The sequence below is a fragment of the Lontra canadensis genome, unplaced genomic scaffold (assembly GCF_010015895.1).
Source record: "Lontra canadensis isolate GAN:19392208 unplaced genomic scaffold, GSC_riverotter_1.0 scaffold31, whole genome shotgun sequence".
Classification (NCBI taxonomy): domain Eukaryota; kingdom Metazoa; phylum Chordata; class Mammalia; order Carnivora; family Mustelidae; genus Lontra; species Lontra canadensis.
Genome location: NW_022631025.1, coordinates 885,930 through 957,788, shown reverse-complemented (window position 1 = coordinate 957,788; position 71,859 = coordinate 885,930). Strand labels below are relative to the sequence as shown.

The 71,859-nt window shown below is 48.6% G+C and overlaps 1 protein-coding gene across 4 annotated transcripts; it reads right to left on the bottom strand.

The window, feature by feature from the left end:
• Nucleotides 1-21,600: 21,600 nt before the first annotated feature.
• On the bottom strand, nucleotides 21,601-45,797 carry DIRAS2 (DIRAS family GTPase 2). 4 transcript variants are annotated; one of them, XM_032866414.1, is made up of 2 exons: nucleotides 45,510-45,797; nucleotides 21,601-22,624 (listed from the first exon to the last, which is right to left on the bottom strand). In XM_032866414.1, the coding sequence occupies exon 2, from the start codon at nucleotides 22,587-22,589 to the stop codon at nucleotides 21,990-21,992; it is 600 nt and encodes a 199-aa protein (XP_032722305.1). In that variant the 5' UTR covers nucleotides 22,590-22,624; nucleotides 45,510-45,797; the 3' UTR covers nucleotides 21,601-21,989. The 4 variants fall into 4 exon arrangements, with proteins under 4 accessions (XP_032722305.1, XP_032722303.1, XP_032722304.1 ...); XM_032866412.1 differs by lacking the exon at nucleotides 45,510-45,797 and adding an exon at nucleotides 45,114-45,251 and having other exon boundaries at nucleotides 21,601-22,656; XM_032866413.1 differs by lacking the exon at nucleotides 45,510-45,797 and adding an exon at nucleotides 45,114-45,251.
• Nucleotides 45,798-71,859: the final 26,062 nt, after the last annotated feature.

Genomic DNA, 71,859 nt, shown 5'->3' with positions numbered 1-71,859 from the left:
AGGTAAATGCTATGAACATTTCTCTCACATAATTACAAACTCCAGATAAATATAGCATTAAGGCGAAATCTGTATGAAGCTTTTTTCATTTTCTTTAAGAGTTTTTAATGACCGTACTATAGAAAAGACCTAGCATGTGAAATATAACAGCCTCTTTTCCCAGAGACAACATTGCGTGTTTTCCATTTTTTGTATTTCTATAAAATAATGTAAATTAATATTTCCATTGTTTTCATCAGGGATGACCTAAAATAAAATGCACACATTCCATTACTTCTTGATTAAGCCACTTTAGAAAGTACCTAAAAACTCTTCCTTATGAAGGATAAGACATTAGGCATAGAGAGAGAACACGTCATTATTCTGAAAACTCCGGAGAGGGTTCGCAATACAAAAACCAGGGCTCCTTGGAGACATGGCTGATGATAGGGCTGGGACAGGATGTATGTATAAGATGAACTTGGGGCATCTTGTCGAGCTGAACAGTGACGTGCTCCAAAACAAATCAAAATGATGGGAATGTGTCAGAGAGTTGCCAGAGTCAATGGAAAGAGCTCCCAACAGCCAAAGTTGGAACAAAGGGAGCAAAAATAAATTGAGTGATGTTGGATTATATCCCAAAGAATAAAATAAACACCCCCAAGTCTATCCTAATATACACCAAAGGTGCGATGAGGAATAAATGCAGGAGAGCAGACCTATCTCCCCATGTGAAAGCGTTCCAGTTTGTATGGTGACATCCCTCCAAAGAGGACAGCATGGGAAGTGGGGGAAGAGAAGCTTCATGTAGGAACCTCACAAACATGATCTCAGCTGGTGGGAGGGTTGGGGGAGTCAAGGTTAATGACATCAGTAGTGATAGGTCACGGGAGTACCGTACACCCTTGGAAAATGATGCTTGACCTCTGCGGTCTTCCTTCTCAAAACTCATGAGGAAGATGCCAGATTAATCACAGTAGAAGGACATTTTACAAAATGCTTAACCACGGCTGTTCAACACTGTCGTGGAGGAAAGTCTGAGAAACTGTCACAGCCAAGAGGACCCTCAGCAGACATGACTTTAGTTAACAGCACTGTATCCACACTGGTCAACTCATTGTAGTAATTGTGCCGTTTTGATGTGTTTTGTCAACAAGCATGACTGGGTGTGGGGTGTACGGAACTCCCTGAGCTGTCCTTGTAAATTTTCCGTAGATTTAACATTGTTCTAAAATACAAATTTCACTTATACTCTTTATTTTAAAAATTGGATATATGGGGGCACCTGGTGGCGCAGTCAGTTAACCACCCACCTCTTGATCTCAGCTCAGGTCTCGATCTCAGGGTTGTGAGTCCAAGCCCTGTGTTGAGCTGCATACTTGGCGTAGAGCCTACTTAAAAAAACTAAATGTATGCATATGCATGGTGTGTGTACCTATGTGTCAGTATAAGTATGATTTATTACCTTTGTAATGCATTGAAATCATTCCCTTCTAGTGCATTTTATTTTTTCTTTCTTCTCTTTCTTGCCATCCTAATTTCTGTTGGTTTTATTGTTTACTACGTTTTAAGGTTTATAACACATATATTCTACTTTCGAACTATGCTTGTCTCCTTAAAGACGTGTCTATAAACTGGCTGTAAGAAAGAAAAACAAAGACATAGCAATCACAATCTTATTATGGCGGAAATACTGATGGAGAGCTAAACCAACAATATCCATTGCCCAGCAAAGTGCTACCCAGACCACTCAGTGATACTGTTAATGGTCTTCATATAACTTAGGTGTCAACTTACACCCATTGTTTAAAAATCCTTTCTCTGTGTACTCTGTTGCAGTTTGTGGATATTGTACGTACACAGACTAAAAATCTAAACAAACCCGATTTTTGTTTTTCATAGAGAATTTTCTTCGTATTGATGTGTTTTTCTCCAGTCTTGAAATATATTCACCAGAAATTTTCTAAATGTTCAGTTATTTTTTTATTCACTTTACTGAGAATTTTTGCCTATAGTTAGAGGTACGATCTGGGCTTTTTCTTTAAATTAGGTCTATAACTCATGGTAATGTTCTTTTTTGCTACAAATCTTCGTTCTCTTTTTCTGAAAATCACGTAGCATCATAGATTGGAACCACTGGATATTCTGTTTCCTCTGCCCCTCCCCCTTCCCTACTAGGGGCGTGTGGTGGGAGACAGACGATGTTGGCTTCTCTCCTTGCACACACCTTACTTGATGGCTTGTTCTTTCTTTAGTTGTCATTAAAATCGTGCAAGGTTTATTTTCTATTATCCAGAAAGTTCCTCGTCACAAGGCTCACCTGCTTCCCATGATGTGGGCGGCCTCCTCCATGCCCTGCCCAGAGGAAGAGCTCGGAAACACCACGGAGGGAGAAGGGAAGGCCCCCCAATGGCATTGTTTCCTCGGGTTCTGGGGTTACCCTCCTCCTTCTTGTTAAGCCCATTGTTTACATTCTCACTGAGTCAGTCAACCTCAGACCAGCTGAGTCTGAGTCTCACTAACTTTTTTTTTTTAAATATGCAACCCTATATAGTTGTATTTATTTTCTTAATTTAAATTCAATTTAAACAACATAACATAGAGTGTATTATTGGTTTCTGGGGTAGAATTTAGGGACTCATCGGTTGCTTACAACACCCCATGCTCATTCCATCAACCCGGTACAGTTTTAAGTGGAATACATATGTTATTAACTTTAAAACATAGTAAACAATAAAACCAACAGAATTGAGGACTAATACTCTTCAACACAAAAGAAACAGAAATCAAAGAATTTGGGCTTAGAATCTGGCCACATAGATGTCCCTGGGCATGACGACTGAGGCGGGAAATGAGTCTGATACCAGACGTCAGGGTTCATTCTCCATTCTCACCGAGACACAGGAGGGCACGCGGCAGCAGCCATCTGTATGCTTCCTGAGGCAGACACAGGTCCGGTGGGAAACCTGTCCATTCTACAGGCATTTCTCTTTCACCTAAGTATTAAATAAGAATTCTAAAGTATAGATCCGGCACATAAACTAACCAGTGAAAATACAACAATGCCCAGAAGTTAGAGCTTCCTGGGGCACTGCCTGCTGACCGTGAGGACATCTCACCGCGTTCTTGACTCCAGACTTGCGCTGTGTGTAGACCGCGATCTACACGTCCACTAGGCACCAAACACCAGCTGAAAACAGAAGCACCAACAGGGGGTAAAGCAGAGACAGCGCTCCACAAGGTGAAAACACCAGAATAGAGCAGTGAGTATGAGGGCCAGTGAGCAGAGGGGAGGACGGAACAAAGCGCAGAGGATGCAGAAGTCCTGATGGGAGAGGCAAGGAGCCACGGATAGTCCCTCCAGAAGGGGACGAGTGGGCGGGAACAAAGCCGGTGTGTTTACGCTCTGTCGCTAATGACTGAATCACACTGAATGCATGATTGTTAACAATGAAACAAGACATGTTAAACCCGAAAAACATGCATTCCAGTGAAAAATGTCAGTGTTTTGAGGTCAACAAAAACCTCACCCAATTTCAATCACTCTGCATCTCCTGGGATTTTATTTTTTTTTAACTGGAAGGATGAGTGTCTGGCGAAAGCCTGTGTGTCAGTGGAAAACCACGCGTCCTGTGGGATTCCCCGGTGTGGGTGCTGTCAAGCGGAACCTCTCCGTGTCCGTTCAGACTCGAGAACGTTCAGAAATAAAGGACTCCTGCCCTTCTGTCCTGGATGTGTAATTATACTTCAATTAGAACAAATTTTTTTGTATTCCCTGAAGGAACACAAACTCTGTAGGAACCAAATTGAATGGTAAGTAATAAAGTTGTAATTAAATTGATAGTTGGTGTTTTCCTGCTGTGACCATTGGACACAATGCTTGGGTCTTTTTTACAATATTTGCTTTGGAGCCCTCAAGGGGACCAGAGGATAGTATGCGGTATACAAGGCAGTTATTACGAAGAGAAACTCACTTAAGCTTTTTAGAACATTCTCGAGTCATGCAGCCTTTTGTTTGTAATTGGATTTTTGCTGGAGGTAGGGACTGGATGCTTCCAAGGGAAAAACGGTCTTCATCTGGCCGTGGCTAACCTGATTGAAGAAGTCAGTGGTAGGTCCTTAAGGTCAAGACTCTGGCACAAAATGAAAAATCACCCCATTTTCTAAACCAGTGGGTAGAGGGCCTTTCTGGCCGGCCTCGTTAACACACACCATGCGGAGTCTAACCACATCAGTCCCGATGGGGCAAGTCAGACCGGAACTTCGCAGGGTGATAGAAGGAAGTCCCAGACGTGTCATTTCAAGGCTAATCATTCCACTCATCACAACTATGGTGGTGAGGCACAAAAAGATATTTTTGGAGTCATGCTATTTTCCACATATTAAATATATTAAATTATACCCAGATACATGATTTTCCTTTTAAGATAGGGAAAGAAAATATTTTCTTTGGAAGAAACACGCCGTAGATCTGTACGTCGTGAAGTGGGCTACCAATGAACAATTAACGAGTATCCGCTGACTCCTGCTGTGTAGCAACTCGCTCCAAAATTCAGTGGCTTGAAAGACGGCTTCTCATCTCCAGTTTCTGCAGGTCCAGGGCCCACCAAGGCCGGCTCTGGCTCAGGGTTCTGCCGTCAAGGTGTTGGGGAGGCTGCAGTCACCCAGCCACAGCAAAGCCCACCGGAGAAGTTCTGTTCCCAGACCCACCTGTGTGCTTGTGGGCAGGACTCACTCCTTGCAGGTTGTTGGCTGGAAGCACCTCCCAGCCCTTGCCATGTGGGGCTGCTTCAGGTCTGTCACTGTGTCTTTGTCAGTGAGAGGGAGTAAAAGGAGCCACCGAGGGCGTGAGCAAGGGAGGTAGGGTCTCCTGTGACCCACCCTCGGGAGCTGCATCCCATCGCATTTGCCACTTTCTGATGGTTAGAAGCAGGTCACAGGGTCCAGCTCCAGCTCAGGAAGGGGTTCCCCTGGGAGGCTGGTCATGGGGGCCACTCTAGCAGCCGCCAGCTCTAACCCAGCAAGCAGGAAGACAGGCACATAAAGAATAAACGGAATTCTCAGGCGGAGCAAACACTTCTTCATGGTCCCTTCCATTGATGCCCTCCTGCAGACCAACAGACTCCATCAAATACATCCCAATCCACTCTTCCTTTCTTCGGATTCCTAATTGGAGCGCCGTTTAAAAGGAGTTACCTGCTGACAAAGAACGATCATAAAGACGGACTGTCTTAATATTATGACACGAAAAATAAAACACTATTGATTCAAATAGTTAATGTTTCAGAAATACAGCTCTATCCTACAGTGAAATATACCAGTGACAGAAGATCTCTAGTCAATTAAAGAAAGACAAAATTAAGACACTAATGGACTACTGCTCTTTTCTCCCATCACACTGGGGGAAGAATTAAAGATTGAGACCATCTACATAGATTTTTTTTCTATGTAGATTTTTTAAGTTTAAAAGACTAGACTCCAAATTTAGGGGGTTCAAGAGCAGGGCCGGAGGAGATTGGCGGCGTGTTGTCCACACTGTCCTAATGTGTAATGGTGACCATGTGTTCCTTTTACAAACGTAACACAGTTTCTAACAAGCATGCAATCAGGAAGAAGGAACCCTGCATGTTCTTTATTCCCGTATCACAGTTGAGCTATGGGTTCAATGACCCCCATGGGGCACCCGTGGTGGGCCACGGCAATTGTCCAAAACCAGCTTACACACGCAACGCAGGTGTGCCTTCTGCCCCATGGGACGTCACACAGATCCTTCTGGCTAACATAACGGGTCCTGGTTTGGAATGGGTTATATTTCCAAAGATCGCACCTCGTGGGCACCGGTAAACCAGTAAAGCGATGACTTTGGGTGCTGGAAACCCAGTTCTAGAAGGCAGAAATCATTCATCCACAAGTCCTCATTTGTTGCCATGAACATCATTCCTCAGAAACGTGTCTGTCCCTTTCACTCCGCTGTCTTTCTGGTTGACAGATAGCGATGGCTGTGGGTTCTCTCTATCACCAAGATGCTGCCGCGTTTAACTAAAAATGGGTTTCTGCAGGATGGCAGTAAATAAGAATGTTTCCATCGTCAACTACCTACGAGTATTGGTGACTTACGTGGAATTCTCTAGGGCCTCTGCCAGCCGGGCACCGAGAAATGCCCAGAAGCTCTCCGGGAACACGTGCACCACATCTCCAGAACTCCGGTCAGCAGCTGTCCTCTCTTGCACAGACTTGATCTAGTGCCCCATGAAAACTGAAAATGGGACATAGAAATGTCACCACTCACCATGAGTTACATAAAAGCTTGTCTCGATTTATATTTTTCATAATCATGTTTCCTAGCCTAAGTCCCCACTGTGATGTGCAGCTCCCTTCAGGTTCCTGCAAAGGCATGGAGACAGCCAACAAAGCCAGAACACAGGTGAGATGGGGTAGAAGAAGTCAGGGGAATGGACGCCCTGCGCAGGATGGCAGAACCTCACTCCCAGGTCTTAGATGTCTGCAGATGCTCAGGACATCCCCACACTGACCCAGATCCAAGGACTTGCTTGCAAGGACTGAAACCAATAAGTTTCCTGTCCCTCTTTCAAAGATTTGTCAGATGGAGATCCCATTTCTGTGCTAAATAATACTGGGACTAGGGCTACTTGTTCCAGAAAATACTTGCTGGAGAGAGAACATCAAGCCAACTATTAAAGTAGCTTACTATCAAAACTGGCATCTCCTATCATCAGCATTTTCTGGTTGACCTTCCCACTCCATGCACACCAACCCAAGTCACACACTGTACCCTATCCCAACCAGATTTCCCTTTGAAAGTTTGCTTCAAATCACCCATCCACATCTCTAAAATCTTATGAACGTCTTCCCGCGATTCCCCCTCCGAGACACTGTGACTGTTCTTCCATACTGCCATAAAACCAGTAAAGTTAGTTTTGCTTGATCAATAGGACGTTGGGGAGAGAACTTTTTCTCAGGAATTGGTAGCCACCATTTCAGGACTGTCAACCTATAGGCAATCCCTGCCCTTCCCACGACATCACACATGTATGTGAGAACTCACCTTGATTTAATGGATTTACATATTAAAATGATCTAGAAATTGGCCATTAACATCACATTAGAGGGACCACGGGGTTTGCCCTAGGTTGTTCACGGCACTCCCAAGACATGGAGGTCTTCACCGAGCAAGATTTAGAAAAGTTGAGTCGATTTTATTGGGCTCTAGATGGATACAAAGACTAGCAACATGAGCCACTGCCCATCCCAGCCCCATCTGCCTGGTGCAAGCCATTTTACACTGTTTTCTTGTATCAGCTACCAGACGAGTGAGGATGGGCAGGAGACCCAGAAAACTCCACTCAGTTTTAGCAGATGCTTTCCTTAGTAGGAAGCTGAGGGAATTAGCTTTTGCAGCAAAATCAATAAGGGGGGGAAAGGTATTTCTAATAAACTCACTTAGGGTGTGAACGCTGGCTTATGTGTGAGGGTTTGTGTATCTATGACCCCTGGAATGGCACAGTAGTGGTGATTACAACAAGATAATGCCTTTCTTTGACCAGGATCTAATCTGTTTTACCGGAACTGTAGACCAGTGGCTCTTCCTCTAAGTCAACAGAAGGGTAGGCACTTTGCAAAACCTTCTAGCAATGGCAATTGGATTTAAGGTGTCCATGATTTAGGGATGGTCTGCTATGTGCTAAGAAATGTGTAAATATTGTTTTAAGTTCTCTAAACCAGTGCTTCTCAAATTGAATGTCCCCGAGGATCTTGTTAAGATGCAAATTCAGATTCAGTGGGACTGGGATGGAGTCCAGGAGTTTTTGTGGGGATAGAACTATTCTGTATCTTGCTTGTCATGGGGATTACATAAATCTATACATGTCTTCAGATTCATAGAACTGTGCAGTAAAAAATGACTTGTTTTTACTGTACAATACTTTAAAAAATAAGATTCAAAGTCACACACGCGAGAAAAAAAAAAGAAAAGAAAAAGATGTATCAAAGATGATGAGAAGCTCTGAAAAATTCACAGCATCACCATAAAATACTCCTTCCAAAATGTTTACCCTGAATCTGGCCATGAGGAAGAGATCCATTGTTCCAAACTGAGACAGTCTATAAAACAACTTGCCTAGGTTCTGCGAAATAATCAATATGATGAGAGGGAAAACAAAAAGGCTGTAAATTGCTCGGATTTAAGAGTATGAATACAGACAGGACAACTTGATGCAACATGGGACCCTTGACTGGGCCTTGAGTTAGGAGACACAGATCCCAGAAATAAGCGACATCATTGGGGATAATGAGGAAACTCACGCATCCACTCAATATTAGATAAAAGTACCACGTCAATGTTAATGCATCTGAATGTGACACTTTGGTTGGTTACAGAGGAGAATGTCCTCGTTTAGTTCATGCCAGAATACTCAGGGGACAACGGGACATGATGTCTACAACTCATTCTCCGATGGTTCGGCAAGACGCATGCAGGCGTCGTAGGGAATCAAATATGGCGGACGATAATGCAGGAGAAGGGCTCGTGGGTGGCCTCATGCGCTTCTTGCAACCAGTTGGAAGGTTTACCATTTTTTTCAAAATAAAAAGGCGGTGTACTAGTTTCCTACAACTGCCGTAAAGAACTACCACACTTAGCAGCTTGAAACAACACTCCTCAGAAGCGAGGCTGATAGCTGGTCAGATCTGGACAGCGTGACATGAATTCCTTCCCTGGCTGGATTTTCCTCCTGCGAGTGGCCTCAGGTAGATCCTGGCTCCAAGCACAGGACAATCTAGGCCTAATCACTCTTGGAAAATGAAAGAGAACCATCATTTGCTCCTACAAGAAAAAAAAAAAAAAAAAAAAGCTCAGGTGTTTCTGTCTTTTTAAGGTGGCTTCATCAGTGCCCTGTGTTTGCAGGTGCTGCTGTCCAGAACCTTCTTGGTATCCTCCGTCTTCCGTCTCTGGGTCTCTGGTTGTGCCTCAAGGTCAGAGTCCTGTCCCCAGCACCCATACCCTCTGCTGTCCTCTGGATCACAGAAGCCTGGATTCAGACCTCTTCCCTCTCCTTCGAACACTGACATCCTCTGCTCTAACCCTCAGGGTCCTCCACCCAAACCCAGTACAGACCAGGACAGAAGCCCCTGGCTTCCTGTTTCTTTGCTAGATCCACAGCATTTGGCGAAGATTCAAAGCTTACAAACAAACTTCTCCATTTTCTTGAGATTCCTGTTTTGCCTACATGTTGCTATTTTTTTTAAATTTATCACCAGCTTTTTGGAGGCAGAAAGCATAGATGTTCATTGTGAGTGACATAAAAGAAAAGTCCATGTCCTAAAAAGCAGAGAGCTGTTTCTCACCACCGAGAGGGAGCGGGGTCCCTTCCTAACTGCTGTCACTCCAGCTCGCTCTCCACCTCTGCGGCTTGTGCTACGGACTCCAGCCCAGTTCACGACCCGCTGTCTTTGTCGACTACACCTGTTTCTCAAGCAATTAGCCAATCCCTATCGCGTACAATGTCAACTGTGTTCCGCAGGAACTATAATGAACACAGAATTTTCAATCAGAAGTTTAATGATGAGATCAGCCCTCCCGTTATCTTCCAAGGCGACCCGATGATTTCGGCGTTTGGTCCTTTCAGTAGAGGTGGTACTGAGCTGTGTGAGGGCGGGGGCACGTTTCTGTGGTTCATGGTACTCTGGGGCTTGCAGGGAAGATTGTGGACGAACGTTGTATATCGCCCAGGACAATTTTCTTTTAACCAAAATTTGTGTTTCTGTGTAGTTTATCTGTGATCAGTTCCCAGTTTCCCTTTTCTTCTCTCTTTTTGTTGGGGGGGGGGGGCAAAGAGGCAGAAATGCAAGTATTGTCAGATTTTGCCAGTGTTTCCATGGCTGCCAATGACACGCCTGCGTTTTTTCCCTGATAGCACATAATAAAACAGACATTATGTAAATAATTTTAAATGCCATCTAAATTTACATTTCCCTGCAGAATTAGACAACTGAGAGGCTGAGGATGTCTTATTCCCTCCAGATGATCTGGAATCCCTCTTCTCTAAAAATAACCCCAACATCCCCCAACTATTTGCCATGGCGACAACTTCCCTACCCAGAACTCACTCTCAGGGAGTAGTAAGAGTCCTTGGGTGGGACTGCAGCTTTGGCTGCTCCCTTGGGCCTCACTGAAACGACTCAGCTCACCTTTTCCGCCTCCGCTGGTACGGTCATTAACAGGGAACTAAAACACCTTCCCTCGGACTACCTCATAGAGCCAGTGCTGCAGCCAAACCTTGCCCAACAAGACCACCTTCAGCAAGCTTCTCTGTTGAGACCATGACCCCATCTATGCCTTTGTCTAAATTCACACACAGGTGGATACTGCACAAAACTGAAAAGGACAAAAGAAAGGAGCAACCTACAAGTCAAAAAAATGGTAAGAGGGCTTGGTGAGGCGGACGCCATCTTCCCCGTGTGGCTCATGCTGTCATTTCCCACCCTCAGACAGCGGCGTTTGCCTCCTCCCGTGGAAGTAAGAACCATGAGGGGACCCGCCGAAAGGGCAACTGTAGTTTCCCAGTGTGGGGTCACTGCTTTTCAGTGGGGCCCTCCACCCCTGGGAGAACACGGATTGGCAGGGGGTCATCCATCTTCTCTGTAAGCAGCTTCCTTTCTCCCTGGCTTCTCCTCTCTGGGAACACGGAAGAACAGCATTTCCGGTTCCCCGAAGACTTGCTGGAAGTACGTGCGTGGCTCGTCTGGCTGATGGAGGTGGGAAGAAATCACGTGTGTCCCTTTTATTCCAGAGGACTCCATTCCCTATCTCAAACCCTCATATCTCTCTTCCCCTCGGTCACAGGATTCACTGCACGTGAGCCACGGCTGCCTTCACATCCCAGACCCCGTTGGAGGGGATGCCTGTGAGCACTGGACAGAGGACATGCAGCATGTTGGAGAGAAACCGTACTCCGAGGCTCTGTGGTTCTGGGGCTGCTCGTTACCACAGGTAACACAGCCTGTCCTGACTAACACGGTTGGGAGACCCAGTTCTTCAGAACCCATTTTCAGCTATTTGCTGGCACAGAAGAGTTGGTTTCGTTCAAAGGGGCAGGAGAAATCAGAGAGGAAATTCATTCAAATCACACACAATAGGGAGAGCAACCTTAACTCATAGGTGATGGGGTGGGTTAGTCAAGACCTAGAACAATGGTGCCTCGTGGCCTAGGGACGCTCACGGCTCTGGTGACCTATTTTTTCCAGAGCATGAAATGAAATGTCTTAATGGGATTGGAGAAGGAACAATGCCATTTGACCCCCTCCCCTACACCCAAATGAATAAATAAGTAACCACCAGTGATCCTGAAATGCCACCTCCAATGTTTCCCAAGCCCCTGCCACTGCTTTTTAGTGGAGACCTTGACCCAGAATAAGATGCCAGGATGGTGTGTGGGCAGATGTTCCTCAAGGAGCTGAATCTGCTGCTGTGATGTTACACAGGAGAGCAAAACTGTAAAAAGTAGAGGTTATGTAACAGAAGCACCATCCACCAAGGGCCTGGCAACCTCATCTCGTCTCTGTGCCACATGCGCCTGGGTTTTCCAACATTCCAAACTCTCCAGCTCGCCTTAGACTTGACTCAGACCAGAGAGCAGGACCTCACCTGCTGCGACGCTTTGCATGCTTCATACTCAGTGACGATGACAGGCTAAAGCCCAAGGCCAAAAGGCCAGAGATGTTACTCTGTAGAAAATACAAAAGACCTTGATATGCTACTGAAAGGGCGTGTGTCACGCTTCCGCCACCGCCGCCCCGTTCCTGGTAGACGGTAGAACCTGCCTGAGGTTCCAATCAAAACCTTATAAGCGAAAGTATTGCTTTTCCCAATTTCCACACGCTTAGAAAGTTTCTGGTTTCAGGTAGTAGTATGGGGTGAAATTCAGTGGGAAAGTGGAGAGGGAATTAGGAGAGATGGTTGCCATAGCGAGCAGCAACCGGAGGGCCACCTGCCGTGACCTCCTGCCTTGACAGCTGACCCCCACCTGTGATTCCCTCCAGACCAAGGAAAATTAACTTCCTGTATCATTCGTGAGAAAGGAGGGGAGGCCACAGTGCACATGGTATCCTGGGAAATCATGACTTTTGCAGGGGCTCGAGGAGAGAGCTGGGAGGGCGGCCCGACCCAGGGCACAGCGCGGCCCAGGGCGAGCATTCGTCAGTGCACCATAGGGCTTGGAGGTGGGTTCTCCCAAGAAACACCGTCAAGGGAAAATCACCAATGAGTCGTGCTAATTTAATTTAACTGATTGCCTAGTTTTTCTTCAAATTGCTGCAAAATTCTGGTTTTGTTTTAAAGATGCATACAAATGACAAGCTTCAGAAGTTAACCAAGTTCTGTGGTTGCACATATTAATTTTTATATTATAGTTATATTAAATTACAATTAATTTAGTTAATGTTAAGGGGCGCCTGGGTGGCTCAGTGGGGTAAGCCTCTGCCTTCGGCTCAGGTCATGGTCCCAGGGTCCTGGGATCGAGCCCCGCATCAGGCTCTCTGCTCAGCGGGGAGCTTGCTTCCCCCTGTCTCTCTGCCTGCCTCTCTGCCTGCTTGTGATCTCTGTCTGTCAAATAAATAAATAAAATCTTAACACACACACACACACACACACACACACACACGCAAATCATGTAGCTCACCACCCAGAGGCTCACACATCTTTTTTTCTCCAAGTTGTCCGTTCATAACTCAAGTCAGAGGAGACAGTGGGACTCTGGGTCACCGCTGGGGCATGAGGGTATCAGGGGGAGGTTCCGGAGGCCATTGGTGGAGGCATCCTGACAGAGTGTATCAGGATGAGGCTGGGAGGCAACGATATAGACTGTGGTGCAATCCCCTTTCGTTACCCCATAACCAGGATGTCTGGCAGACACAGCCATGCCGGGTAACAACGTAGACAGCAAAGGGACAGGCTGGGCCCGTCCCCTCCTCCTGCCTACCTGCACACTGCTTTCGATGTGGATACAGAGCGGGGTGAGTGGGAACATCCTCCCACCCCCATGCATTTCCTAGAACGACCCAGGAGAAGACCTTGTGCAAGCCAAGGTCACTGGGGGTTTGTGTGACAGGTAGCCCAGCACCGGCCTCAGGAGACGGACACCGGCCCAGCCCTGTCCTCGGCCGGCACTGTGTGCAGAGGGTGCGACCCTGTCCCCGAGACTCTTCCTGGCAGCCAGAGGGGGTCTGGGGACACAGAAGGGGCCACTGGGGTCCATGTCAGGAAAGGGGAGCAGGAACCCCTACGAACCCTCTTCTCAACTCCAAAGGAAAGGAAGCTTTGGGGGTGGGGGCTGGCTTTTTCCAATTACCTATATTTAGCACTTCCTGAAAGTAGCTATTTTGAGTCGGGTGTTAAGGAAAGTGGCAGCGGAGTTTGAAAGAGGAGACAGTGTGTAAGAAAGCAGAGGAAATGTGAGCAGAAGACAAGCCCTAGTGGTTCGGATCGCTGTGTTTGAGTTCCCCTCTAGGGGACTGGTGGTAAGTGTGCCCCCCACTGAGAACAGGACAGAGAAGCATCTGGAGGGGACCGCTCAGGACAGGTGGCAGGTGAGCCGTGAGCAGCTCTGGCTGCCCTGCCTGGGACGGCTCTCGCTGATGGAGACAGTCGTCCTCACTGGGACAGACCCAGCCTTTTCCCCGTGACACCAGGGCACCAAGCCCTTCATGTCTGTGGTTGCAGCAGATGTGACTTCTAGTTACGGCCGTGGTCGGCGGGGTGTCCGTTAGCCCTGGGTCACGGTCACGGTCATGGTCAGGGTCAGAGTGGAGCCCAGCGCAGGTGGCATGTTCCTAGCTATGGGAACCACAGCACCAACGGCCCCCCTCCAGACACTCCCCACAGCTCCTTCTAAATGTGATTGTAAAAATCTCAATTAAGAGGATCTTCAATTAATGGAGTGTTCCGGGTAATTTAATTTCCTGGCTTAATTGAGCACTAACCAGAAAAACTTTTCCATTAAAACACGTTCCCCCCCACCCGCCAAAGTGTATGAGACACACTTTCTTAACTTAGTGAACCTGATTTAAATTTTCTTTGATAATGAAGTCACTGACAGTGCTTTGGGCCAACCGGGCGGAAACTGGCTTCTCACCACCCAGCAGCACACACCGCTGCTCTGGGTGGGATCAGGCTGCTCCTGCTCTCTAGTCTGCTACTAACTAAGGCTGCAGAGGATGTCTTGGGCATAAGACTTTTTCTTTCATACATCAGATTTATTTCAGGGGCGCCTGGGTGGCTCAGTCTGTGAAGCCTCTGCCTTCGGCTCTGGTCATGATCTCAGGGTCCTGGGATCAAGCCCCAAATCAGGCTCCCTGGTCAGTGGGGAGCCTGCTTCTCCCTCTCCTCCCCACCTGTGTGCTCTCTGCCACAGTCTCTCTCTCTCAAATAAATAAAATCTTTAGAAAAAAAAATTAGTTTCAAGCATGCCTAAAGTGGAATGTTAGGGTCAAATGGACTATAACATATTTTACAGCTGGGAAGCCCCGAGGTGCAGAACGGGAAAGTTTGGACACACACAGAAGCCCCCAGAAGGGTGAGGTGGGGTTTGCTGCTCATCCTGACAAGGGTTTATGGGGCGTTCACTGGTCCAAAGTACAGTTCCAGTTCCAAGAAGGTTCAGCAAGGACTGTAGGTTAAATAGTGGGAACGAATCAGGACGTGGGCAAAAGTCTTTCCAGCACAAGGAAGACTCTTGTAAGAACCCCAAAGGACAGAAAACAGGACCCAAGAGGGATTCAGTCGGTGGGGAGATTCCGCTGGGTTTTAATGACAGGGGAGGGCTTCCTGGGGTTCACAGGGCGGCTGCCTAGACATGGGAATCGACTCAAATGTGCAGGGATGGGACGGGGACACCGACAGTGGACCTCAGAGCAGTGGAAGCACGAGGGCATCCGGTCACAGCAGTGGATTTCGACACACAAATTTACAACTGTAGATGGCTGTCTCAACGGGACGTTGGTGTCTTACATGAAGCCTATGCCCTGGTCCTCCTGTCTGCTCCTGAACCCCACCCTGTGGTTGCCACATTGCCTATGGGGGGTGCTTCTAGTGTCTAACTGTGAGGGCTGCTTTATGACTATAAAGTGAGCGTGTGCGTGTGTGCCGTGTGTGTGAGGTGGGTTTGGACCTGCAGCCACCGCCAAGAAAGAATTCTTGAGATGTCTTTGGTGCAGAAGCCGGTTTTATTAAAGCCCAGGGACAGGACCCTTGGGCAGAAAGAGCTGCCCTGATTTTATACTGGGGAGTTGGGGGAAGGGAAAGGGGGGACTGATTCTATACTGGGGAGGAGGGAAGGGGGAGGGGGACTGATTCCATACTGGGGAGGAGGGGGGGGGGAGGGGGGATTGATTCCATACTGGGGAGGAGGGGAGGGGGAGGGGTGATTGATTCTATACTGGGGAGCTGGGGAGGGGGAGGGGTGACTGATTCTATACTGGGGAGCTGGGGGAGGGGGTACTGATTCCACTGGGGAGCTAGGGGAGGGGGGACTGATTCCACTGGGGAGCTGGGGGAGGCCAGAACAGAGGGAAGCGTCCCACAGGACTTCTTGTGCTCAAGAAGACTCTCAGGATACTGGACGCCCAGCCGTTGCCCAGTTAAGGTCGTTGTCCCCCAGTAAGACACTAACGTGAAGACAGTGGGAGCTTCCGGGGGAACCCTATGCTCGGCCTTTCCCAGGCCCTTGTCAACGGGCTGTAGGTCATGAAGAAACGACTTTATCTTCCCTTTCCCTTGGTTCCCCACGTCACTCACGGAGGGGAGGTGATGCTGGGGCTCTGGGAAATGGAGTCCGTGAGTCTTGGGAAGTTGGGTCATTGACACGAATGCTTTTTCCTTGTCATCGCTAAGACATTGGTAAGGGAGGGAGACTCCCATCCTGCAGGCCTGTGACCTCTGTCCGTGAGCCGTTTGTGTTCCCTTCCCTTGGTTCTGGGGCGGCCTGAGGGCCTGGGGAAGGCCCCCCGGGAGTGTGGGGGTGCGGGATGTCAGCTGGTGCTTTGTCATCAGCTCGCCCCCGCTCCCACATCAGTATAGCAGTGTTGTCAGGATGGTGCGTAAGTTCCCATCTCTGAGGCGGGGGGCGGCCTCTCTGGGTCCACCTGTGACGGCATCTTCTAGGTTGGGCAAAAGCTGCTCTTAGTCCAAAGGAGATAATGGAAGGGTAAGGGGACCTGGGACAAAGAAACAGACCAGGCCCTGGGACAAAGGTACCGACCAGAGGAGTGCAGATGTCAGAAGCACGGACCTCTGACCCCAGCCAAGCTTTCTGGGGGCAGTGGCAGGTTGGCAGAGCCCTGAGAGGACGGATGGGGGGCTGTCGGGCTTTGGGGTCCGCGGAAACTTAGGCTGTCAGGAATGGAGTGTGCACATGGACCAGCTGGCCTAGGATACTTGCCCAAAAGGGAATCTTGATTCAATAAACAACATTCTTCCCTCCAGGAGTTTTAGGGAAGCAGCAGGTATTCCCAGCTAATCCTGGCTCCCTGCAGGGGGTTTCCAACCTTACTCTATGTTTGGAGTCCCCCCACACATCCTGAGCTAAGGCCGCATTGGAGCCCTACTACATAGTGATTTCTGCGTCAGGGCTCGGGGATCAGGAGGCTTCAGAACCCCTCCAGGTGACTCCAGCCTGCAGCGGGCTTCGGAGTGCAAAGTGAAGACCACATCGCCACTCCAGGTGCGGTGGGTGACCAGGAGCAGAGCGTGGTAGCCGGGAGCCTCCTAGGAATGCAGATGTCCAGGCCCGGGGGACCCCTGCAGGCTCCAGCTCCGGGGAGTCACCAGGCCATCCAAGAGCTTTATTTGCACATTGAAGCCTGATAAGCACCAGATGGGATGCCCTTTAATGGGGCCGAATGGGGCCTGCTGATTGCAATTATCTGTTAAGTTGGAGAAAGCCCCGAATGATGCAGCAATAATGAGGGGCGGAGAGCCAGGGAAGCCATCAAAGAGGCTTCAGGAAAGGGAGGCGCTGGCTGCTGGCTGCTGGCTGTGCCGGGTAAGATTCACCTTCCCACGGTCACAGCCCTTCCAGGCCGAGTCCTACAGGGTCGCCGGTGTCTCCGGAGGGCTCAGCATGTGACAAGACAGCGCTCCCTGCTTTGCACTTACTAATTGAATCCTAAAGGCCGCCCCTGCTGCGAACGCTAATTCCCCTTTTACAGGAGATCAGAGGTTAAAATCCATTAAAATCCAGCCCTGCCCGGGTCACCTGGCTTTTACAGCAGACGTAGGGTTTTTCCTGGTTTAGAGTTGTTGGTTTGTTTCCCGTGTCCCCAGAAGTCGAGTTTGTATTATAATCAGCAGTGAGAAGGAGGAGTGAGGACCGAGGGTGCCCAGCAGGAACTGAGCCCAGAAACAGCTCTGGGGTTCTCAATAGCAAACCCACTTAACAGCCTGCCCTTGAGAGGGGGTTGGAGCCGGAGACGCAGGGTTAAAAAGGAGATTCTCTTGATTCCTGCTCGGAGCCAAGGAGCGCCCTGCCTCTACTCTGTCCCTCCCAGCTCAGCTCCTGAAGCCTGAGTGGGGCAGCCCAGGACAGGGGCTGGTAGGGACCGATATACCGAAGATGCTAGGGTTTGAAGCTAACAGCCAAGAAAAAATCCTTGAGATGTCTTTGATGCAAGAAGGTGCTTTTATTAAAGCGCGGGGACAGGACGCCAGAAGAGAGGGGTGGCCGACCATTCACTTTCAAGTGGGCAGGGGGTCAGGGGCAGTGTAAGTCTCTAGGAATTTTGGAAGGCAGGACCTTGACCGGACCAGGCATTGTGGGGAAAAGGCCATTCATTACCGCCTAACAAAAGCCCAGCCGTGAGGCCCCCGGGGGTACATCAGAGGGTCATATGCTTGGGGGATGATCAACAACACGGGTCTCGCAGCGGGTTAGGGACAAAGGAAGTCTCCAGAGGAACTTCTACGTGCCAAAGCCAATGCACAGGGCCCCAGGGCTCCCCGCCCCAGCAAAGTACCAACACCCAGGCAGCCGAGCTCCCAGAGGGATGCCAGGCCACCCGTGTCCCCCACCTGCCAGTGACCTGCACGTAGCAAGGAGACTCGGTTCTTCCTTGGCCTTCATGTCCCACACCAGGGAACACCTGGGAAAACCTTCTGGAGGGGCGCCTGGTGCTCGGTCGGTGAAGCCTCTGCCTTCGGCTCAGGTCACGGTCTCAGGGTCCTGGGATCGAGTACCGCATCGGGCTCTCTGCTCAGCGGGGAACCTGTTTCTCCCTCTCCCTCTGCTGCTCCACTCCTGCTCCTGCTCTCTCTCTCTCTCTAACAAATAAATAAAATCTTGGAAAGGAGGAAGAAAGGAAGAGAGGGAGGGAGGAAGCAAGGAAGAAAGGAAACCTTTGGAAACGTTGTTCCCATCCCAGCCCCACGCAGAGCCTGATGGCCTCCCGTCCGGCGGTGAGCCCACGGAGTAGGTCCAGGAGAACTAGCTTAAGACCCTCCCTCCCTGACAGGACGCACCACAAAGAATCAGAGCCACCACCTCCAGAGGGTCAGAATGGAAGCTTTATTTCAATAGGTTTCATTATTTTCAGAACATCACTGGCAACTAGAAACTGGTATGCAAGGGTGGTTTCTGTAACTGAAGAGTAAATAAAACAGAATCGATCATGGAAATGTAACAATAGACACCGTGAATATAAATACACACGTTGGTCTCCCACACGTAGAAAAGTCATGCTCTGTAAATACTCCTGTCCACGTACTGTCCCTGTGGAGGTCCGAGTTCTGGGATGGGGCTTGGAGGGCTTACGTGGGTCCCGTTAGCGACGGACGCTTTCAGAGAGCTTATGTACAAGCGACACGTTACAAATCTTGAAAAGGAAACTAATCACAGAGCAGTTTTTAAAATCTTTAACAGTTGTTTGTTCTACAAAGAATGAGCATTTCTTCGATATTAGAAATGGTGAAACAAGTACGTTAGCTTATAGATATGTACAGTGTACGGCTTTATACCTCAAAAGTGCAGGAAGGTAAATTATATATATACATAAGATGTATATATAGTGTTAGATCCAGGGAACAATTCAATATTGCTCCTGTTGGTCTTTGTATTGCATGCATGCCCGGGACACGCCCATGGCTTGTCACCAGATGGAGGAGGGACCGGAAGGGACACAAGGGGACTCATAGAGCCCCAGGCTTATCCCCAGAATGCCATCTTCAAAGCAATATTTTGAGTTTCGTGACATCTTGTGGCCAGGTCAACCACTTCTGTGCCCATGTGCAATGTTTGGAAGGGTCCTTCAGAACAGCAGGGACATACTCAGGACAGGGCCACCTAAATACTAAGCACATCCAATTCGGGGAACCAACTCCTTGAGCCCTAAGACAACTGGGGATCTCCTCCAAGACTGTGCTGAGATCATCATCAAACCCTCAGTGTGGTTCATGGAAAATGATGGCTCAACAAAGACCTGTGACAGAGGCACCAGTAGCCTTCCCAGAAAGTCATGGGCAAAGTACAAAGGAGCAAAATGGGTCCAGTTTTCAACCATTAAAAGCTCCTCCTATTTTTTCCTCTTTTCCCTCATGACCCTCTGCCTTGAAACCAGAGAGAGAGACAGACCATAAGAGACTCTTAACCTCAGGAAGCGAGGGTTGCTGGAGGGGGGTGGGAGGGCTGGGGTGGCTGGGGGATGGACACTGGGAAGGGTATGTGCTATGGTGACCACTGTGAATTGTGTAAGACTGATGATTCACAGACCTGTACCCCCAAACAAATAATTCATTGTATGTTAATTTAAAAAAACCAAAACTCTATTGATGAAGCTCTAAATGCTTCAGTGGCAGACTGGGACGTGAGAGGCAGAACGGGAACTGTGACTTCTACCAGTGAGGACAGGGCACCTGGCAGGGAGGCCTCACGCCAGGAGCCTCGGGGACGCGCGCACAGCCCCTGCTAGACCCCAGCCTCCGATGGTGGCTGTGATGTCCTGTTTCTTCTTCCACTTAACTCACATCCGAATGACAAACTGATCACATCTCTCAAAGAATAGAAACAAGTAAAAAAAAAAAAAAAATGTAGGACTAGGTTGAAAAATAAATGTTCTAGAAAGTTCACCAGCCAGGTGTTGCTGTGAAGGCTGTGGGGCAGCCACCATGGGGAGGGGGCCTCCCTTAGGACCCACTGGGACCTCTGGTCTGGCTGAGGCATCCTTCTGGGCTCCCCAACCCCGCTGGCATGCAGGCCGCATCCACACCCTCCCTGCTCAGGGTGCCACTAGAAGACCAACATGTGGGAAGATAGTGGGGCGGCTGGTTCTCAGTGGCGTCTCCCACACATGGCACCACACATACCACCTGGGGACTTGCTGGCAGAGCACAGAAGAACAGCAAAGGCAAGGACGCTGAACCAGTAAGGGCTGATAGAGGGTGCGCCCAGTGCACGGAGCTGTCTAGAGAAGAGCAGAACCAAAGGGGCTGAAAGCAAACATCCCCAACTTGACCACTCTGTGGAGGCTGGAGTGGCCATCTGACCTGGGGGCTCCCCGTCCCAGACCAGCACCCCCTCCAGCCTCTTCCACCTGCCAGGCAGGAAGCCCTGCTAAAAGGAAGATTCTGGAATCGGGGCCAGTGTGAGCAAAGCCAACTCGAACAAACAGGAGGGCTCACGGGCTCTGTCAGTGGGAACTTTCGGAAGCAAAGCCAAACCAGACTGGACAGAGCAGTTAAGCTGAGCGGGCTGAGCCTGCCTCCAGCCTCCATCCCATCTCCTCACCAGCACGCAGGAACCAGCAGATGCCCTGATTTGGTCTGGAGGATTAAGGATGCACACAAGGTCATTAAGAGGAAAAGATCATTGTTTCCGGAGTGGAGAGCACGTCGAACAGCGATGAGAAGACACTGGTGTCACAGAGCATGCAAGATAACCCATTCCTTGTACACGCTTTCCGGGAATATGCTTCTGTTACAGACGGATCATCAAGAACACAGTGAACGACTTCTGATTCGAAGTATTTCATTGAGGGGCAGAGGATGGCGTAGAGGTGTCCATGTGACTTAGAAAACAGATGTGCTTCTGGTCTTCGGATGGCCTTTGCTGGCTGTTCCAGCGGCATTTGGTGGAGTTACTGAGAAGAAGGAAACCATCTTGGAAGGCAAAGAGCTGTCTAAAAATAATCGCCTTTATTTAAAACCTGAGGGGCTGGAAGAAGCAGACCCCTCCTGGGTCAAAGGGAAGATAAAGCACATCTCTAAAACCCTCGAGGGGAACTCACCGAGTGCCAGGACACTGCGCTAGTCGGTCCAGATACCCTCGCTCCCACCCTGCAGGGTGTCTGACCCAGCAGGATGCCACCACTGTATGTAAAATAAATCCTCCTAAAAGTGACAGGGACACCCCCTAATGAGGTCTGGTGTTGGGAGTGCCTCCCCCTTAAGCAGCAAACCTCACGTGTCAGGGACCCATCAGCGAGCACCGTCTGGGGGCCACTGTGACATGTTATTTGTGATTCAGCTAAAGGACCTGAAATGGAATAAACTTGGCCTGGGCTCCTCCCCTCCTGCCCCTCCCAGCCCCAAAGGTGTCCAGCTTTGAGAGAGTTGCGGGGGATGGCCTGGTCGGGGTGAGCCGTGGCTGGGGGTCCCACACTGTCGCACGCATGCAGATGGGACCCGCTCCTGCCAACCCAGACCATCCCTTCCTGGTGAAGCCGCCTTTGGAGACAGCCAGAGCCTCTCCATCCCCCACGAGGCCGGGCAAGGCAGGGCGTCCATCCAAAGGGCTGGGCAGAATCCCTGATTCTGGAGAGGGGTTGCTTATCGGTGGTGGCATGAAGGGCCCTCTCGGGAAGGACAGGGCGTGCGGCTCGGTCCAAAGGCGATGTTGAACACGTGGGCATCAGACATGCTACCCTGACGATGGTGGGTGTCATGTGAGGTGGGGAAGGGGATGGGAGTGGGGATAGGGGGACACGCTGTGGCTCCTCCCATGGACAGGACTTCACATGACCACGCATTTGCCCTTGAGCTTCTCTTTCCTTTTCTGCTGCTTGCTCTTTTTCCCGTCGATCTGGAGGCTCACGGTCCTACGCTTCTCCAAGTTGAGCAGCTCCTGGAAGAGCTCCTTCACGTTGTGGTTGAGCTTGGCTGAGGTCTCCATGAAGGCGCACTTCCACTTCCGGGCCAGGGCCTCGGCCTCGCCGCTCTCCACCTCGCGGCTGGGGCTCTCGTCGCACTTGTTCCCCACCAGCATGATGGGGATGCTCTCCACGTCCCCTTTGATCTCGCAGATCTGCTCATAGATGGGCTTGAGCTCCTCCAGCGACTGCCGGCTGGTGATGGAGTAGACCAGGATGAAGGCATGGCCCTTGGAGATGGACAGCCGCTGCATGGCTGGGAACTGGTGGCTGCCTGTGGTGTCGGTGATCTGCAGCGTGCAGATGCTCTTGTCGCAGCTGATCACCTGCCGGTAGGTGTCCTCCACCGTGGGGATGTAGCTCTCCCGGAACGTGCCCTTCACGAACCTCAGCACCAGCGAGCTCTTGCCAACGCCCCCGGCCCCAAACACGGCCACGCGGTAGTCATTGCTCTGTTCCGGCATGTTGCTTAGGACCTCTGACTGTCACCAGGAAGCACCTAGCCGAGGAACCAGACGTGGGAGACAATTCGTTTAAAAAAAAGAAAAAGAAAAGAAAAAGAAGAAAATCTTGAGAAGGAGCACATTACCCTCGTTTGGTAGCTTAAAAAGAACAGGAGGGATATGTTTTGCTTTCATGCTCCCGACATAAGATAATTTGAGTTTCATTTTAAAAAGTCTAGAATTCTAGTAATTATGGTCAATCTCCAATTTTCAGTAGGACCGACCGTTGCTCTATTAAGTAGTAACTAGAGTCAGTCTGTTTCTCCTTCTTAGACCACGACCCTGAGCAACCCTGTGTCTAGGGAGAAGGTGCCGAGTCAGTCCAAGGGAGGTGGCATCAAGGGAAGGGAAAGGGGAGATGGGCATGAAGTACCCTCCAACACACACACACACACAACCACAGAGGACCCTTATTGTTTCACCCAAAGTACATTCAAGTCATACTATATGATTTTTTATAACTACAGGGGTGGGGAAGAGAATGCTGTTAATATTTATTCAATGTTTATATTAACCCATGAAATCCTCACCACCTACAGCCCTGGTGTCACTGTCCCCATTGTGCACTGAGAACACTAGAAGCACAGAAGGCATCAGGGAGTGTAACTTCCCGGACTTCACGTGGCTGGAGACAGGTGGGCCTGGCACACAAACCAAGTGTCCCTGCCCCCCCCCCCGCGGGGGGTCCCCAGGCCACCTATACCAGGAGCTGGAGGCAGTGGCTTGGTCACTGCCAAGGCCGTGGTATGGACTGGGTCACTGAGCAGCAAGCGTTGACAGGTAACTACAATGCTTGGAGGGCCCACTCATTCAAATCAAATTTCAATCAAAATTAAAATGATTATAAGTACTTTCTTTTTAAGAATTACCAGGAGTCACGTGTTATTGAGGTAACAGAAGAAACATCCACAAGTGGTTGCTAAAATGGAGCAGAATGGGGTTTTTCTTCATTACAAACATTGCCTCTCGCCCAAGAGGAAGTGTGCTGTCCTCACATATGGATGACCAACTATCTTTTGTCCTGTCTCTTCTCCGGGAAGGAAGGACATGTAACAGACAAAGAAATAGAGAATTAAGCAAGATCCATTTTTCCCCCCAGGTGGACAAGACTGTAGAAATGTGAAGCATGGAACCCATTTCTTCCAGGAAACCACGGTGCTGCTGATCACGCTTCCCATCTCCAGTAACTCATGGACCATAAGAAAAGGGACTGCTCAGCAAAGTCAATTTCAGAGGCCAATGATTAAGTGTAATTAGCCATAGAAATGAATAGGTGTAACTATGTCCAGTGGCAGACAGGGCATCAGATCGAAGCCCAGGATGCCGGCATTCCATCTTCCAATTCTTCTCTGAGCTTCAGTGTTTGCCTCCAAACCAGCTCAATGAAATCTTCAGCCGTACTTGCAAGCACTTGGGAATCCCTCACCAACCAGGAGGCTGAAGAAGCATCAAATGTCCCAGGAAAACACAGAGAGGTGTCAGGTAGTTCAAAGATAGCAAAAGGCTTAAGGAAAGCCCGCTCCGGAGTTTGGACAATCTATTAAATGCCCACAAGATCATTGTGATCAACTTAATAGTGCAGAATTATAATACACTGTTCTACATTTAAAAAAAGAAAATGCAGTGGTCTCTGGGACCTGGCTTGAAACCTCAGAACAAACCACTCTCTGTTCTTGGGAGGCCAGGTCCACACTCAGCCTTGCTTGTACTATGGCTGTTGAGCTCAGTCTGGACTGGGAGCATCCACCTGGAAGGGAATGTGTCTTAAGCTCCGTATTCCAAAATCTCTATAGCCCTTGGCCTTGAGCTCACGCTCATCCTGTGTGTGCTGAGTATGCGGCTGGCCTTGCTAAGGTGTCTCCATTATTCCGCTGGCAACCAAAATGGAGAAAGCCAACATGAAACACAAATAGGAAGAATCCAGAGCTACAGCTGTGCACTTGCCCGAGAACTATCTACTGAGCTTCCTGGAAAGACCAGGCTCTGGGCGAGGGGTCAGAAAACCTGTGTGCAGAGGGCAGACCTAAGGCAGGGGCTCTGTTCCCATGGATTTTAGGATTAAGTGAAGCAGGCAGAAATGAGAAGATGACTTCACAGATAATTAATAAATTATATCACAGTGGTGCTGCAAAAGAGGTGTCTGAGGGCAACTCATCCAACCCGGGATTCCAGACACGGCTGCCCTAAGGTGGTGGCATAGAAGCAGGAATCTGACAGTGGTCGAATCATAAGCCAAGGCAGGAGGAAAGCCCAGTGGGACCCTCAGGAGAGATGCCACCAAGGGCTGGGTGAAGATGCGGAGTGATGAACATCACATTATCCAGGAGACATTGCCTCTTGCCAATGTCCAAGGGCGGGAGTAGAGCCAATGTTCATGCCGGGGTACTAAGCCAGTGCTGCCATCTGGGCAGAGATGGGCAGGCAGGTAAGTGGTGGCATGTCAGTCAAGAAGAAAGGCAGGTTTGAAGAAGATGAGGAAGCAGCTGTGATTGCTTCAGGTTTGTAGGACAGACAGGTAGAGATAGTATCTGTTGGTGACTGGGCTTTAGTCTGAAAGGTCAGCAGAGAAGTCTAGTCTAGCGATGAATGCGTAGGTCTCATCTACACAGAAATAGAACTATAAAAAGTAAAATTGGCCAGGGAGAAGGCACATAGCAAGAGAGAAGACCAAATGTCAAATCTGATGTAAGAGAACTTGGTGAGTTATCTACTTACACTTCCTGCACTAGAGTTGCCTGCAACGGAAGATAGACGTAATAATAGCACCTTCTTTTCAGAGCTGCTAGGGGGCGCTAGTGAGACAAGACAAGACCCAGCACTGGTGTGGTTGGGAACCCAAGCTCTCTGACTACATTTAGTGAGGACTGGGCAGCAAAAGGGATCACAAAGGAGCAGTAGGGTCAGGGGTACAAACTGGAGAGAAGGCACAAAGTGTGAAGAAGGCAAAAAAAAAAAAATTGTGGAGGGGATGTAGCTGAAGCAGTGTTTAGAAGGAAACTGTAGCTATGAATATCTCTGTTAAATAAGAATGAAGATTGCAAATCGGTAGCCTAATCACCCACCTAAACCCAAAGTAAGAAAAATGTAGGAAAGATTAAAGTGAGAGTTAGTACAACAAAGAATAGAAAAACAATAGAGAGAAATCAAGAAACTCAAAGCTGGTTCTTTCAAAATATCAACAAAACTAACAAACTTTTTGCCAGACTGACCAAAGAAGTGAGGAGACTTAACTGCTAAAATCAGAAGTGAAAGAGGAGACATTACTACAGACCTTGCAGAAATATGATGTGTTATAAGGAGCTCCTGTGACCTGCCTCATGGTAACATGGTAACACTAGTGGCTCAGATGAGACAGACCCAAACTATCAAAGCTCAATCAAGCAGAAATGGAAACTCTGAAGAGACCTGTAGCAGAGTAGTAATCAAAAAACTATCCATAAGGAAAGGCAGGTCCAGACGGCTTCACTGGTGAATTCCAGCAAACATTTGAAGGATTAATACCAACACTTTACAAACTCTGCCAGAAAGTGGACTAGGAAAGAACACTTGTCACTGTTTTTGAAGCCCTGATGCCAGCTTGAAGAAAAGATTTCACAATAAAACTACACACCAGTATCTCTTATGAATATATACAAAATCTTATGAATATATACAAAATATATGAATATATACAAAATCTTATGAATATATACAAAAATCTTCAACAAAATACTAGCAAACTGAATCCATCAATATATAAACAAGATTGTACATTATAACAAAGTGAGATTTATACCAGGAATGCAAAGTTGGTTTAACATTCAAATATTACTATAACATACCATTATCAATAAAAGACTAAAAAATTTATAGATCTCAGTAGATACAAAAAGGAATTAAGTTGACAAAATTCAGCACTCAGTCATGATTTAAAAAAAAAAAAAAAGAGAATCAAGAATAAAAGGAAATTTCCCCAACCAGAAAAAAGGCACATTATGCAACAGGGAAACTAAGAAAATACTTAATGATGAAAGACTGAAAGTTTTCTCCCAAAGACCAGGAAAAAGACAAGAGTTCTCAGTCTTAGAGCTTCTATTTGCTATTTTCCGGGAGGTTTTGACTAGAAGAAAAGTCAAGAACATGAAATAAAAGGCATCCAGATCGGAAAGGAAAAAACGAAACCATTTATGGCAGACGGCATAACTTTGTCCATAGAAAATTTTAAGAAATCTTCCACAAAGGAAAAAGAACCAATAAACTACCCCTTAAAGGGTTTTGGGTGTCCACGTGGAAATCAACTGTATTTCTACATGCTTGCAATGAATAATCTGAGACAGATTTAAGAAACCAATTCCATTCATAGTATCATCAAAAAGCGTAAGATACTCAGGAATAAAATTAATGAGGAAGCATAAACATTACACTGACAATTAAAAAATATTGTTGAAAGAATCTAAAAGCCTAAATAAGTGGAAAGGCACCCATGTTTAAATGTCAGAGGACTTAATTTTGTTAAAATGGCAATATTCCTCAAATCACCTATGGATTCAATACAATTCCTACAAAAATCCCAAATGGCTACTTTACAGAAATTGACAAGCTGATTCCAAAATTCACATGAAAATTCAAAGGGCCCAGAATAGTGAAACAATGTTGAATGTAGAAAGAAGGGAGAGGAGGGAAGGAAGGAAGAAGGTGGAGAGCACGTACTTCCTGATCCCAAACTCACTGAGGGGCAGTAAGCCACTGCGCGTGCTCATCTCTTGATTCTGAAACGGATTCGCAGATACAGAGGAAGAGGTCCAGGGACCCCAGTGTGAGAAGTGACATGTTCAGGGTTAACAGGGTGGTCAGCCAGATTGTTCTGAGTGAACCTCATCTTTCAAAACTATCATGTGAATGAAATATCAAAATTTTTCAGACATCATAAAAAACCGGGACACCTCATAGGTTTGGATCTCAGACCCAAGTTCAAAGAAAATATCCTTACTGATAGAGTGTAGGGCGGTAGCAGGTGGAGGAAGACTGGGACAGCACTTCATATAATTGGTGTGCCAGGGGCTGTGGAGGGAGCCAGAGCCACCTTGCAGTGCATTTGGGGGCCGCAGGACTAAAGAGATGGCCAGGAAGACAAGCGCGGACTTCTCTTAGAGATTCAGGGCTTAAGGGAAGGGGAAGGGATAACCAGTCTGGGGTACTCTAGGGGAAAGTGTATCCGGATGGGTCTCGTGGAGACACAAAACCCCCACCCCAGACCCACCCCAACCACCTGTGATGTTTCAGCTTAAAAACTTTCAAACAAACAAATGAACGATGAGTTGATTTAAAAGATAAAGGAGATCGTAAGACGCGCTTTCATCCACACCCAGGCCCCGTCCTTCCTTCTGCTGCCTGTCTCTCTTTCCAGAAATAGCCGCTGTTGAAAAGAACGGGCACTCAGTTGTCACTTCCTGATGTTCACCATTATAATTTTAAATAATGCACTCGCTGCTTGAATCCTAGATCTTAGTGTCTTGACTTGCTGACTGGGCCATGTCCTTCTGTGGGATTAGCACAATGCCTTCCTCAGCTGCCTAGGCTTTGTTAGTTCTCTATTTTTAAAGTACATTATTTAAAGTACAGTATTTCAATTTTCTAGGTACAATACTGACAATTTATTCTAAAATTTATATTAAGTCTTTTGCCTGCAGGTTGTTTCTAAACCCTATCAATAAACAGCATTAAAAGGGTTCTGTAGGGACGCCTGGGTGGCTCAGTCGGTTAAGCATCTGCCTTCGGCCCAGGGTCTTTCGATCGAGTCCTGCATCAGGCTCCTTGCTCAGTGGGGAGTCTGCTTCTCCCTCTGCTTGTGTCCTCTCTTTGACGAATAAATAAGAAAAATTTAAAAAAAGGAAGGGGGTTGTACAGATTCTTCAAGGCAAAAGTAGAGAGTAGGATTGAACCCACTGAGGAAAAGGTCACTGTCAATCAGACTTTCCTGACTGATGCGTAATTTTCTGTGTCAGCATCACGGGGGGTCTTAGGTTTGGCTAGGTTTTTCCTCCTCGCTTTTTTTATTTTTTTACCTTGGTGACTCTTAGTTGCCAAGTTTTGGATTTCAGTCTATCATCACCTTCCTTGGATCCATTTTTGTTTTGGTAGAAACATTACTGATAAATTCTGATGCCACTGACACTTCTGAGTGCATGCCTTTCTCACCTGATAGATGCAATCCTGCAGCCAAATTAAGCTCAAATTGTGCTTTCCTCAGATTTTAAGGATTCTCTGATTTTTAACCTTATCATCCAGGGATACCCATGCGACACCCAAGTCAGTAGGAGATTCTTATCTCTAGAGGGAAGCTGGGATCTTCCCTTTTCTTTGGCAAGCAGAGAATATTCTCTATACTCTGGGAGTTACAGCATCTCACCAGGATGGACGGAGAACTGCTTTTTAATTGTATTTTGAGGGTTGGGGAAGGCTGCAAAACCTGATCACCTCACAGCCTGGCCAAATTTTCTCCTCTTTTTAAAAAAGTGCATCATCCCAGCCGCCATGCCTTCTCTCTCTTTCTGGAACTCTTCCTAGGTGATGGAGGGAGTGTGCCTGTTCCTGATTTCTCTAGAATCTTTCCCCTTATACTTTCAAGAACCTTTCTGGCACTCTGATCTTCCTTTCTCACAGAAGCACTTTTCTTTCTTATCTCAAGGAAGGCGACACCATGCTGTCAGTGAGAACGCTGACTGACATTTTGGCTGCTGTCCTTGTCACATATCTGAGCTATCTCGGGTTCTGTCTGTCCATTGTTCACGGCCGTTGTTTTCACGAATGTCTGCTAATCCCCGGTTGTCCCCTGATTTACGAAAGAATCACCATGTTGGCTGGGAGGGGCAGCTAGAGGGGATCTCCGGGTGCACAGATCTGTCCCCCAGAGCCCGTGCCCTGAGTAGGACGACAGTCTGGATACGTCTCTACTCTCCTTTTCTGGAACTTGCCTGGATTCAACACTCTCTCATCCCCTTACACGTCTGAAAAGCTTATACATAGATAAATGAGGGAAAGGGAGGAAATGAGCCATCCCAAAGTATCATAAATTGCATGTCTTACACTAAAGAATTCAAAATGAGACATTTTAAATATGGAAACTGAGGTTAGCGGTACGGTATTGTGATTTATAAGAAATACACATTTGATCATTCAGATGATGAAAAGACATTTTTCGTATATATTTGGTCTTCGTCATGGTTCCTGGCCCACAGCTTCCAAAACCCTTGGCATCTCCTGAGTGAGGACAGCAATGGGAGTGTCTTTTAGTAAAAGATCTGGTCTCTAGAGCCATAAAGGGGAAACGAGTGTCTTTTTACTGACGAGGAGCCCCTTTCCACCACACTGGGTTTATGTTAATGAGACGACCTTTGAAAAGTGCCTAAAGATTGGGGGGCTGGTTGCCAGGGGAACCAGCCCTAAAGGGAGCCTGGGAATTTGCAGCTTCCCTTCCTCCCACCTCCGGGGAGGAAAGAAGGCCTGGAGGTTGACTCTGCCAATGGCCAGTTATTTAGTTGATTGTGACCATGTAATGGAGACACCATAAGACCCCAAAAGGATAGGATTTGGAGAGATCCCGGGCAGGGGTGCATGGGGACTGCAGGGAGAGCAGGGAGAGGGGCACCTGGAGTGGGCACAGAAGCTCCACCCCTCCCTCAGCCCTGGCCCCGAGCCTCTCCTCTTCCATCTGCTCTCCCCGAGCTACCCCCTTACCTAATAAACCACTGACCTAGTAAGCCATGTGCTTCCCTGAGCTCTGGGAACCACTCTAGCAAATTAATCAAACCCAAGGAGGGGGTCGTGGAAATCTCTGATTTCTAGCCAGTCGGAAGCGCAGGCGACCATTAGGGCTTGCCACGGGCATCTGAAAGGGAGAGCAGGCTGCCTGCAGGACTGAGCCCTCAGCCCGAGAGCTCATCTCCTCTTGGCTACACAGTGTCAGAAGTGAGCTAACGGGCAGGACGCCCAGCTGGTACCTGGAGAAGTTCGGGGTGTGGCAGGGTGTGGGGGGACACGGGCCCTACAGGTGCTGTCACAGGGTGCAGAATGACAGGAGGCTATCCTAGCCTATAGGGCTAAAAATCAGGGAGAAATGGACTTCAATTTCCTGACTCACAGACGTTGCCCATCCAAACCTCCTGTGGGAGAAACAGCAGATTCCTATGAATGAGAAAAAAGGAGCATATCTGTAAAACCACAGTCTTCACCTGCGTTCTAGCCTGAATTAAGCTTGCGGAAAAAAAAGAGAAAATTATATATACGTATATATATATATATATATAATGTTTTCATATATATACACACACACACACACACACACACACACACACATATATATATGTAAAATAAATCATTTAAACCTAATCTCCTAGAGTAGAAGAATTCAGCTCATGAAGTGTGAGCATTTGGAAAAACCTAACCATCTGGGTGCTCTCTTGCCACAAACCCCCATCGATGGTCTGAGATCAAAGACACGTGCCTCTCCTGAAGATTACACGGGCGATCTCTGCTCCATCCTTGCCGTGGTTCTCCAGGGTGCCTTCTCCTCAAACACATTCGTCTTCATCACAACACTTATACTTCGTTGTTAAACAAATTCCAGGTAAATTCTCTAGAGAGGAGATGTACTTTTATTTATTTTTAGAATCTCCATTTAATTAAACATTCACTTCATGTCCCTTCTTTGTGGACCCTAAAAAATGATTGATTTGTTAGTGGGAAACATTTGTCAGACATAAAGAGTTAAACATCGGGGGCTTATCTTTCCCCAAAGAAGCAGACTCCTTTTCCCAGAACCTTGCCTCATGGTGTTCTGGAAACATCCTGCCCTGCAGCTTAAGGACAAGTGTTGAAACAGAGGACAGGCACAACTATCTGCACCCAGATAATGGGGCTCCCACCCCTGGGGGGTGTCAGGAGGGGGGTGTCCTCAGGTACCCCTGCAAGACTCACGGTATCCACAAGAATGAAACAAACGGAGAGACACGGAAATGCGGCTTGGATTGGGGTATATTATTCTTTAAGGCTGTCATTATTAGAGTCGAGTCATAGCCCGCAGCTGAGGCACAGAAGAAAGGTCCCCTGGTGATCATCTGATGCTGTCCCCTGGACTCCATGCTCAGAAACGTGTTGGAACAAAGTAACATGCATTTGGTGATGCTTTACACACTGCCAAGAGCCTGACTATCTTTGGGGCACTTTCTGCTTGCCTCCTTTTCTTCCCATGCAGGTATGGGAAATGAAGAGGCAAATCTTGCAGATAAAAATACCATCATCATCCTGGTCAGAGGATCAGTTCCCAGGTTGGACCTTCCACGCCCGCTGGCGCGAGCTAACCCCGCAGCTGAGTGGACCCCGGAGGAGGAAGGCAGTGGGAACAAGGGAACTCTGGGTACCAGGAGCAAGAAAGCGTCCGGTGCCAGGCGTCAAGACTCAGTGTGTGGCCCTGTGCAGCCCCGGGCCTTCCTTGCCATCAGCCTATTGAAACGGGCCTCTGCATAGGTGCACGTTGTTAGGTGGGCTTCTAGGTTGAGCCAAAGAAAAGCTGACAAAATGGGCCAGTGGCTACAGAGGTGTCCCTCAGACAGCCATGAGCTACTTGCTACTCCGGCCGGGGGGGTCTTAGCTAAGAAGTACTGCCAAGTCCAAGGTCATGAAGCTTCAGCCCCATGAATTTTTCTAAGAGTTTCATGACTTTCGTTCTTACAGTCAGGCCACCGACACGTTTTGAGTTAATTCTTGTATATGGTGTGAGAAGGGCCCAACTTCATGGCTATCCCGTCATCCCCACACCACTTGTTAAGGAGACAATTCTTCCCCCAAAGAACGATCTTGATCCTCCTCGTCCAAAATCAATGAGCCGTGCTGGTGAAGGCTTATTTCTAGACTCCCCATCCCACTCCGTTGGGCAATCTGTCTTCTTAGGCCGGCACCACGCTGTTTTATCTACTGTGGCTTTGCAGTGAGTTTGAAAATCTGTAGGTGTGAAGCCTCCATCTTTGAAGTTCTTTTTTAAGATTGTTTTGACTACTTGGGGCCCTTTGGAATGTCACACAAATAAGTAAATTGGACTTTGGCAAAATTAGAAACTTTTATGCAGCAAAGAACACGTTATCAAGAAAGTGAGAAAAGAAAACTCACAATGGGGGAAATATGTCCTACACTCTGATAAGACGCTATCATAAGGAAAAGACAGAGGACTCAGAACTGAGTAGCCAAACAAAAAACAAACCCACCAACATATGGACAAAGGGCTCGTCTAAATATTTCTCCAAAGAAAATGTACCTGTGGCCAAGAAGCACATGAAAAGATGTTCCATGTTAGTCACCAAGAAAACACAGCTCAAAGCCACACTGAGGCACCCTTCACACCCGTAGGATGTGCACTCTCCAAAACCCAAAGAAATGACCAAAAAGCAATCAGAGAAGACCGTGGAGAAATTAAACATAGAACTGGCACAGCAATCCACTTCTGGGTGTACATCCCCAAATAACTGATAGATAACAATACACAGACATGTAGCTAAAATACTGAAAAGATGCTCGCACACCCCTGTTCGCGGCAGCACTAATCACTACAGCCAGCAGGGGGAGCAACGCAGGGTCCGCGGACGGAGGACTCCGCAAACCAAACAGGACATACTCGCAATGCATCATTACTCAGCCATAACGGGGCCGGAAGTCCGGACACCTGCTATGGCACGGATGAACCCTGAGGACAGCACGCCAAGTGCAATGAGCCAGTCACAGAAGGACAGGGATGATAAGATCCCACCTACGTGAGGTCCCCAGAGTACTCAGATTGGTGGAGACAGAAAGCAGCAGGAGGTGTGCTAGGCCTGGGAGGAGGAGACGATGGAGGGTTAGTGTCTGACCGGGACGGAGTTTCAGTGTGGGGAGGTGACGGGTTCCTCAGACATATGGTGGTAGGACAGTATAAACGTGTGCCAGGCCACGCATGTTCAGTGATGCACAGAGGGTTTTGGAGGGGAGGGCGGTAGGGGGTTGAGAGGGCCTAGTGGTGGGTACTAAGGAGAGCACGGATTGCATGAAGCACTGGGTGTGGAGCATAAACAATGCATCTTGGAACAGTGAAAAAGTAAAATTAAATTAAAAAAAAAAGAAAATGATGCAAGCGGTGGATTTTACGTTGCCTGTATTTTAGCACAAGAAAAGTCTGATTGTAAGTGTGAACATTTTTAGCAACCACAGAACTGGGCCCTAAAGACCACACACAGGACACGAGCACAATGGACAGCAGCGGCAGGCAGATGGTCCCTCCCCTTGCTCACCCACGCTGCACAGTAAAAGCATTAATGGTCTGATCTGATCTGGCAAAACCAAACAAAAATCTAATTTCCTGAGAAGACCAATTAACACTGGCACCTACTTCCTGGACCCACTCTTCTACTGCACCAAAGGAGACATTAGGCATTGGCTTTTGACACTAAACCCCATGAGACTCGTGTCCGACATGGAAAGCACTCCCCACGTGAGCTTCGGCGAGACTCAAGGGAGAATTCTTGCACTGGATTTCGGACCTTAGTATAAAAAAGCTGCTGCATACCCCATTCACAGCTATGATATCACTGATAACGTAAAATGATGCTATTTCATATACATTGCATATATTACTTAAATTAACTTCACCTGGGGCGCCTGGGTGGCTCAGGGTGTCAAGCCTCTGCCTTTGGCTCAGGTCATGATCCCAGGGTCCTGGGATCGAGCCCCACATCAGGCTCTCTGCTCAGTGGGGAGCCTGCTTCCCCCTCGCTCTCTGCCTGTCTCTCTGCCTACTTGTGATCTCTCTCTCTGTCAAATAAATAAATAAAATCTTAAAAAAAAACTTCTAAAAAATAAATTAATTAATTAACTTCACCTGTGCCTTTATGTTTTAAAATGTAGTTTCTTTACAAAATGCAAAATTATATGTCTGGCTCACACGGTGTATTTGCTGGTATACAGTGTTCTGGAACAAATCCTTACACTTTTTTCTTTAGCAAACGTTCAACAACACGTTATAATTAATCCCATGAGTTACAAAAATTGAATTAAAGGTGATTTTTTTTAGAAAATTCTTAGAATCCTCTTCTAATTAATAGTTACAGGCGAAAAAGCCCCAAGTCATCAGAAAAAATACTGATTTTCCTGCTGTGACAAAGTATATAAAATAATATGTCAACATGTGTGGTGACAAACCAAAATCAGAATCCTATAGAAATATAGGATATACAGAATCCTATAAAATCTGTTATATATCTGAAATATAGGATATAGAGAATCCCATAGAAAGATAAATAAGAAATAATAATGCTCGAGGTGCAAGGAACCCATAGGAGAAGTTTCAGAGGAGAGATTTGCTACAGTTGAGCCAAAGTACAAAGGTCTGAACACACTTCTGTGCATCTAGTATTTGCTCTAACGATTCTCTCTCAGTGAGACGCTCTGGCACGGGCTCTCTTCTGTCAGTGTTGGCTGGTTGGTTTGTGTGCTCTCCCCACTCCTTGCCCAGTATCGGCACCGCAAAGGCAGGGTCCCTGCTGAATTCATTTACCAGGCATCTGACTCATCGGGAATCCTCAGCACGTACTAAGTGATTATCTGTTGTTGGAATACATTTCTGTGAGCCAAACAAGGAAAATCGTACCAGGGAAGATAAATGAGTCCTTCAAAGAAACAAAATGAAGTTGTGAAACACGGACAGAACACTGACCACTCACAGTTGACAACGACAAGTGAAATAAAAATTTCCAAAAGGAGATGTGCTAACATTGTAAGAGACAGAACCGGTGTGAATTTATTGTACCATTCAGTAAGTTCTTACAGCAAAGAAGTGTGAGCCCAACGTAGGCAGGAGCTCCCGGCTATCGTGCATTCTGGATACTTGGTTTAATTTTTCCCCTCACCTATTTCATCTACTCCCCTACCCCTGCCACCTCCGGGCTTTCCTATCTTGGCTATTATAAATAACACTGCGATAAACATAGGAATGCGTGTGTCTTTTTCAACTAGTGTTTTCATTTTCTTTGGGTAAATTCCCCACAGTGAGATTACTGGATCCTACAGTAACTTTCTGAGGACCCTCCATAGTGGTTCCCACATTGGCTGCACCAGCTTGGGTTCCCACCAACAGTGCACAAGGTTCCTTTTTCACTACATCCTCAGCCACACTCGTTATTTCTCGTCCTTTTGATTCTAGCCATCGTGACAGCTGTGAGGTGGTACCTCACCGTGTTTCCATTCACATTCCTGATGACAGGTGAGCTGAGTATCTTTCCGTGTGTCCGTTGGCTCTCCGCATGTCTTCTTTGGTAAAATGTCTATTTAGGTCTTTTGTCCATTTTTAATCAGATTATTTGAGGGGTTTGTGTATGTGTGTGTTGACTTATATACGTTCTTTACATATTTTGAATATTAATCCCTTCTTGGATATGTCATTTGCAACTATCTTCTCCCATTCACTAGGTTGCCTTTTTGTTTCATCAATGGCTCCCTTGGCTGTACAAAAGCTTTTTATTTTGGTGCAGTTCCAATAGTTTGATTTTGCTTTTGTTTCCCTTGCCCGAGAAGACATGTCCATAAATACAGTGCTAGGGCCAATGTCCAAGAGATTACCACTTGTGTTTTCTTTTAGGTGTTTTATGGTTTCAGGTCTCACATTTAGGTCTTTTATCTCTTTGAGTTTATTCTTGTACATGGTATAAGAAAGCGGTCCAGCTCCATTCTTTTCTATATGCCTATCTCCAACTGTGTTTTTAAATATAAAATAAGCATTTTTAATTTATAAGAGATAAGAATATATATTTATTATATTACATATGAGGCAAGTATTTTAATATATATATAAATAATATATAATAATATGTAATATACAAAAATAAAACCTTTAAGATAAGACTCAAATTCTTGAACACACTTTACAAGGAGATAAGAAGCAACCAGAAAAATGCCGTCTACTGCTGCAGAGCGGCTTCCTAATTACCTTGTAGCACGGACTATGTAAGTGTTGCCAAATGAAAAGGCAAGTCATGCGTTTATCTTTCATACAACATGCAACTGTTCTAAATTCATTGCCATTTTCTGTATGGCAGATGGCTTTGAGCAGTCGGCCATCTAGCAGGTATTATACAAAACTAAGCAGACTTTCTCTATCTCTGTGATATAAAGATGAAACTATAAGCATGAGAAAGAGACCCAGTCCCTCCTTTGGGAACACAACTGCCCTGTGGAGAGAGCAGTTTGGAGAGAGATGCATAAAATCACTCCCAGGAGAGTCATGTAGATGTCACTGAGATGGTGACACGGGCTGTTCCTGACTTTGTTCCCCTGGAGCAGAGCAACTAACATCTTGTCAAAAACAAGACAGGGGCATCTGGGTGGCTCAGTGGGTTAAGCCTCTGCCTTCAGCTCGGGTAATGATCTCAGGGTCCTGGGATCGAGCCCTGCCTCGGGCTCTCTGCTCAGCGGGAAGCCTGCTTCTCCACTTGTATTCTCTCTCACTATTTCTGTCTCTCTCTTTCAAATAAATAAATAAAATCTTAAAAAAAAAAAAAAGAAAAAGACACCACTGAGGGAATTTTAGAACACGGAGGTGAGGTGGAAACACCCTCTGCCTGCACCCCAGAGCCCAAGACAGTCCATGTTAGAGGAACCACCACACACTGACCACATCGCCCCTTCCTCAGGCCAGTGTAGTCCACGAGGACAGGCCTCCCCTGAGCCTCTGGTTCCTTCAGGGGGAAAAGAGAACCCAGGAGGGACAATCAGCCTGCCCCAGCACTGTGGGCCACTCTGTGGGAGTCCCTACTCTGATTCACACCATGAGACCTACAGCAGAACCTCCGGGGCTTACCACTGGGAACCTGTGAACAGAAAATCTGAACAAATCAATTACTAGTAAGGGAACTGACTCTGCTATAGAAAATCTCCCAGTAAAGAAAAGCCCAGACCAGATGGCTTCACTAGTGAATGTAAAGGAGAATCGACACCAGTCCTTCTCAAACTCTTCCAAAAAAAAAAAAAAAAAAAGAGAGAGAGAGAAAAGAAAGAAAGAAAAGGAGGGAATACTCAATACCCATATCAGAAAAGGATGCTATTAGAAAAGTAAATGACAGGCCAATACCCTGATGAGTTTAGACGCAAAAATTCTCCGTAAAATACCGGCAAACTGACTTCAGCAGCACGTCGTAAGAATCATTCACCTTAATCACGTGGGGTTTATCCCTGGGACACAAAGATGGTTCCACATCTGCAAATCAATGCATGTGACAGATCACATCAATAGAATGAAAGAAAATAATTATACGGTCATCTCAACAGACGCAGGAAAAGCATGGGACGAAATTCAACATCCACTCAGGATAAAAGCATCGACAGATTAGGCGCAGAAGAAACCTATCTCAACATAAGAAGATCATATATGGCAAGTCCACACTAACACCATCAATGGAGAAAGGTTGAAAGCTTTTCCTCTAACATCAGGAACAAGACAAGACTGCCCACTGACACCAACTCCTACTCAGTATGGTACTAGAGATTGTAGCCAGAGGAATTGGGCAAGAAAAGAAACAAAGGGCATTAGAATTGGACAGGAAGAATCAAAATTGTGTCTAATTTGAAGATAATATGGTTTTATATAGAGAAAATCCTAATGACTCTACCAAAACACTGTTATATCTAATCAATGAATTTCACAGAGTTGCGAGATATGAAACTTACATAAAAATCAGTAACATCTCTATACACTATCAACAAATTTTCTAAAAAGGAAATGTTCATTGCAGCCTATTTACAATAATCAAGACATAGAGACAACCTTAGTGTCCATGATGAATGAGGGCATGAAGGGGTCATGTAAATTTACACAATGGAATATGATGCAAGCATTAAAACAGCAAAGAACTCTTACCGTTTGCAACAACATGGATGGACACTGAAGGCATGATTCTAAGTGGGATAAGTCAGACAGAGAAAGATGGACACTATACAATTCCACTTACACGTGAAATCGAAAACACGCAAAAACCATTTTCAAACTCATTGAAAAAGAGTTTGCATGTGCAGTTACGAGAGGCACAGGGTGGGAAAGGGAAAATTGGAGGAAGGTGGTCAAAACAGAGACACCTTTAAGTTATAAATGCATGAGTTGTAGGACTGCCTTGTGCAGCAACGCTGACCGAGCCAGCGCGGCCCTGATATCCGCGGGGACGCTTGTGAGGATGTCAATCTGGCGTTCCCATCGCAAGGGGAATATTTTTTTCTTTAAAACCTTTTTTTCTCTTTCTTTTCTTTTTCCTATATTTATATAAGAAAATGGATATTAGATGAACCTGCTGGGGTGCTCATTTCACAATGTACATACATCAAATGACGAAGCTATGTGCCCCCAGCCTATACAGTGAATCAGTATGTCCATTATTTTTTATACAACTGGGAAAAAACGATGCTTCTACTATTATGTAACTTGGTCAGAAGCAGGTGAATGTGTCCGTAAACAACTCTCCCATCTGCACAACTAAAAACCTGAAAATCAGTCTTCTTTCCTAGCATTTTAAAGGTCTTCCAGATGACGGATTCTCACGGGTGTGGGCGTGCGCGATAAAAATGCACGGATGCAATACCCATCAGTCCCATTTCGAGAATGTGGCGCAGACGTCAGAAGGGAACGGAGGCCAGAGAAGGGCTCCCTGCAAAGTGGCCATCTGAGCAAAGATTTGCGAGAGGTAATGGCTGCACGGAAGGGTCAGGCCGTGGAAACCACAGGGAGCAGGGCGGGAAGGAGGGAATGACCGAGCTCTCCCGGGTGACATCTGCACGTGCCGTGAGGACGGACGCCGGACGTGGGGCCGATGCTCTTGGAGAAGGACAAAGAGCGTCAGAGGTCAGAAGCCGATGGGATGAGCAAAGGCAAGGACGTGGACTCGGGGGCCCTGAACCACTGATTAGTAGTGATTTGTGTCCTCTCCACAGTCACAATGCAAGTCAGCAGAACTCGCCACGGAAGTCTGCGGCGGCCAGCGTGTGTGGAATCCAATGACAGGTGACACTGGACTGTCCTCAGCACCACCTGCCCTCCGTAGGCTTCGGTCAGCACTGGGCCCCCCAGGAGCCTTACAGAGATGAAGAGACCAGAGCCACAAAGGCATCAAGCAGCGGACATGATTCCAGACACAGAACAGCATGAATTCAGGGACAGAGACGGGACCGCCTGTGGGGAGATGAGCTCGGTCAAGGAACAGAAGGAAAGAGTTGGCAAAAGGAGGAGCACGGATTTAACCAGAATTAGAACACGGAGTCCCTGCAGGCCCAGCTCAAAGAGCAAGATATAAAGAAAAAAAAAAAATCAATCTTTCAAGATTAGTTGGAGTGTGTGTTTCCCAGGTGAGCTAGGACGGGCCGAGGCCAGAGGCCAGAAGCCCCTCTGGAAGCAAGGTTCAATGTCAGACCAGGGCTCCACGCCGGCCTCTGCAGGAGAGGAACAAAGCCAACTTGTAGAAAGAGCAGAACCGTTCGACACTGACCAGACGGTGACCATAACCAGGGCAGCCGGGCGTCCGGACCCTCCAGCAGGGGCAGAGAGGCCCAGACAAGCTGCATCTCAGAAACACCTCCCATCCAGGCGCTCATGGCCTCAACGTTCAGATGCGGGAGCAGAGCCTCCGGGGGAGCGAAGGACTGGCGGTTGGTGCACAGCGAGGAGGTGGCAGAACCACACTTCAGCTGAGGCTCAGCAAACCCTGGAAGGCATCCCCGCGGGTCCCAATCAGCAACAACGGAACCAGAGCTCAGGATGCTAGAACCGTGAGGAACATAGAAACGTATGTTCTATAGGAACATACACTACGGCCAAGCCCCTTCCAGAGTGGTCTCATATTACTTTAAAAATGCAACAGCCATGTTGGGCAGCGAATCACGTATGTTTTCTGACTCAGTCGCCAGAAATAGTTCCTTGCCAAGAGCAGAGATCCGAGAGAGACCTGCTGGAGCAGGAGGGTCTTTACCGACATACTCAGCCTGCGTCGTAAGAAACCTGCTGTCGTCAGGTGTGGCTACACTGGCATCTCGTCAAGGAGGGATAGGCATGAAGTGATAGCCGATGAGTGAGAAAGCCGGAAAGATAAACTGCTGTGTCGTATCCCCAGTGTCAAGACACTATTTCACAGACAGCTTTCTGTGAGCCTCAGGGGACAGCTCCCGAGCAGGGCGCACAGCGAGAGAGCCCCCTGGTCTTACGTGCGCATGTGTGCGGACAGGTGGGGCTGATGGCTGGGTAGCACAGTTAGGAAGACAAGTCCAAGTTCATACACAAAGGAGAACGCCATCGAACTGGGTCCTCACTGGGGTAGAGCTGGTAAGCTGCTGGCTTTGTTCTAGGCACAGAGACCTGGATACTGATCATGCCCCCCTTGCCCAGTATCTGCTGAAGATACAGTCCACATTGAAAGTCACAGGCCTGGCCCGGGAAGACAATCGGAGGGTGAAGATGACGCAGGGAGGAAGGCGTCCCCCTCCGAGGACTCCTCTGTCTGAACTCTCATGAGCACATGGACCCTTCTGGAACCAGCTTCAGAAATGAAGGGAGGAGAACTGGGCCGTCTCCGTATTCCCTCACTTCAGAAAACAATCACTTTCCAGATGTTAATTAGCTTTAGAACAACACGGCACAAACTCCTTTCTTACAAGGTGCTGCTGTCTTTAAACTCATCCTGGCTCGGAGACAGCCAGCCCTGTGATAGAAATGCCCCCGCCCCCCTCCGTGGCTCACTGACCCCCAGTCGCCAAGGCCACCCCGGGTTGGGGTGAAGAAACTGACATCTTTTCATTAAGGTCACTCATTTCTGGTCTTCAAACAGTCAGTATTCATGGGCCAGTCGGTTATAAAGCATTGCACTTCACCAAACTTTACTTAATGGTGTTAAAATGGAGAGAAACATCAAAAATGCACACGCACCAGCGAAGGATAATTTGAAAATATCCGTGAATCACAGTCATTCATGCAGTAAATACATACTCACACGCTACTTACTGATTTTACAACAGGTTTGCTGTTACCTGCCCAGTAAAGGAATTTAAATATGAAAACTGAAAGATCTCCCGCGGGACATGGGGACTCGGCTGCTGACGTCGCCATCAGGGACTGGACAAAAGCAGACAGTCCTTGTGCAAAATGGCAACACCACCCTGCGTGGCTCCCTTTGTTTGTGCTACAGCAGATTGCCAGGCTGCAGGTGGGCCGGATCCACAAGTCTCTCTACTGGTTAATTCTCGGAGACCCAGGTATTTGACCCAAGGCATCTGACCCAACCCATGATTTGACCCAATTCTCCTGTTCTGCTGATAAAGAAGCAAAAATAGGTTTCAAGATCTCACAACTAGCTAGTGGTACGGAAGGGTAGGATACTGGTCTTATAGCAATGTGAGATTATCTGTATATTTATTTTTGATAGTGTTTAATTGGTTCAATGTAATGGCTTAATGGCTCCTAACCTTTCAGCTTTTAAATTGCTTTGTCACAAAGTTAACATTCCATAGCCCTGCTGGTCAGTACAATAACCACTAGCTGCATGGGCTATGGACCTCTTAAGTGTAGCTCATCCAAACTGAGATGCTCCCTAAGTGGAAGATCTATCATGAAAAAAAAAAAAAAAAACTTGTAAAATGTCCCATCAGTGTTTTGTATCAATTATATCTTTAAAATGTCACTTCTGAGAGACTGGGTTAAAGAAAATATGTTATTAAAATTCACCTCACCTTTTTTTTTAACATTTTATTTATTTATTTGACAGAGATCACAAGCAGGCAGAGAGGCAGGCAGAGAGAGAGGGGAAGCAGGCTCCCGGCTGAGCAGAGAGCCCAACTTGGGGCTCAATCCCAGGACCCTGAGATCATGACCTGAGCCGAAGGCAGAGGCTTTAACCTACTGAGCCACCCAGGCGCCCCTCACCTCACCTGTTTATTCTGGCTTTTCGAATGTGCTTCTTCGGACGTGGTTCACATGCTCTACTTATTTTGGACAGTACTGGTTTATAGCAAAATACTTCACTGCACTAAGGACGGGGGGACAGGGCTGCAAGGGATCTTTCTTTCCTGGATTTGCAAATGGCGAGAGCAGAGCAAGAGAGGCCATGAGAACATCTGCTCCAAGCCTCTGAGGAATCCTCACCCGGTGAAGGAAGAGAAACTTGCAAGACTCGAAATAAAACGCGACGGCCGTTAAATGACTTCAGGTTAACCCTTACTTGAATACGCGTGTGTACATGTAACTTGTAAAACCGCATCAGCCCATCGTGACGGTATAACAACCATCACCTTCCCTTCTGATCAAGAGCAGGTATCTTCCTAGCTAAATCGTAACCAAAACCGGTGTCCTAGAAACCAGTTGTGTCTTCAGAGAGACATGTGCTTCTTATGAGTAGCTACACCAGACGGAGCGACTGGCGGGCGGACAGCTAACGCACCTGACAGGTGAGAACGGGACCCAGTGGTTATCTGAATTGAAACCTGCAGGTCGACACTGCGCCCTCTCTGACTTAGAACCGTGTGCTGGCAATCTCCTCACTCCAGAAAACCAAATGCTCCTCTATAACAAAGAAATTTTTTTAGTGCAAAAATTCACTGCATTTACCTTGGAGGCGGGGGCGGCGAGAAATGATGGCTCTGTCCAAATCAGAAGGTTAATTACATATCAACTATGGCAACAAAATTAGAAGAACAAACACGCGTTTACTGTCACAGACACGCTCTCTTTTGACAACGAATGTGGGTTATTTCTCAAAGGCTCTAATTTTTCAGTAAGATGTGCAGGTAGGCGAGCGCAGACAGCATTCCCTGATTGCTGACGACGCCAGATTGCCAGCCGCAAGCACGAAGGCACTCCCACAACTCGGAATTCAATTTGGGTGTTTTCTGAGTCTCTCCTTAGAGAGGAACAACTATTAAAGCTGGAACAAGAAAAGATTCTGGAGGTTTCTGCAATAACCGTGCACATTTAATTGCCGTCTGCAGGGGTAGCTCAGGAGGAAGCAGGGATTCTAGGTGCCCTGAGACAATCACCTCTCCCCGATCCCTTCCCTGTGCTCACCACCTGGACAATCGCCCCGTTTACCAAACCAACCGCCATGTGTTAAAGGGGATGAGAAGGTTTCCCTGCCTTGTCCCTCCTGTTTCTGTGAGATGAGCCACGGGGCTTCCAGTGTCTCAGCCCACACGAACGCTGGGCTCCTGCACTTCCAGAGACAGAACTGTTGACGGTTCGCAATTTCAGGCAATGAAGCCCCCCTCCAAAAAATAGTATCATCCCCCCACAAATTTGTTAAATTTATCCTAATTTTACCCTCCCCTTTTCTCTCCCTCCCACTCCACCCCTTCAAATCCAAATGCCACTGGGAAAGAAGTGCATTTGGACTGATCGAGAATATGAAATGCTCTGGCTTTCTACCGTTACCTAGAAAATCGTCCTTAAAAAGAATATTTTATAGGTTTTTAGTTCAAAGCAGGGAAGGTCTCCTATGCTATGACTAGCTTCTCGCTTGGAAGGGGGTCGTTCCGAAGTTAATAAGGGCAGAGATGTAGAATAAATCCCCAAGGGAGACGAGCTGTGTCACTGCACAGTTGGAAGGACTGAATCCCACCACGACGCTGTATTTCTGTGGCCAATGGAGGGAACTAGGGGGTGCACTGAGCCTCCAGTTTAAAAGTCTCCCAAACCCCCAAGAACGGGAACTGGTTTTAAAGGAGAAAACCAGCAATTTTCTGGCCGGACGGGGGATGGATGGAAGACTCAGGGCGGGAAGCCAGGGCGAGAAGCCAGCCCCGCTTTGCAGGGAGCCCGGGAGCTGGAGCTCCGAAGGAGTCATTGTCATCTCCGGGAAGCCACGTTCTTACAACTACAGAAGGGGTTTGGTGGGCATTTCCCCTGCGCCTGCCCTTACCCCAGGGCACACGGGGCAGGGGCACACATGAAGAGCTCATGAGAAAGGAGCTCGTGAGAGCTCCTTTCTTTAAAAGGAGAATTAAAATATATCGCCAGGTCTCAGCCAAGCTTAGTCAAGGGCTGCGGTGCGGTGGGAAAACATGCTGAGCCAACAGCAGTCCCAACGTGCTCTGCATTTTCTTCCCCTCGGACCCCATCTCTGAGGACTCTGCAAACCCATTCGATCAACTTCCACAACAGAACACCTGCACCGCAGGCTTTTCTAAAGCACTAACTCCTGTTTTGGAAGGAATCCCCAGGAACGCGTACGAGACGGGTTTTCTTTTTGCAAGAACACGTTATGGACGAGGGGCCGGGACGCACGCCCTCGCGGACAAGGATACAGAAATGCAGCTCGTCCCCCGCGGGCCAACTCCGCCAGCCCGACTGCTGACTCGCCCTCCCGGATGGCGGCGATCCCTTTCCCGGGGGCTCGCCCCCGAGGATGCCCGGGCCATCGGAGCCCCACTGCGGACGCGGCGAGGCCCCAGCGAAGGAGGGGGGGTCCTTACCTGAGGAGCCGCACAACTCTGCCCGGAGCCTCTCCCGAGCTCGCCTGGCATAGGACAGGGCAGCGCAGGCTGTGCGCGCCGGGCTCCTCCCGAGGCAGGCGGGGCGCGCGCTCCCTGGCGCCGCCGCCGTGACGCTGCTGTCAGCTGCTCGCCCGCCGTGCGCCCCGCCACCTGCGCCCCGCGCCCCCGCGCCCGCGCCCCTTCGCCCCGCGGCCCCAGTCCCTGCGCCCCGCGCGCCCCGCGCGCCCCGCGTGCCCCCCGCCCCTGCTCCTTGCGCCCCTTGCACCGGCTCCCCGCGCCCCCGCGCACCTGCGCCCCACGCGCTGCCCGCACCTGCGCCCCGCGCCCCCCGCGCCCCCGCGCACCTGCGCCCCGCACACCACGCACACCCCGCACCTGCGCCGCCAGGCCGGCTGTCCTCCCGCCGTCCTCCTCTCGCTCGCTCTTCGGTCGCCGACTTCTGAGCCCTGCCAGCTGCTGCAGCCGCCGCTGCTTTTGCTCAAATGGCGCCTGCTCGCCTCCCAAGAGCTTTTAGGTGCCGCCTACTGCATGCTCCTGGAATAGATGGCCAGGACTGGGATTTTCTGAGAATTCAAGGAATTAAAATCATTCCATTGAAAGTGCGCCGGGTTCTTTTGTTTTAGATCCTTCGCATCGGCAGCTGTAGGCGCTACGAACCACCTAAGCTTCTCTTGCAACGTCCAGATACGAAATTAGAAACCAGCTCAGTGAGAGGGCAGGTGAAATCAGGCCGTGCCCAGAGCCACCCACACGGCGCAGGTTAGTACCTTCTCATTTAATAGGCTCCTGTGACAAAAGCACCATGGGCAATCCGGGGCTGGAGCTGCCTTTCCCCTGAGTAGTTCCACATTAGCGTTTGGAGGAAATAACCAGGTTTATTTTCTGGCATGGATAAGCCGTGATCTCGAAGAAGCATTGATCGGAAACAGGTGAATCAGCAGGATATAAGATTTATGGCCAACGGTTCGGTGCCAACATGTTTCCAACGCTTGCCTGTAACACTGATGGAGTATGGACGGTAAACTACAGCTCTGAGGAATAGTCCTTTGCCCTATTATAACTCGTTCTTTTTTTTTTTTTTTAATACCAATTTTCCCAAAAGACTCAGGCAGTGTTCGGTTGTTCTTAAAATTTGATTTAGCTCATAGAATCCCATTTACCTGTTTAAACCTGTCTTGAATGTCTGTATAATTTCAAATTGCCCTATCCTTTGATGTTCATTTCCAGAGTATGTTCCTGCATTATTCACGGGAAATACATGATTTTAAAATCTTACTTAGCATGATAATTATAATCAAGAAAATTTATTTTTTCCACTGGTTCACCCTCATCTTCACCTAGAAGCTAAGGCCATTGGAATGTGGGGGCCAAAGTCATTGAAGGCTGCTATGGGCAAATCTACCCCCTTTTTAATGATGCAGGAAAGTGGGGTGGCCATTTCAGCAGGGGTCTCCTCTTAAGTACAAAGCTATCCCTGGGGACAGCACAGGGATGCTGATGATTTTGGGAATCCAAAAGGACCTCACAGGCTAACAAATCAAGATGTTGTTTTCCACGACAAGCTGAAACGTAGGTTACCAGGTTAAATGGTAAAATGAAGTTGAGGACTAAGTTGGGAATGGCAAAGGGATTTAACAGTGTGGAAGCAGTGAGGGCAGAGAGCCCGTCCGAGCCCTGGGCTGGACGGAGCGAGAGTCTGGAGCTGAGGAAGGGAGCCAGGGGGTCCTGCCCATTGCACACTGCAGAAGAATCTGCACTTTGCCACCTACAATCATTATTTGTTCTGAGAATGTGCCGCATGGGCCCCAGGGCCCCGTTCAAACAGGAGCGACACGCTTCAAATGATGTCTCTGCCCTCCCTGTCATTCCACAAGCCCTGACTTTTCACTGGCCGGAAGGAGCAGATTGCTTCTAAAATCGGACTTTCGTAGGATCCTCCATGAGATCTCTAAGCCTGCTGGCCGTGGGCAGCGTCAGGCCAGTGTCTCTCAAACTCTTTGCATGTTCAGCACGGCCAGCGGAGCCTCACCCCAGGTGTTCCAAGTCAGGGGGCTGGGGTTCCACAGCATGCAATTCTAACAGGTTCCCTGGTCGTGCTGAGAGTTTCCAGCAGGGACCCCCTGAGCTTGGCCATCTAGGTAATGCAGAGACTGATAACAGTTGGTGATGCGTTCGGGTCAGAGAAACACGCATACTTCTATTTTCTAAAGCAAATTGAAACCAGGTTAGTCGGTCCAGCATCCCTCAGTTAGAGGAAGACTTGTCCTTCTCCCAGAATCACACGTGAGCCCCCAGGACCTTTTGGGAGGCTGTAAAAGGAGCTTCTTCAGCTATGGTCCCACCTTGCACTCTGCACCTAAGACTTGGCTAACCCTCTCTCTGGGTGGACCACTCTCCCCTTGCCCCCCAAGACCATGCAGGACTTGAGGGGCAGAAGACTCTTTCTGCAAAGAACCTTCCTGCAGCAGGTGCTAGCCATGCCAGGTTCCCAGAGGGTGGGTGCAGGGCACCTGCTGAACCCCAACCTCACTGTCTCCCTCTCCTGGTCACCTTTGTGCATTACACAAACTGCCCAAGGGGCCACAACCCCTCCCTCCTTCCCCCAGGCCAGCGTGGCTCCATTTAGGACCTGATGTCACAGGTCCACGGAGGCAGAGCCAAAGCCCAACACTGGGGCAGGAGCCAGGGGGATAAGGAGACACTCTGGTTGGCTGCTGGGCAAGCACACACCTTGGGACTGTGCTCCTTCCGTGCGTCACTGGCTCACTTTCCTCCTGTTTTCTCTGAGACACCGGTCTGGGCCGCCACAGCGTGGTCAGCTGCTGGGAAGGTAACGGGCATGCGCATCTCAGCCCCGCCCAGACTCAGAAACTGAAGGTGGGGGGCTGCAGCGCGTGCTTACCAAACAAGCCGGGGGTCCTGGTGCCACGTGGTAGAGTTTGAAACCTACGGCACTAACGTATGCTCTTCAATCATATTTTTAACAAATGCCATGTCGACCGATCTCCTTAGAAATTCTAGAAAGGGCACCGCCTGGATGGAATGTGCTAGCGCAGCGCCTTCCGCCCCTGATGTTTCTGATCCTGCAGGGGGTCTCCCAGGGTCGCAGCCCTCACGCCCCTGTCCATGCAGCTGTCCTTTCTGAGGGCTTACCACGTAAGGGTAAGCCCTCAGACACTGTGTCTCCCAGCGGCCGTGCCAGTGGTCAGGACGTCCACGTGCAGACCTGGCCCTCTCCAATCCAGACTTCCTCCCATGAAGCCTGATCCCTGGGTGGGCCAGACCTTACATACTAAGTCCTTAGCCCTGCAGTGTAAAAAGCCTTGTACATCTACTCCGAGAAAGGAAAGCCTGGGGCCCAGAAAATAAAGTCTTCCCACAAAAGGCAAGAAGAAAATGAAGTTTTCTTTTGATTTTTGTCAGTGAGTTCACTGGCCCTGACACTGGGTTGGCCCTTCGGAGAGATGTCCCACATCCAGAACTTCCATGGGAATAGTCATCACAGGCTGTCCTCCTCCAGGCCCTTTCTGAGGCCATTCCCAGGAAGGGAGTCAGCTGAGAGCCTTCAGGAGCAAGACGCCGAACATGGGAGCACCAGGCTTCAGTCCTGGACGGTGGCTATTGTTGTGCACTGCAACAGTACCTCAGCATCCAGGGATGATGTCCAGAGATGGGCATCCCCTCTCTGTGAGTGAAGAATCTCGAAGGCAGGTCTTTTTTACAGAGGGTGAGGCTCCTTCGTTATTCCCTTGGTTTTCACCTTGGTTCTCTATATTTCATCATCCCTTTAGGCTCTACCCAGCTGTCCTGGGTGCTTTTAAGTCTAAGGAGGCTTTGCCTCTGTTCTTCCTCCCACCCCCAGTGCTGCTATGAGAAGGCCCAGGCATCATGCTTCCTATCTGTTCTTAATCTTTTCAGCCTCCCGAGGCTACACAGATGCCAAAGCTGACATCTGTTCCCTGTAATCTCGAGAGTTTCTCATCCCTGCCTTATCTAAGGTTGACCTCGTTCTCTGGGTCTCCTGAAATATTAGTGAACACACACAGATGACAGCCATGAAATGCAACTCTGTGCTCTTAACCTGCTCTGCCTGTCCCTGGATGCAGCCCGCCAACACCCATGCTCTCCCTCCCCCCAAACCCTCCACCGCCTCTTTTGAGACACCTGCATCTTACCCATCAAGCTTCCCTGCGTTCCAAACTTCTTTGTAGAAGCCGGCCAGCCTTTGGCCTCCTGAAGCCCTGACTGTGGACCCGCCCCCGCATCTCCTGCAGCCTCTCAAGCAGAGATGGTCTCTCCTTCCATGCTCCGCTAGGTCCGTAATCTCAGAGCGGTGTCTCCCAAGCCGTAGCTTTGGACCTGCAGAATACCACCTCCTTCTGGACTGTACTGGCCTTTTCCCTTCGTCTTGCTGTCCTTTGGGTCACCTGTCATCCTTTGGGTCTAGTGGGCTTCCTCTCCGTGTGGATCCAGGGCCATCCGGTCGCCCCACTCTCTGCTCTCTTATGCCCCTGGTCTCCTTGTCTCCAGTGACTTTCTTCTCTCCCACATCCTGCCCGCGGGGCGTGGTGGTGAATTGCAGGACAACAGGAAACTGGCTTCCAGCGCGCCCCCTTCTGCCGTGGTCAGCCCTACCTTCTCCTCGGGAGGCCGCGTCCTGCCCTGTGCTCAGGTCACCTTCCTTGTACGTGTCCGCCTTTCCCATGTGGTCACTGCTCCCTTTTCTACCCACAGAACATGTAGAGAAACGGGTTTACTGTCCCCCTCACTGTCGTCCTCTCTGAAGAACCGAAAACACTGAAGACGGCCCTGATGGGCCTGAGCCACTCCTCTCATCGCTAGTCACGATTTCCAGTCTGATCTGCCAGCAGCCAGGAGGAGCGGAGCAGGCAGACCCGGGACTGGCATCCCAGAGCTGTTAGACTCTAGCCCAGGTTTGATGTTGGCTCACAAGGCACTCCAGCTTCCTCTCCTACCCCTTTTCCTCTGCTCTCAGGGCTCAGCTTAATTGGCCTCCTTCCAGCTCCCCAGCGCTTCAAGGCCTTCCTTCCATCAGGGCTGCTGCTTGTGCTTTCATCGGCTCTGCTAGCTCATCAGGCCCGGGCCATTCCACTCAAACCCACGGCTAAATGTGTTCTCCAAGGAGGCCTTCCTGACCACCCGATTTAAACTTGCAGCACCTGCTAAGTGTTGAATTGTGCCCTCCCCCCAAAATACAAGTGGCAATCTAGCTACTAATAACCCAAAATGTGACCTTACTTGAAAATGGGTTCATTGCAGAAATAGTTAAGATGAGCTCCTCCTGGAGGAGGGTAGGCGTTTACTTCCATTTGACTCGTGTTCTTCTAAGGAGAGGAGGTGCACAGGGAGAGGACAGCGGTGGGGCAATGAAGCCAGACACAGGAGTGACACATCGACAGCCAAGGGATGCCAAGAATTTCTAGCAAATGCCAGAAGCAAGACAACTCTGCCGGGTTTCAAAGGGAGCCTGGTCCTGACAATGACATGAAGCCCCCAGACCTTTGCATCCCAGTTTCCAGAATTCTAGCATCTGGAGCTGGGAGGCAACAGATTTGTTTCTTGGTCCGTCAGTCTGGAGCACTTGGTTATGGTAAACTCTGACACCTCCCATCACCGAGCCCCCAGATCCTGCTTTCTCCGCAGCCTAGAGCAGAATGAGTCTCCATGTTGTGTTTATTAGCTCTCTTATACTCGTTCATCTCCCCTTCCCCCTTAGCTCGTAAGCAAGACGAAGGAGGGCAGCATGCATGCCTCATTCATCGCCGTCCCAGTACCTTAGGTCGAAACAGACTTGAGTGGGCAAGTGCGCAAACGCCCCCTCCGCCCCACCCACATTCTGAACCAGTGAGGAGGATACACGAGTTCAAAGACTCAAGCAAGATGGCAAACTGGGGAGCCCCAGGCCCTTGTTCGCTCAGAAACACCAAGTAAATGGCAACAGTCTGAGAGAAATATGTCCGTGAGAACTCTGGAAACCAATCAAGACTCTGTGGCAACCCAGTGAATGGCCAATCAAGAAAATGCCACACTAAAAACAGCAGGAATTGTTGTTTCGATCACCCTGACCCCAGCTCCTCTGAGCAGGCTGCGGTCCAGAGGAAGCCACCCAATTCCTAGTACCTCCCCTGGGACAGAAGGATGAGTGTTATTTGGTTGTTGTGTTCTCAACTGTTGGCAGGCTGCCTGAAGGACAAGGCTTCTGTCTGGCCTGACTCATACAGGAATTATGGTGAAAGGGTTCAGAACACCCCAAAAAAGGCCACTTTGGCATAGGGATTATTTTGAACTGAAGGCAATCAAGAACTAGAAAACTCAAGAAAACATCTTTACCTGCCCCTTACCTGCCTAAAGTAAGGTCTAAACTTCCCCTTTTTGCAAAGAAAAATCTATAAAGGAAATTCCCATTAAAAAAAGAGCCTGTACCAGGAAGAGAGCTATTCTCAGAGATAATTCTTTTTCCTGAGAGAGTCTTATCTGCATAAAAGTGCAACATTCATTACTTACATTTTCTTCCCTCACATTCCCATAACTTCCCTCTCTTCACTACCACCTAGACATTCCAAACCCCTGCCTTCCCTAATCTTAGATAGAGAAGTCTCAGTCCTCTGGCTTCCATGTCAAATTTCATATTTTTGTGAAACTTCTATGCACACATGCATAATGAAAACTTTTTTTTTCCCTCCATGAATTTAGCTTCTTTCCATGTAATACTCAGACCAGCTGCAGAACATAGAAAGGTAGAAGGAAAATTTCATCCCCTACAGCAACAGAGTTCATACATCAGGTCTGAGGATGCTGAAATTCATGACAGGTGTCACAGTACCTGGAAACTGCAGGGAGACTACAGATATTGAGTGCCTGGGAGCTGAGATCAGAAGCAGAGGAACATGATAGAACATCTATGGCCTTGGGGGAAAGCTGGGGTAAATCTCTCAGAGAAATTGGGACATTTAAAAGCAGTCAGGCATAGGGCAGACTCGGGAAAAAGCACATGCACGGTCCCAGGAAAGACACATGCCCAGGAAAGACCCGAGAAGGTGTTAAGCCTATGCCAGGCTAATTAGTAAAGGCCTTATGCTTTACATAGCCAGTTTGCAAAGAGTGGGAACGATAGCTATTTTTTTCAAATGCTCAATTCTCAACAAAACTTCACAAAGAATAAAAGATGGCCCATTTAGAGAACTGAAATAAATCTCCAGACATAGACTCTAAAGAAATAAGGCTTCAGATTCACTAGACAAAGACTTTTAAACTATTGCCTTGTAATACTTACAGAACTAAAGCACAACATGGACAAAGAATTAAAGAATTAAAGGAAATCACAAAAACTACATATGAACAAAATGAGAATATCACCAAAGAGATCAAAATTATAAAAAGAACCAAACAAACTCTGGACCTGAAAAATACAATTACAAAATTGAAAGCTCATGACAGAGCTTCAACTACAGACTCAAACAGACAAGAGAAAGAATTAGCAAACCTGAAGAGATGTCATTATAAGTTAACAAGACCGAGGAGTAAAAAGAAAAAAATGGAAAGTGAACAGAGCCTATGGGAGCCAGGAAGCACCGTGAAGCAGATTAATATATTCATGAGAGAAGTCCCAGATGGAGCAAGGACAGAAAGGGGCAGAGAGATTATTCAAAGAAATAATGACAACGATTTCCCAAATTTGAGAAAATACGTGAATATATAAATACAAGAAGCAAAACAAACTCTAAGTAAAATAAATCCAGAGACTCACACTGAGACAAATTATAATTCTATGAGGTCAACATTCCCCTGATAATTCAACATAGCAAAGGCCAGACACAGAAAGCCCACAGCTAATATCATTCTTAATGGGGAAAAGACTGGAAGATTTTCCTCTAAGATCAGGAAAAGGATACCAGCTTTGATGACTTCTATCAATATAGTACTGGAAGTCCTGCCCAGAGCAATCAGGCAAGAGAATGAAATCAAACACAAATTTGAAAGGGAGAAGTAAAATTGTTTCTTTTTACAGAAAATATGATCTTATCTATAAAAACAAAATAAAACTAAAAATTACACACACACACACACACACACACGGAGACAAAACCTTTTAGAATTAATAAATGACTTCAGCCAAGGTGCCTGGCTGGCTTGGTCAGTAAAGCATGCTACTTTTGGTCTCAGGATTGTGAGTTCAAACCCCATGCTGGGAATGAAGCTTGCTTATAAAGAATATAAATAAGTAAATAAATAAATGAAATGAATTCAGCAAAGTTCAGGATACAAAATCAATACACAAAGTTACATTTTCTATACTTCAGTTAAAAAAATTCAGTTGCATTTTTATACACTAACGATGAAATGTCTATAAAGGAAAATTAAGGAATAGACCATTCTATTTAGAATAGCATATGAAAGAACAAAATATTTATGAATAAACTTAACCAAAGAGGCAAGGCTTATGCCCTGAAAACTATGAACCATTGCTGCAGAAATTTTTAAAGACACAAATAAATGAAATGGTCATGGTTGGATGAATGAATATTATGAGATGTTGATACTAACCCAAAGGAATCCACTGCTTCAGTACAGTTCTTTTCAAAATACAATGTTTTTGCAGATATAAAAATCATCCTAAAATTTGTATGGATCTCAAGTTTCCCTGAATAAGCAGAACAACCTAAAAAAAAAAAAAAAAGAACAGAGTTGGAGGTCTCACATTTCTTAATTGCAAAACTTATTCCAAAAGCTACCACAATCAAAAGAATGTAGCACTGCCATAAAGATAGACACATGGGCTAAGAGAATGGAATAGACCTCAGAGGTGTGGTCAAATGGTTTTAAACAAAAGTACCAAGATCACGCATTGGGGAAATGAGAGTCTTTATAATAAATAGTGTTGGAAAAACTAGACATCCAAATGCAGAGGTATGAAGTTTGAACCTTAACTTACACCATATGTAAGAATCAACTCTAAATGGATTGAAAATCTAAACAGAATATCTAAAAAAAAAAATAAAACCCTTAGAAGAAAATATAGAGAAAACTGTCATGACATTGGACTTGACAATGACACCAATAGATATGACATCAAAAGCACAGGAAAGCTGATTACATCAGAATTAAAAATCTCTGTGCATCAAAGGACACAATCAACATAGTAAAAATGCAGCCTATCGAATGGAAGAAAATATTTCCAAACCATATACCTGATAAGTGGTAACTATCTAAAATATAAGGAACTCCTACAAATCAAAAACACCAACAAAGCAACCTAATTGAGAAATGGGCCAAGGATTTGAATAACCACCTATTATACAAAGGGCCAGGATCCACATGAAAAGATGTTCAACATCCCTAGTCATTAGGGAAATGCAGATCAAACCACAGAGAGATATGACCTCACACCTGTTAACATGGCTAGGAGCAGAAGTAACAAGTGTTAGTGGAAATGTGGGCAAGTGTTTGTGGGAACCCATAGCAGCTCCTACAGAAAATAGTATTATAGATCCTCAAAAAAATTAAAAACAGAATTATTACATGATCTCTCAATTCCACCTCTGGATATATGCCCAAAGTATTTGAAGGTAGGGACGCAAACAGATATTTGTACACTGACATTCACACCAGCGTTATTTACAGTAGCCAAAGGTAGAAGAATGCAAATATCCATGACAAATAAATGAATAAACAAGGCAGGATATATACATGCAATGGAGTGTTGTGCGTCCTTGAAAAGGAAGGGGGTTCTATGCTACAGCATGGAAGAACTTTGAGCACATTATGCTAAGTGAAGCAAGTCAGACACAGAAGCATATGTGGCACGATCCCAGTTATTTGAGGTACCGGAAGTGAGTCGAATTCAGAGATGGGGGAGGGGCATCACCAACATGGTGGCACAGGACATTGCCAATTACAGTGCCTCTCCAGAGACCAGCTAGCCACCAGGCAAGACTGTGAACATTTCAGAAGCTGTGGCTAAGGCTGAAGCTTCCTTCCGGAAAACAGAGACCAAGACAAACCTCGTGGAAAGGTGAGAAATAGCCACTCTCTGACTGCAACGCTCCTCCCCTGGGTTGGCCCAGGGACAGATGGAGAGGGCTCCCCTGGCCTCTGGTTTCTCCAACGGGAAAAAGAGAACCCATTTGGCTTCCCCAGAATTATGGGCTTCTTCCTGGAGGCTCCCTGGGGTCTCACCTCACGAGGATCACCGGGGGAATGTGCCAAGTTCAAGCATTAGGATCAGACAGCGGCAGCAGGGAGATCGAGTTATGGAAATCCATGCTCAGATCTTGGGGGACCACATGTTGTGGCTTTCAGCAGTGACTGATCAGGGACCCCAGCACCTCCACAGAGGGCCTGGTTGGCAGTTCTGCTTGATTTGAATCCTCAGCCAATGGCCCGTCCTGGTATGAAGTCCATCCTCCAGCCCTGCCCAGGCAGGGGAGCAAATTTGCACTCCCCCTCAACCTTGGAGGATAGCCTTCTGTCTCGCCCTTTTGGGAAACATGGCCACAGAACTGTGGCAGCTGCACCACAGCCCTCCGCCAGCCCACCTGGGCCACAAGCACAGCCCAACCAACCTCCCTGCAGAGCCTCCAAGGCCGCCCCTCCAGGGAGAAGAGCCAGAGATACCCAACAGCCCTGGGAGTCCATCCTAGGGCCCACCTAGCAGGGAACAGCCCAGCTCTGAAGCATATAGTCTGGCCCCACATCACCAGGGGATTGGAAGAGCGACCCTGAGCAGCCTCCAATCCCAACCCACAGAAGCATCAACAGAGCCCAGCCAAGAACCTGTGTGAATCTGGGCTCTCAGAATTGAAATCTTTGGTTGTGCACAAGATTAGGAATAGTGAAGGAAAGATGCTTCTGGAGCTGGGGGAGAAGCGTGGATTCATTTCTAGATACCATTCCTTCCCATGTGGTTTCCGGGGAAGTTATAGGTGGGCTCCGATGACCACCGGGTTCCATGGAGGTGTCTGCTCAGGTCCCACCAGTCCTGGAGACAGAGAGGTTGAGCCGGTCGGGTCTGGGATGGGGACTAGACCCCACTGACGTGTGACTTCTTGTCTTGGCCTTGTCCCTGCTGGCTTCCACGGGTGCCGGCTTCACTCGGCAAGCCCTGGTTGCTGACCGTAGACAGCACCCCACTCTCCTGGAGGCCCCCTGGGACTTGGCGGGGACTTTCTGAGGACCCACTGCTTGAGTCCCTCAGGCTTTGGGTAACTTCCCCGGGCCTGAGAACCCTCATTTAGGGCAAGGCAGCAGCTCCTATAGGCTGATCTTAGAAACGGTATCCTTGAAAACAATCCTTTGATTATATGTGGATCTTTATTTCTGGGTGCCATGTGCCTTCACGGCAGTGAAAAGATAGCTAGAAGGTGTCCTTTGCTGCCCATGAGTAAGGAGAACACATAATTTATCATCAAACTGGGACACTTCTGAGGCTGAAAAAGAGTGATATTAACAACAGGACAGGAGGGGAAACCCAGAAATGTCCTGGGGAAACTCGGATCTACTTACGATGATTTTAAGATCAACATTAGCATGAATTTTAGATGTTCTGCCCCGGTCCCTCATATCTGGTAGGATTCAGGCCCCGTCCTTCCAGGAGGGCGGTGCTTCAGCTGGGAGGTGTTTTAACGCCTGTCTTGCGGGAAGGCCAAGTGACTTGATAACTGGAGGACTCTGAGCTGTAAATTGAAAATGGAACTCATTTAGTTCTTAGGTACCCACTTACGACTTAGCTCAAGTTTTTTTAAGTTCACATTTTGTACAATGTTTGCAAATAACAGACTCGTAGAAAGCCCGAGCTGGAAGAGGCCCCAGAAGGTCAATTAATTATTCGAGCCCCTTCTTTTGCTCACGAGGCTCTCCTGTGAGAACTTTGACAAGCGGCTGTGATCTTTCAGAAGCAGCTTCTTGAGGGTGTCTGTGCACAGTTTGGACGGGGGGGCCGGCATGTCTGGGGGCACCCAGCCCCAGGACCACACTCCCTGGGTGGGGGAGGGTGCAGAGAGGGACAAGGGTTCGAGTGGGGGCCCATGCACTCCCTGAGCCAAAAATCCACCGAGTGGGACCCAAAAGAATTTCTCGCTCTCAGCGCAAACCTGGAAGCCTAGAGGGGTTTATTTTTCAAGGTAGGAGGCCGAAACATGTTTTATTTAATAGTTTGTCAGCTTGATTTATTTCTTTTAAATATTTAAGTGCAAAGATACGCCCTGTGGGCCTCTGTGCTCTGGCCCATTGTGTGCAAACATTAGGACAGTCTGTCTTGAGTTGGGGGGCCCTCAACCCCCCACGGGGACAGCTCGTTCCATTTCTGGACACAGCTGACCGTTAAAAAGGATTTTTTTTTAAACTAATGCCAAAATTTGTATCTTTTTTAACATCTGCTCTCTGTATCCTCACCCTATTTCTAATGCTCTACCGACTGAGCTATCCGGGCTCACTCCTCACCCTATTTCTATAAAATTCTTCAATAATTCAAATTTCTCCCAACTTAGAACAGCTTCCCTGGCTTCTCTCAAACTGACATTGATTTACTGTCAGAAGTGTTCCTCGGGTTCTGGTTAGAAGGAAATAGAAGGAAAAGCTACAAGGCCTATAAGGAGTTATGTGGAGTCTTGCGGAGCTATAGGTCACTACAAATTTACAAACTTGATTTGCTCAGTGAGTTCCATATGAATACAGATATGGGATTTTACAAAGAGAGGAAAAGTCCAGAGAAATTGGGTGATGTTCATAAGGCCCCCAAACCGCAGTGGATGGAGTGGGTCCTCAGCTTGGCTCTTCTTAGTAACTAGTTCTTTGGCCCCACAAAGTTTTGAGACAGAAAGAAAGGGATTTTGAACTGCAAAAGCTGCCTTTTCATCATGAAAGGCTGAATTTGGATTTTCTCGTAAGCTCTGAGGAGGAAAGAAGTCAGGGTGTGATATAAGGGAGGCTTGGTGTCTCAAGTAGAAATCTCTGATCTGGGCGGTGGGCGGTGAGGAAGGGGAGGTGAGGACAGATAGACAGGAGCAGGTGCAAACGGCCAGATGGTCTATGGCTCCAAGCAGCGCCTCTGCGCGGGGTGCGGGTGGGAGATGGGGGCCTCCAGGGCTCCTGGGTTCGAGAGCACTGGCTCTGCACGCCCACTCTGCCTTTGGCCGCGTTCAGCTGCCTTGACGGCGGAGTGGCAACGGGGGACGGGACGCATGTTATGAAGAGGCGGCAGAGGGTTTTGGGGCGACTGCCAAGAGTAGAGAGGAACCCAGGCCTTGGAGAGACTGCTCTCGAGGTAGCTCCAGCAGGCTCCTTAGCAAGGATGAATGCAAGTGCAAAAGATCCACAAGGTACAGGAAGACACCTTAGGAATTCTGGAGAGTTCTGCAGCCTGAGCACAGCTCCATTCCGCACCCCACCCCCAGTTTCAGAAAGTCGTTCAACATGGGGGCTGGCATGCTGGCAGCACAGGGCCCTGGAGCCCTGAACTCTCCCCCATCCACGGGAGAGAGCTGGGGAGGGCTTCGTTCTCTCTGGTAGCAAGGGAGAGCTGGGGGGCTGCAGAGATGGGACACGCCCCGACTTCAGAGGGGGGCGCCCACCTGCAGGCTGTCCCCGGAAAGCCAGTGGCACTGCATCGGTCCCTACAGCCCAGCCCCAGAGCACATCCTGCAGGAGGGAGCGCAGCCCGCTCAGCCCAACAGGACTGCACACTCGTGCCTGCCGGGTCTGCTGGGCAGAAGCTGCGGCCGGTCCAGCCCTCCGCACAAACCCCAAGTCCTCCCCTGGCCCTTGCTCCCAGTCCACTCTCACCCACTCTTGCTCCTGGTGGGAAACCTCTTTCCAGTGACGCCCCCGCTGGCCGCTGGGGACTGTGCACTCTGCCCGTCTCTCAAATCCTGGCCTCGCCCTGAGGCTCGCCACTGGGATTCCTGGGACCACCCACGGGGCTGATCCCGTCAAGGCATCTTGCCTGCTTTCCAGCATCCGCAGCAGGCTGACCTCCCGCCCTCCTCCGGCTCACACCTGCCTCACTGCCCCTGTTACAGCCTCCAGAGGCTTGTCTTCTCCGAGCGCCGGCTGACCACACCCTCCCTGGGCAATCGCGCCTCCCCTCACAGCGCGCAATGCCACGTGTCCCCTGATGCCGTGAACACCCCAGTCCTGACCACTTGCTGGGCACCAGGCTTGGACACTCACTGTCCTCGTGGCCTCTCCGGTTCCACCTGTCATTATCACCGTGAAACAAACCAGCCCACACTCGGGGGCACCAAACGTGCACCCCTATATAGCGTGCCATGGACCCTGGGGCTCAGACTTCACACGAACCCGAAGGCAACTTGTCGGCTGTGTGACCTCCGGGCCTAAGCTGGGGCGAGCCGGCGGCTCACAGTCTGGAGTCTGGGCCGGGACCCAGGATGCTGATGGTGTCTCCACGTGACTCCGGCTTCTCAGAAGTTGCTCCAAGCGGGGGATCCCCAAGGAGGAAGCTGCTTAAGGGTGAGTTTTCCGACACGGCCAGGCCAAGGTTTCCTGGCCTTCTGTGGCCTGGCTTCAGAAGTCACCCAGTGTCACTTGTACCAGATTCTAACGGTAGAACTGACCCCAAACCCACCTGACTCCAGGCAAGGGGACGCAGGTCCCACCTCTGTCTGTGGGAGCGGGTGAAGAACTTCCAGCTACCTTGTAAATCCTTTCTCATTGTGGGATGACTGGGCAGCTCAGTTGGTTAAGCGGCTGCCTTTGGCTCAGGTCATGATTCCCGGGTCCTGGGATCGAGTCCTGCGTTGGGCTCCCTGCTCAGCAGAGAGCCTGCTTCTCTCTCCCTCCATCTGCCACTCTGCTTACTTGTGCTCTTTCTCTATCTTTCTGTCAAATAAATAAATAAAATCTTTAAAAAATAAAATAAAAAAATAAATACTGTCTCATCGTGTTTCCACCTCTGCTCACCCTTACCGTCCATCCACCCCATGGTGGACTTTGAAAGGCATAAGTGAGGGACTCCAGGAATCCGCTCCCTCCACTCCCACCCTGGGCTGCCATCCCCCTGGCCACATTTGCCCCATCTGCCTTCTAGTGTGCCAGAAGGAACACACTACTCCCTTCGTGTGGAAGGCCTGGCCCCGGATCTCCACTCCCGAACTTCTCCTCGCTCAACACCTGTCTCAGAGTCACCTCCTCACACACTCCATCCCTCCTGCAAACCTCCTACTGTCGCACGCATGTCTCCTCGCGGTGTCTCCTGGCTTCCCCAGCTAGAACGGAAAGGGGGTTTCTGCTGGTAGACCTGGGAGGCTATGGGCTGGACGCTGTGGGCACAGAGGATAGAGATGAGGAACAAGGGTCTGAGTGGGGCTATGACAGTGGGGCTATGACAGGGCACGGCTTGGGCTGAGAAGGAGCTGGAGCACCCCTACCCAGGCCACGGGGGCGTTGGCGTATAGTTCTAGAACCCTGGGCTGCCTCCGCACCAGCCAGGCTGTCCTGGTGAACAGAAACAGCCCCACGTTTATAGCTCTAGAGAGGGTTTGTCACGAGGGACTGGCTCGCGTGGTCCTGGAGGTTGTGGTCCCACCGTCCACCACCCGGGGAGGCCGGGGGTGTAGGTCCAGTCCCAATCCCGAGGCCTGAGACCCAGAGACTGCGGTGGTGTAAGTCCCACGCTGGATCGGAAAGTTCCAAGAGCCCAGAGCGCCCACGCTCAAGGGCAGGAGGAGAAGAGGCTCCCACCCAAGCAGAGGGCAAATTCGTCTTGAGGAGTGGGGAAGGCCTTTGCTGTTCCTTTCATGACATAGTCAGAAATCACTATTGGTACACAAAAGTTGGAGCAAGGCAAGTATGAGGAAGAAAGTTACACTCTTCTGGAATTTCTCTGCCCCAGGACAACCGGCATTCATGTAATTTATATCCTGAGTTTACACGCACACACACACACACACACACACGTATATATACACACATATGTATATGTATGTATGTGCATGCATGTATACATATGTATGTATGTGCCTATCTACATATATGTGCATATATGTATATATAAATTTATACTCTATATTCAATGTATTTATATATATACTTATGCTATATATTTATAGTGTTTTATACTAACATTCACATATTTATCACATAGTATATATAACATATATTTGTACTATATACACTATATACTTATGCTACACATTTATATTCTGGTTATACTATTATCTATATATCCATGAATAGTATATATGCTGTATTTCATACTCTACATACTATACATTTATGATACATGTAACAACAAATGAAAAGAGTTTATACTTCCAAATAACATGTCACTTATATTGTTTGGAAACATGCAGGTTAATTTTTTTTACTCGCTTATCATATCTTCCCTCCCTCTTGCCCCTTCCCTGAACCAGCACTGAATTAATAACCTGCTAAGTATCCTCTCCTGGCTTTCTCTGCCCACATGGTTATATGCTAATGAGGATGTGTGGATGGTTATAGGCTAATGAGGATTACAGACACTCACATGGTTACATGCTAATGAGGATGTCCGGATACTCACATGGTTATATGCTAATGAGGGTATATAGATATATGGATGTGCATATAATACATACATAAATTTTAAAATTTTACTGAACTTTTTTCAACTGGTGCACATTTATAAAACATCACCTTGACAGCGGACAGAGTCCCAAAGCCCGGTTCCCACTCTCTGCTCCACTAACACACTGTCCGCTCTCCCAGCTGGCACTCAGTCCTCCTGCTGTCCCAGCCTCCACGGACTAGGGCACAGTCTCCGGGTTTGCTGCTTTTGAAGGACTTGACAGCTGGGAGGAACCCCAGTTGGTGTTTCATAAAATATTCTTCAATTTGGATTTGTCTTTCTTTCATGTGTAGACCAGAGTGACAGATCTGGACCAAAGAACAAAGCGGGAGATTGTCTTTCGGTCACATCAAAGTGCGTGGTCCGCACCCGACCCACTCTCACCGATGGGGACGGCGATGCCCCAGCTGACACACAGTGTGGCCGACCTTTGTGCCCTATAAAGGGACTCCAGTTCCCACTCCCCATGCTGTACGGTGTAGGGGCGTCTGTCTGCAGCGCATTCCGGAGGCTCGCGGAGACCCCTCCGCATCCTCCAGAGTTCAAGGTCCCCGCAGTCCTTGGAACTCCACACGGGACAGGTGTGTCTGCCCATCCGCTTCTCGTGAGATCACTCACGCCCGCGTACGCTCACGGATAATCATTACGTCCTTCGGGTTAGGATCCCACATGACTTTATTGTACTTTATTGCTGAGCCTCGTCCGGCTTTGGCCGCTGAGCACGCCTGCGGCAGCGGAAGGGCCACTGGCACAGCCTTGGCACCCCTCCGCTTTCTGGGGTAGCTTTTCACCACGTTCTTGCCCTCCAAGAGCCTTCGCTTCAGCTTCTTGTCCTTCCGTCTTGCATCTGAGAGTCAGTCGTTTCTCTGAAAAACGAGCCCAGTTTCCTTTTTTTTTTTTTTATAATTCAAGCATGTGGACACACAAAATTATCTTAAGATTGTATGACTTCAAGTGTCCAGCATAGTGATTTGACAATTACACACGCGCTGACTCTGGCGCCCATCGGTCACTGTGCGGAGTTGTTACAATATGATTGATTACATCCCCGTTCTTTGTTTTGTAACCGAAAGTTTACTCTTAATGTCTTGTGCTCATTTCACCCGTGCCCCTCCCACCCAGCCCAGCAACGACCAGTTAGTGCTCTGTAAGAACTGCTAAATTAATAACCTGGTGAGTATCTTTTCACACTTTTCTCGTTGCTCACCCAATTATACCCAAAGGAATGTTTAGAGATGTGTGCCTACGCATCTAGGACAGGTCCAAGTTTTAAAATAATTATTTTGCAGAAGGAAATCATTTTAAAATGAAAGGAAAATACTTCTCTGCAATTCTTTCTTTAAGGTAACAGGGAATCGTGGAAACTTCAGCTTTTTCCCGACAGTCTCCCACCGCTGCGTCCCTGGCCGTGGAAGGAGCGCCACTCCCGCTCCTTACCTATAGTCGTGATGGTCACTTCAGTTCTGCTGTTCTGAGGGGCCGTGACCCGTCCTTAGTGCTGTAATGTCATCTCCTGGTGAAGCTGGGTGTCCTTCGAGGCTAGTGGGCCACCCAGGCTGTGTTCTGTGCCCTGCTGTCCCCGCCGGCTGGCGTCTCCATCCTCCTCCCACCCGTCTTCCTCGGAGGGTTTTGAAAGGAGAAGGTGTGTGATGTGATCTACAGCTCTAAGTGGTCACCCTGGCCGATGGGAAAAGAAGACACCCTGGGTCCGGGACACCCATTCTGCAGGTGCGGCTGTCACTGTTTGCAAAGAGAAGGTGGCATGCTTGGACTGATGCAGTGACTTTCAAGGGAGACATTCAACATTCCATCAGTCCAGCCTCTGCCACTGGACCGCCATTCCCTTCTGCCTGTGACTTTCATTACAGATGATGGCCAAAGGTTACCTTTTAGCATCGACATAATCACACGGTTTTTCTGTCTTAATTGAATGTCAACATTTTACTGCTTTTGAACCGTCCTTCTATAATTATTATTCCTGGAGTTCTTTTTAAGTGCTTTTAAAGACACCGCTAAGTTCTACTTTTCAGCATTTTATTCAAAACCAGGATGGACGCATTTCTTTTTGAAATTGTATTATTGTAAGAGAACTGACAACGATACTTCTCAAATAAATGGGGTGACTTTGCAACCTCACTTTTTTATCCTGTGCTCCGGAATAATTTCGCTATCATTGGAATGATCAAGTATTTAAACATTGGGTAGAATTAATGTTGGAGTCATGTGTGCATCACATCTTTTTAAAAACATAATGAGCTTGCTTCCTTTTTCTGATCCACCTATGAAAACTATTATATTTTCTTCTTCTGATTGACATTTTGATAGGATGTTGTCTGTGCGTAACTGTGGAATCATAGAGATCATTTTCTCCTAATTCTGCTGATCCCCTTGTATGTGTTTTCCTTTTCCAATCTCGTGCAACATTTCCCCCCCTCTTTTTACCTAACAGGCTCATGAGACTGTCACCATTTTGTTGTTGTTGGAAAGAACATCACCAGCATGTCGTAGGAGGGGAAAAGCAAACACCTCGCTTTCAGGTCTGCAGGTCCCATTCATAATTTCAAATTTATTAATTTCAGCTTTTGTCTTTATGAAATCTCTCTCCCTGGTCCCCTTTTTGCTCTAATTTTTTTTAATTTCCATATTTCTACATTCTTCAGATAAGTACCAAGTTCCTTTATTTTTTTTAAGATTTTATTTATTTATTTGACAGAGATCACAAGTTGGCAGAGAGGCAGGCAGAGAGAGAGGAGGAACAAGGCTCCCTGCTGAGCAGAGAGCCCGATGTGGGGCTCGATCCCAGGACCCTGGGATCATGACCTGAGCCGAAGGCAGAGGCTTTAACCCACTGAGCCACCCAGGCGCCCCAGTTCCTTTATTTTTAATCTTTCTTTTTTAGTAATGGAAGCATCTAAGATTAAGCATTTTACCTGGAGAATAGTTGCCACAAGTTTTGATGTAAAATTTTATCCGTTTTATTGCTTTCTGGTCTTTGTGGAGCCTCAGTTCCTTGAAGGACTGTGGGTCCGAGTTTGGCATTCCCCGTGCATCACCAGGGACCCACGAGGGAGCGTCCTGTTTGCTGGAATTAGCCGGGCCTGCTGAAGCTGATGTGTTTTGGTTCCTGCGTTTGAGGAACACTCGCCCCCTGGCCTTGAATTATAACTTTCTAAGCTCAGACAGTTTTAATTACAAATCTCACTCTCAAAAACTTATGCAGGTCATACCAGAAGAACACAGGCAGAGATCCACTGCAAAAGATGGTCCACAGGCATCGCCTTGAGGGCAGAGACGTCGTAGAGCTTCCAGAATATGAAAACAAATTCAGAGAGTCACTATTACGTTTCCTACGGTTGATATTTGCAAATCTTGGCTGTTGTCACCAGTTAACTCAAGTCAGACTTGGTCAAATTTAAAATTATTATTTTCTTCTCAGGGCACCTCGTGGCTCAGCGGATTAAGCCTCTGCCTTCGGCTCAGGTCACGGTCTCAGGGTCCTGGGATCGAGCCCCACCTCGGGCTCTCTGCTCGGTGGGGAGCCTGCTTCCTCCTCTCTCTGCCTGCCTCTCTGCCTACTTGTGATCTCTGTCAAATAAATAAATAAAATCTTTAAAAAAAATAAAATTAAATTAATTTCTTCTGTTTTTTTTTTTTCTTTTCCAAAACAACCCTGTTCGTATATGCCCTTCACTTCCTCCTTTCTCAGAAGCATTCTTATTTTTAAGGCTAATTCTGTATTTTTTAACCCCATCGTCTGCAAACTAAGGGAGCTAGACTCCCCGTCCCAATGTTCTATGTAACTCAGGAGAAATATGCCGATGGCCATAACATGTCAAGTTTAGGGTCATATAATACACGACTTGCAAAAAAAAAAAAAATAGCTGTGTGACTAATTCTGAGCTTCAAGAATGTGTCAGGAGAGACAGGTGCAGGACAGGTGCTCTCTCCCTCCAGAAAACAATCCTAACTTGTCTTGATATAGCAAAATGTTGGGAAAGACATTTCCAGTTGGCCGGTCCTTTTTGCTGAAACAAAGAAGTTCAGGCTGCCGTTACCCTGGGAACAAGCGGATGAAGGAAGGACAAATGGCTTGCTGTCCAGCTGCGTCCTTTTCAAAGGGTGGTTTCCACCAGCCTCTCGATGCTGCATGCGGGAGAGCCTCCCACAGAACATAGGAGCGGAGCCGCACGCCACAAGACATTTATTTAAATGTCACTTATGCACGGGGTAATGAGTATTGAAGGAGTTCCATTTGAGATAATAAACCAATTTGGGGGAAGGAAGATGAAGTAATTAATTATTCAAGGGCAAGGAGTTCTCCTCCACTGCACGTCCCCAGATGGCCCTCACTCTTGGCTGTTTGAACAGGAAACGGGACGCATGCAACATCCCTAAGTACTTTCTCAATCAGAAACCCACCGCAGCGCGCTGGAAATGGCCAGCCTCCTACGACCGGCCGGGAAGGTGCCCGGCACCACCAGTTCCTGGACCCGGTGTTTCCTCACGGTGCTCCACGCCACCGGCTTCTCCACGTGCAGGTGACTTTGGCCCCTCACCCCCCAGCAAACCCAGGGATAGAAGCAAATCAACACCAAGGTCTCTTCCCAGAATCCTTCCTTCCAGCAACGGGCTCCTACAGAGAATATCTGAAAACAGGTGGTGCATGCTAGATGGAGGGTCGCCCTGTCGGTGCTCTGCCCATCCGGCCACCACCACCACGACGACAATGGCGGGCCATGTGCCTTCTCTGAAAAAGTTAGATTGTGTCCTCTTTTGGTTCCAAATGTAGGCTTTGGGGGTGATGGAAGATGAGGCTTCCTTTTAGTTCAACTTGATGGAATAGGTTGCTTTGACCCAAACATGTTTCTTCCCAAATCTTCCTGTGTTAGTCAGGGTTCTCCGGGGCACTAGAGCCTGGAGGGGTGTGCCCGTGCATGTGCCCATGCGTGTGCTCACGTGTGCATGTGTGTGCATTGTACGGAATTGGCTTGTGGGATTACAGAGGCTGACAAGCCTAACGCAGGCACTGGGTAAGCCACAGGCCCGGGACAGCAAGGACAGGGATGCCCTCCAAAGACCCACAGGCTCCGGACCCAGGGAGGCTCGGTGTTTCTGCTGGAGTCTGAAGGCGGGAGAAAGCTGCTGTCCTTCCAGGAAGGCGGGAGAAAGCTGCTGTCCTCCCAGGAAGGCGGGCAGGCAGGAGGAATCCCCTTTCCCTGGGGAAGGGTCAAGTCATCATATGACGCCCCCTCCCCACATTAGGGAGGACAATCTGCTCTACTCAGTCTACTGATTTAGACATGAATCCCATCCAGAAACACCCCAACAGAGACACCCAGAGTAATGCATGCCCGAGTGTCTGGGCTCATGAAATGATCCACTGTCAGAGGGACAAAGGCAGAGCAGGGGAGACCAGGGTCACATGCGTGAGTATTGGCTGCAGGGCGGGGAGACCGGCCCGGGTGACCCGTGCAGACAAAATCCCCAGGGAAGCAGCGGCCGTGCACTCTCGAGAAGCTGACGCAGACCCAGGAGAACCACAGAAGTGCCACGTTGGTGGGTAAAGCCTCCCACTAAGAACAATGACATCTTGGTGACCACCGAGCCCAGAGGTTGGCCCAGGAGCTCGACATCCTAGGGATGACAACCGCACAGTCGTTACCCCAGCAAGGAGACCATCCGCCTCTGTCTGTGGCCTGGCTGCCGTGGACATTTCTGCACCCCTGGGGCTGAGATTTCCCATAGCCGGTTAGGTCTGGGGGCTTCTGGCGGTCACACAGCAGAGACACCTGCTGCTGGCCGTGACATTTACTGAGGCTCTGCTTTTCCGTCTGCTGCGGGGTGAGCGGGAGCACTGCCGTCTCCCGTCTGCACCTGGGTACGCCCCCCTTTGCATCCTTGCCTTGACCCCAGAAACCCCAGCCACCCCTGCCACTCACTCACTTGACCCGTCCCATCCATCCACCCCTCCCATTCCTGAGAGCGCCGATGCGAGAGGCCGTCTCTGCCACCATCTGTGGCATGCACCTGTCTCAGCCGCTACTCCCCGTGCCTCCTGGGCCACCCAGCTCTCGGGGCAAGGGACACATCCCCAGTTACTTGGTATCCTTTGCCGCCATCCATCTCAGTAGCTGAGACCGCACCGTAGCCCAGAGCTCAGAAGGGGCTTGGTGTCAGCCGGGCTGGGCCGCTCACGGTCCTGCAGCTCCGGAGGCAGAGCGGGGAGATGCCGGGGGTCTCCCCTGTCCTCCCGTTGCTGCCCACTCACAGGTGGCCACGCTCCTGTTTCCCGAGCGCCGTGAACTCCTGAATGCTGGGATCCTTCCCCGTTTGCAGCGCCCACACAGGACACCTCCGTGGGAACACCCTCCGTGACGGCCTCTGCTCACCTGCGGTGGCATCTGAGACGCCCTGCAACGCGGAGTGGACAGGTCACTGTCCTTCGCAGCGCTACTCCTCTCTGTGTGTATACATTATGTGTACGTGTGACCGCTCTCTGCTGTCTCAAGCGACTGCGTGAATATGTCGTGTGTGTGGTGCCTCGTCAACGAGCGTGAGCACCGAGGTCCGCGGCAGGAATGACTTCGCTGGCTCCATACCCTTAGCTTTGCCTACGGGCCAGACGCTCTGTCCCTGTGTGGCACCGGGCCCCGGGCCTCGTGCGATGTGAGGAGCTCGGGCTGTTGCACACCCTCTCCCACGCCCGGGATTCTCTGACTTTTCACTGGTCTCAGCAAGACCAGTGAGAAAGGGCGTCTGGTTCTTTAAATCATTTCATCAATTACCAGTGAGGTTGAACATTTCAAAAATGTGTTTACTAGTCATTTACTGTTCGTGTGAATTGACTCAGGCTACTTGCACGTGTTGGTTCTTCTGAAAAAGATCTTGTTTACGTTTTGACAGTATGTGTTCACTGCCAAACCTTGGCTTAGTGCAGGGAAAATATTTTCTTCTGGGCTGTCTTTATTTTCATGTTGTTTTAGCAAACAGCAATTTTAAATTTAATGTACTTGAACCTTTAATTTTCTTCCCTTTCTGTGTCTTTTTAATGAACGTCCGCACCACTCTGACATCCCTCGGATGCTCTTGTGAGTAACTGGAAGCCGTGCCTTCCTTATTTCGGTTGGTAATTCCTGTTGAGTTTATTTTTCTGTATTTTTATGGAGACAAGTTTGAGTCCAAATGCATATTCTTTCCATAAGGCCAAACAATGGCTCTAGTGCTGTCCGCTTTCTACTCAGTTTGGGGTAGAGACAAACATGACGAAACACAGCGGAAGTTGGACCAGAAAGGGACAGATTTTGTCAATGTTAACATTCTGCTTCTTGGAAACACTTGACACACACACACACACACACACACACACACACACACCCGTTTAAGGCAGTGTCTTGGAAATGTGAACTGTGTTTGCAGCCGGACTGCCGGTCTGTATCCTAACCTGACCGCTTGTTATCCCGTGACCTTGGGCATGCTTCTCCGGGCCTGTGACCTTTAGTCTTCTCATCAGTGCTAAAGGAAAAGGACCTGCTATTCGTTACGAGAAACCAAATGCCGTGTGAATGTACCAGGGTTCGCCTCTCCTTGCTGCCGACATTTACACTCGTTCCAGAGTTTGGCTTTCACAAACAGTGCCTTTTACAACGAGTAGAAACATCCCCGTACACACTGTCTTGTGCACGTGTGGACTTTTGTTGCGTACGTACCGAGAGGGTGGATTGCTGCGCACGGGGTGGGTTTATCCCCGACTTCCGCTGATCTTGCCGGTTTCCAAGGTTTGCAGGGTTTACAGGGTTTACCTTGGTTTACAAGGGTTTGCTGCAGTTCACATCCCCACAAGTGTGCGCGGGAGCTCCGGGTCCTCCACATTTCACCACGAGGGGCGCGGTCAGACGTCTGCAGCCGTGGGGCAGACAGACCGCGGACACGTGTTGTAAGTGTCATTCTGACTTGGATTTACAAAGGAGATACATGGACAGGACATTTGGATACTCTCTCTCGTGAAGTGCTTCTTCAAACTTTTTACCTGTTTTTCTCTTTGGTTGGATATATTTTACTCAATTGGTAGGAATGCATTTATTCCACAAAGTAAGGTATAATACAATTTTTAAGAGCTTTGCGAATGACTGAGCTACAATCACCTGAGTGTCTTTGGAAGTATACAGTTTGCGAGGTTTGGCCTCTGATGAACTCTAAAACCATCAGCATAATCAAGAAAATGAACATATCCATCACCCCCCAGAAGTTTCCTCCCATCCTTTGCAAAGCTCCGCTTCCACTATGCCCAGCCCAGGGCACACTCGGGCAAACAAGGTCCACTGGGAGTTGCCATCAGTCAGTTCTGGGAACCTGGCCTCTTGGTCGATCACAGACGAGTTTGCCAGCACGTACCATGGCGGATGCAGCAAAGGTTAGAGCTGGCTCCGCGGGCACCGGCTGGGAAGTCAGGAAGGAGGGATGCCCCCATCAGGGCGTTGTCAGGACGATAGCACGGCATCCGTGAGCCTTCTGAAGACGGAGGCTCCGAGCTGTGTTCTTGCCTCGTCGTTTCCATAGGCTAATTCTCCAGCCCGCGGTTCTTAGCGTGAGAACTGCGAGCTAACGCGGAGCCCGGGGCTACTCCTTTATCATTGCTGCTCCGTATTCTCACAACCCCACCAGCTCCCTGTGACCCTAAATGACATCCCCTCATGTCCACGGCTGCTGCACCCCCAGACTCTGTCCCTGCCACCTGTGACCCAAGTTCTCTGCAGAATAGCCCACCCGCCCCCCGATTACTCTCTCCACTGCTGCCGATGGCTCCAGCCTGCAGCGCTTCCCTGGGAGCCTTCGGACCCCAGGGCTCACACGTTTTAGTGCATTTCAGAATCACCCGGAGGGCAGACTGCAGCTCAGAGGGCAGAGCGTCTCCCCCCAGTCCCTGAGAATCCGCAGTCCTCACAGTCTCCTGCTACTCCGTGGCCTTGGCCGGAAGGATGAAGGTATGGGCACTTGAAGGGCTGGAAGCAGATGACCGTTGTCCCTGGACCAGACCTATCACCTCCTCCTGCCTCCTGTGAGATGCTGCGAGTCACGTTCAGGTGTGCAGACGCAGGTAAACATACGTAAGTACACGCAGTACACGTCCCTTTCACACTTTCCACGCGCACATGTGCGCACTCACAGGATTTGATTAGATAATAAACTTCAACTCTGTCGTTGCATGGGAACCATCTGGGGACCAGAAAACAGTAAGCGAGGTTTTCCAGGTAGCACAGATACTCGGGCCGAGAAGCCGAGCCAACGCTGTTCTGTTTTCCCTAAATCCTGCTTATTTATCTGTCAAGGAAATTTAAATGTTAACTGATTAAATCATTAACAGAACAAAAAAGGGAGCAAGAGGACACGTGTGGAAACTTGCAAGTCAGCAGGTACCCCTCTTCTGAAGACAGATCTTGTCCGGGGCGGCCGGGGCAGGCCGCTGGGGTCCTGCTCCAGGACTCTGCCCTACGCACGGGCGAATGGAGTTCGGGACTAATTACTTGGAAAGGCTCCTAAAGGCCCCAGAGACTGAAATAAAATGTGGTCTAGGTTGAGCTCAGCTCTTGAACAGGCATGATCTGAAACTACAGCGCAAGGACGTTGACCCGCCCTTGTACCCCCTGAATCCTGGGTGACCTACAGAGCCCAGACACGGGTTTCCAAAAGTGCTTCTTAGGGCAGTGGTTTCTATCGGGGTGGGTTTGTGGTGGGTTTGTGAGCTGGAGGAGAGAATGTGGCCTGTCTTCACCCAGGAAGAGCCCTGGTGCAGTAGAGAGAAGGTCCGCTGTGGCCCCAGCCCACTGTCACTGCTGCTGAGAGTGACAGCAGCCCCTGGGGATGCAGCCCAGGGAGCTGAGAGGGCGGGGACCCCACTGTCAGGCGTGCAGGGTGGGCTCTGCATCCGGATGGCAGTGAGGGAGCCCAGGGAAGGATGTCAATGATAGGAAAGTCACACAACACCCTCCGTGCCCGGGATCCTGTTCCCCAGCCACAGCCCGGCCCTGTGGGCCAGGAGGCGAGCACAGAACTCCCACAGGGCGTTCGGTGGGGGCACCCAAGTGGAGAGCCCCCGCAGTTTCCCCGACCTCCCTAACTCCCCGCACCTGCATCCATCTCCATGGC

Excerpts from the sequence above, each read along its gene's own strand:
- DIRAS2 (XM_032866414.1), bottom strand. The coding sequence starts at position 22,589 with ATGCCGGAACAGAGCAATGACTACCGCGTGGCCGTGTTTGGGGCCGGG.